The sequence below is a fragment of the Poromitra crassiceps genome, assembly GCF_964638095.1.
Source record: "Poromitra crassiceps genome assembly, chromosome: 2".
In the NCBI taxonomy this organism is placed as follows: domain Eukaryota; kingdom Metazoa; phylum Chordata; class Actinopteri; order Beryciformes; family Melamphaidae; genus Poromitra; species Poromitra crassiceps.
In genome coordinates this window covers 17,377,697-17,449,785 of record NC_139624.1, presented here as the reverse complement: position 1 = coordinate 17,449,785, position 72,089 = coordinate 17,377,697, and the positions used below count along the sequence as shown (strand labels likewise).

At 46.3% G+C, this 72,089-nt stretch overlaps 1 protein-coding gene across 1 annotated transcript; it reads left to right on the top strand.

The window, feature by feature from the left end:
• Positions 1–12,503: 12,503 nt before the first annotated feature.
• Positions 12,504–39,925, top strand: dera (deoxyribose-phosphate aldolase (putative)). Its single transcript, XM_083652554.1, has 9 exons — positions 12,504–12,641; positions 17,071–17,168; positions 19,330–19,477; positions 20,058–20,153; positions 28,076–28,210; positions 30,888–31,016; positions 33,833–33,945; positions 35,469–35,618; positions 39,430–39,925. Exons 1-9 carry the CDS (start codon positions 12,611–12,613, stop codon positions 39,484–39,486), a joined length of 957 nt encoding a protein of 318 aa, XP_083508680.1. The 5' UTR covers positions 12,504–12,610; the 3' UTR covers positions 39,487–39,925.
• Positions 39,926–72,089: the final 32,164 nt, after the last annotated feature.

Here is a 72,089-nt window from a genome sequence, read left to right as displayed (position 1 = left end):
TGTTGCACAGCATTAGGGAGGGAGGAGCGGAGAGGATTCTGAGCAGCAGAAGATGGCGAGTTCTGCCTCCGGCTGAAGAGTTATTTTATAGGCCTTACAGTACCAATCAAATATTTTGGCCCAGAATCCAGATAGCGAAGGGCAAAACCAAAAAGCATGGGATAGTGTACCTTCCAACACCTAACACCTATCACATAGACCCCTTATACAGCTGTCAACATTGGAGCTGCGCGCGCATCATGTAGGCAAAAAGCCCTGAGCCCAGCACTGACAGACACAGAGAACTGTGTAAAAGCCCCGCTGTCAGGACTGCTCTGTGCCCATCCGCGACACACAGTTAGATTTTAGTTTTAAAATGCAGTTCTCGGCTTACTACCACAGCTTATCGCCTAGTGATAAGCAATGTTATGAACAGACAAAACCTTCAAAACAAATCAAGCTCTGGAAATGATCGTGGACTTAATGTTAATCAAAAACGGCCACACTCAGAACGGTAAGGTGTGTTTGACCTAGCTAGAAATAACGTTAATGCACTCGCATTTCAGCGTGGTTACAGATGTAGCTGACGCTAGCTAGCTACAGTAGATTTTTGGAGGCTATAGCGTTAACGTGAATGTCATGACATAGTGAGCGTAGTGTTATACTGTATATTATACATAATCCAGATCATATTCCAGATGCAACCTAGCTAGATGTTAAGCTCCACACTGCTGTATGAGTACAATCAAATCTATCAAGCCTTGATATCATATTCCAACGTGAATTCAGCTGAGGGGTTCGCTCCAGAACGAGACTGTTGCATTCAATATTTGTACACGTTACTGTGCAGTAGCTAGTGCAGGCTAGTTAATTGTTGGAAGTAAGGTTTTTGAATTCTAAAAGGCTCACAGCACATGTTGTTTCTGACTTGGATTGATTAATCAAAATTTTCAAAATCTTTACTACTGTACTGTCCATTAATAATGACATCAGGTGACAAGCTGAAATGTCAATTCTTATAGCAAATCTAGGTAAATTTCAGACTTTAACGTAGTGTCTTGTCTGAAGTGAATACAAGTGACCTATATTTTTCAATCCTGTCTTTGAATAAAAGTTGTACATTGTGTTATACTTGAAAACCATGTCTTTGCTCCCTTATTTGTGTTCACAATTACAACAAATCTGTATGGTTTATCTGTTGGCATTAAACCGTGGTATTTCCTTGGGTGATATTCCATATTTGTCATTAAACCTAGCTGTTCACATCTGCATTTTCTACAAATTGGGCTAAATTTGCAATGATGAATCAAAGCCACGTGAGATATCACAAGTAGCCTACTTTTATTAAAAAACAAAATAAAATGCAAAGAGAGGTTTCCTTCTCTAACTATTGGTGCGTTCACAAAATATTTACACAATGAGATTTTTTTATAAATAATCATCAATAACGTGGATAATGATGACATCTGCAGCTGCTGGACGAGAGACAGAAGAAACTGAACTGAAGATTGGAGCAGAGGACATGACTACAGAGAAACTTAACCGACCAGCACTCTGCTTCAATCAATGAATGCTTATAAATAAACCATACACATGAGAATTACCGTTAACGTTACAGCATTTAATAACATAAATATGGTGATATCTGGTGGTCTGAAATTACTCTCTCTAGCTACAGTAGGGTAACTGGCTCCTATTGTGTCTTATTATTGTAACGTTTGAATCAGCGTTTCATAACTATAGCCTAATGTTACTGTAGCCTGGATGACGTTAGCTAATGCTACCCAGCCTTCCATTGGCATATGCTGCCTCACAAATCAATCATTGCAGCCGGACTGGTCATTTGGTTCAGCATCAAAATGGGCTGAGAGATTGAGTAGGCTAAATAAACAATACACATGAGAATTACAGTTAACGTTACAGCATTTAATAACGTTAATTTTCGTGTACCCGATGCCAGGATATTTTGTCACTTTGTTTTCATCAAGTTCTCTGGACTTATATACACAAGCTCACAGCGTCCTAAAAGGTTAACGTTATAATCTCAGGAGAGATTGAGTAGGCTAAATAAACCATACACATGAGACCATGCCCAAATGGTCTACTGCCCAAAGCGTCAATTATTTTAATTATGTTAAACCAGCGTTTATCTTCCATAATGCATTAAATCATATTCACAATGCTATGAAGACATTAGCTGATCACCACAGAGCTGCACAGACAAGTTTATCAGATAATTTCGCCGTAAAATGTGTCCAGGTGATCAGCTCTGAAGCCCCGGCTTGTTGTATGGTCCGCTAAAATCCGATTTCGATATAGGTATTATTTTGATCAACAGACCTAGCATCACATTATTCAGTTTAAGGATCCTTATGTGGAAACATTTTGAGAACCACTGTTTTGAAGTACTATTACTATAGCTGTTTTCATTATCACATGACAATACAACAGAATAGAGTATCAAACAAAAACATTTTTATTCGGTTCCACCATGATTCCCACATTAACATTAACTGTTTTCACTTGAATTTCCTCAATGTAGTTGCATAGCCATATAGCTAGCCATATAGCTAGTAGCTAGCTCGGGAGCTATGCCAGAGAGGCCAAATGCTAACGGCTAGGTAGTGCTAAGCCGCTGAAGCTGTTACACGTCATTGATAAAGACGCACTCTCTGATTGGCCGATCACGGCAGGACTGATGATGTTGGCAGTCACGCCATCACTCATTGGCTGCGGGTCTGCGTGGGTCTTTCAATCGCCCCAGCAATCGATTTGAATGGCCCGTTCGCTAGACCCTAGTGACTGGGAACTGAGAGAGCAGGTCACGTGGGGGCTGGGTTTACCTAGGCTACTGGAAAACTACTTGCGAGGGCTGCGCGGAGTCTGTCTTTCTGCATCCGTCATGCGCATCGACGCTGCGTGATGTCAGTGTGACGTAGTCGTATAAGGGGTCTATAGTGATGAGACAGGGGGGTAAATCTTGTGCAACCTAGACTTGGAGTAATGAAGACGGTGAGTGACTTTAAATTGGATCAGCTGGTGTCTGCTGTTAATTGAGCAGAGTTGGACCACAGACAGACTCCTGTCCCATATAATTTCAGACAGGACAACACCAAGTTCCTCCTGCCATGCCTCCCTCATCCTCTCAGTGGGGGCCCTGATGCAATAATCAGACACACAAATCTAGAAATAAGATGCCTGGAATGAGGGGGGACTAAGAAAACATAAAAAAAGCATGTTCATTTGGGAGAACTTCAAAGTCACGAATCTTGGATTGAACATAGTCTCTGACTTGTAAGTATCTAAGCCAGTGCGTGTTGGGCAATTCAAATTTCCTCCTCAGAAGATCAAAGGATGCGAAATGACCATCTATGTATAGGTCTCTGATGGAAACCAGCCCCCTCTCACTCCAGACGTGATAATTCCTGTCTGACCATGGAGATAAAAAAAGAATGATTAAAACAAACTGGTGTGAGGACAGAAACATCTGGTAGACTCAAAGCCCTCCTAACTTGGTTTAGAATTCTGACAGAATTTTTCACAACAAAACTTACATTTTGTAAAGTCCCAGGCTGCTCCAGCTTAGCAAATAGCATAGCTGGCAGAGAGGAGCCGGCGACTTCCTCCTACACACCCTCAAACTGCCTGGTATGAGTCAGGTGACATAAAGACTTCCTCCTACACACCCTCAAACTGCCTGGGTGATGTTACCCACCTGGGTCTGACACCGTGGTCGGCTGCTAGTTGTGTGTGCATTTGTGTGCGCGTGTGTGTGCGTGCGTTTATGTGTGTGTGTGTGTGTGTGCGTGCGTGCGTGCGTTTGTGTGTGTGTGTGTGGGAGGATTTGTGGTCTATAAAGTATGTGTTGGTTAGGTTTGCGTACACAAGTGAGTGTTTCCAGTAGTGGGGGTCTTTGTGTGAGAGTGAGTGAGAGAGGGGGAGACAAAGACACAGGTGAAACACTGTGTGTGTGTGTGTGTGTGTGTGTGTGTGTGTGTGTGTGTGTGTGTGTGTGTGTGTGTGTGTGTGTGTGTGTGTGTGTGTGTGTGTGTGTGTGGGTGGGTGGGTGTGTGTGTGTGGGTGTGTGTGTGTGTGTGTGCCAGTGTGTGCTAGTGTGTGCCACACTGCTTTGCCCTGAACAATTCAAGATTGGGGCACAAGTGAGAGAGGGGCAGAGAAAGACAGAGGTGAAATGTCTGTGTGTGTGTGTGTGTGTGTGTGTGTGTGTGTGTGTGTGTGTGTGTGTGTGTGTGTGTGTGTGTGTGTGTGTGTGTGTGTGTGTGTGTGTGTGTGTGTGTGTGTGTGTGTGTGTGTGAGCGGGGGAGAGAAAGACAGAGGTGAAACACTGAAGACAGGAGAATGACGTTTGCCTCTTTCCCCCAAAATGTCAAGTTGTCAGGAGAGCAGCGTTGTGTTTATCTTGGTGTCGTGCGTCTTTGAGGTTATATAATGGCTTTAAGTCCTGTGTCTGTCCTTGCCTTTGTAGGCATGGAGGTCTTTGTAGGCATGGAGGTCTTTGTAGGCATGGAGGTCTTTGTAGGCATGGAGGTCTTTGTAGGCATGGAGGTCTTTGTTGACCCAAGATTTAAATTCCTTAGAAAACAGAGACAGGCATTTTGCATCTTTAAAAATGCTCAGAACAAGCAATTGAATTTGAAAGATTTCCATCAGATGTTTTAATATGAGATGATATGCTTCTCTAACGAGACAATACGCAATATTTGATAGGACCGTGATATGATGTAATAAATAAAAGATCAATAACAACAAAGTCTGACTGCAGACTTAATAACACCAACTTAATAAACAGATCACATTTTGAATGTCTGAACAGGGTTGCTATACCTAGAGGCTAGCTGACTGTGGGAGGAAAGCCAGGGGACCCCAGGGTGAACGTGCACACCCCACATAGGCAGGACCCCCAACACACTGATGCCATGTGGCTCGGTGACACACTGACGCCATGTTGCTCGGGACGGTGACACACTGATGCCATGCGGCTCGGGCCACTGAGTCACTGAAGGTGTGGTGACTCTGTGCCTCGTCACTCACACCGGGACCCATTCATTGAGGAACCATTTCTCTCTCCTCTCCTCTGTCCTCCCCAGCTCTCCTCTCCTCTTGTCTCTCCTCTCCCATCTCCTCTCCTCCTCTCGTCTCTCCTCTCCTCTGCTCTCCACTCCTCTCCTCCTCTCTGCTCTCCTCTCCTCTCATTTCCTCTCCTATCCTCTGTCTGTGACTCATGCTGCCTTAGGTTTGCCCTGTTCCTCTCCTCCTCCTTGATGACCTCAGTTTAATGAAGCACAGACTTGGGAGAGGGCCGACCGCGAGGAACCTCCCTGCCTTTTTCCACTTGGCGCTTCAAACCGCCGCCGAAGTGGAGTAACTGTGCACCATTCACATTTCTGCCAGAATCAAAGACATGCGTTGCTATTCAGAGATGCATCTGCAAATTCTTTGGCAGCCGAACAGTAAGATGAGTCAACAGACTGAAGAGAAGGCGGGGGAAGGGACATCCTCTGTGGATTTGGTGAAAAATGAGATTGCAATGCTCTTATGAGTCCTAGATGTTTCAACTTGGCAGAGACAGCTTTTCCTTTTTGGACAGCTGTAATCTGAATCTGTTTCAATTTGGAGGAGACAGCTTTTCCTTTTTGGACAGCTGTAATCTGAATCTGTTTCAATTTGGCAGACAGCTTTTCCTTTTTGGACAGCTGTAATCTGAATCTGTTTCAATTTGGCAGAGACAACTTTTCCTTTTTGGACAGCTGTAATCTGAATCTGTTTCAATTTGGAGGAGACAGCTTTTCCTTTTTGGACAGCTGTAATCTGAATCTGTTTTAATTTGGAGGAGACAGCTTTTCCTTTTTGGACAGCTGTAATCTGAATCTGTTTCAATTTGGAAGAGACAGCCTTTCCTTTTTGGACAGCTGTAATCTGAATCTGTTTAAACTTGGAAGATACAGCTTTTCCTTATTGGACAGCTGTAATCTGAATCTGTTTCAATTTGGCAGAGACAGCCTTTCCTTTTTGGACAGCTGTAATCTGAATCTGTTTCAACTTGGAAGAGACAGCCTTTCCTTTTTGGACAGCTGTAATCTGAATCTGGTTTTGGGGGAATTCCGTCCCATGTGTCCCATGACAAAACCCATAGGACAGCAAAGATTGGCAGGCTGAGTGTGATTCTTTGCAGCTTTGCACAGGGTGATCATCACTATCTGCTTATATGACTTACCCAATCATTTTAATGCTATTCATCCATGTGGAGTTTCTTTATTAGATATGTGTCCCTCATCTGTTTTCTTGAGGAAAGGCAGTAGCAGTGCAAGGTGCACCGTTTATTCTAATGCTATACTGCCATCTAGTGTCGGATCTGGAACACCGGATTTAATATAGGTAATACAGTAGATAGATTTTTTTTTAATGGAAAACGCTTCACACCCCTTCAGAAAAAGTTGGACAACTATGAATAAATCAACCTTGCTTTGTCTTATGAACAAAACGACGCAACTCCTGTAATAATAATAATTCATTTATTTTATATAGCGCTTTTCAGAACCCAACCCAAAGACGCTTAACAGTAAAACAAAAGACAAGCAACAGATCTATCACTGTCTTTGTCACAATTAAGGCTAACAGATGTGCCATTCTGGAAATGGCTCACATGTGAGACAATACAATTACAATACAATGCAATGCAATGCAATGCAATACAATTGTACAGACAAACCCCATCTTTATTGGTCACAGACACACATCAATGAAGAGGCGTGGTGAAATGTGTCCTCTGCGTTATCCTGGCTCGTCCTCCTCCATGGTCAGGCCAGGAGCTCGTCCTCCTGCATGGTCAGGCCAGGAGCTCGTCCTCCTGCATGGTCAGGCCAGGAGCTCGTCCTCCTGCATGGTCAGGCCAGGAGCTCGTCCTCCTCCATGGTCAGGCCAGGAGCTCGTCCTCCTCCATGGTCAGGCCAGGAGCTCGTCCTCCTGCATGGTCAGGCCAGGAGCTCGTCCTCCTCCATGGTCAGACCAGGAGCTCGTTCTCCTCCATGGTCAGGCCAGGAGCGCGTCCTCCTGCATGGTCAGGCCAGGAGCTCGTCCTCCTCCATGGTCAGGCCAGGAGCTCGTCCTCCTCCATGGTCAGGCCAGGAGCTCGTCCTCCTGCATAGTCAGGCCAGGAGCTCGTCCTCCTCCATGGTCAGGCCAGGAGCTCGTCCTCCTGCATGGTCAGGCCAGGAGCTCGTCCTCCTCCATGGTCAGACCAGGAGCTCGTTCTCCTCCATGGTCAGGCCAGGAGCGCGTCCTCCTGCATGGTCAGGCCAGGAGCTCGTCCTCCTCCATGGTCAGGCCAGGAGCTCGTCCTCCTCCATGGTCAGGCCAGGAGCTCGTCCTCCTGCATAGTCAGGCCAGGAGCTCGTCCTCCTCCATGGTCAGACCAGGAGCTCATCCTCCTCCATGGTCAGGCCAGGAGCGCGTCCTCCTGCATGGTCAGGCCAGGAGCTCGTCCTCCTCCATGGTCAGGCCAGGAGCTCGTCCTCCTCCATGGTCAGGCCAGGAGCTCGTCCTCCTGCATGGTCAGGCCAGGAGCTCGTCCTCCTCCATGGTCAGGCCAGGAGCTCGTCCTCCTCCATGGTCAGGCCAGGAGCTCGTCCTCCTGCATGGTCAGGCCAGGAGCTCATCCTCCTGCATGGTCAGGCCAGGAGCTCGTCCTCCTGCATGGTCAGGCCAGGAGCATGTCCTCCTCCATGGTCAGGCCAGGAGCTCGTCCTCCTACATGGTCAGGCCAGGAGCGCTGGGCAGCTGCAGTGGAGCGACCAGGGACCAACTTCTTCCGCAACAAACAAACCGGCCTGTATTTCAATTAGGTGAGTCTTATGTGTGTGGAAGAAAAACACACACACACACACACACACACACACACACACACACACACACACACACACACACACACTGGACCCGCAAACACACCTGCTGGACCTCCTCCACGCCACAAGATCAGAAGCAGACAAACAGGGAAACCAATATATTGTGGGCGCGTCAGACCTTCACAAAGACTATATAACATTACAAGGTCTCCCGAACATATGGGAGCATAATATTGTGGAGAGGCTCCATGGTAACGAGGCAGGGTTTGGCTGGGGCCGGCCACAGCTCCTATGTGCCTCTGCATAACTCTGCTATGCAACAATTACTCAAGCATGTAAAAGCTGGCGGGCCGGCCGGGGGTCAGGTCTCACTAGCTTGATAACTACTTGCAGGGAGACGGTCTATCTGTGAACACATGGGCCTTCTTATGAGTTACCAGCCTTTCCCCATTGGAATGAAGCTGTAATGGTAGAACAAAGGCGGTGGGTAGTGCTGGAGTCTCCTAATCTCCATTCATACGAGTATGGGATTATTATTCATTTCACATTGGCTTCCCATTCATCACAAAGGCAACCGCTTCCAAGAATGGGAACAAAGTGTATTAAGACACACTTTTTTTGTTTTGACAATAAGACTACTCACCCTCTGATCTGATTTTATTTGCATCTTCTACATACAGTATAATAGGCCTACAGTTGGTGTCACGCCCCCCCCCCCCCCCCCCCCCGAGGGATATACGAGGGATCAGCCGAGCAGCATTTTGGTAAACAAACAGCGTCACTGGGTGGCAACGGCAATGGAACCCTATGGAGCCTGAGTTTGAGCGTCTGACTCTAGCCGGCTGATCGTGTTTACAATTTAAAAACTGCAACAGTTCACACAACTTTAACACAACATGCTATTATACATCAAACTCTTGAGCTAATTCTGCTCTCACTCAGAATGTCAAAATATAAGCGATGTGATGTATAGTTTTTGAGATATTAATGTTTGTTTGGCACAACTCATACTAGTTAACTGCCGCGTGGTTACGCATTTTTGGGTGGTAGTGATGTCACGCTGATTTGTCCTATATATGTATATTTATAAAACGGCTCTCTCAAATCAAGCAATCTGATTGGTTCACAGCCATTGTATAAATCCAGTAACCCACTCCAATAACCCATGGCCATGGGTTATTGAGTTGCCATGGCAACTCTCTTACTAAAAGGCTTTGGTTACCTCAAATGACAATGTAGAAAAAACAAATGGCGGAGACAGCTGTCAGATCCTTGTGAATCGATCTTCGCTTATAACTTTACTAATACTTAGCAGAAAATTATGTTTTGTACAAGAATAGGCGCGGGCTAATGTCTTCTTTGCAAAAAAAAAGGCTGTTAACCCCGCATTTAACCCCGTAACGTTAGTTGGTGTCGGGCTTTGCAGAAAGCTCTCAGCTTCTCAGCAAGCGCTGAGAATGCAGCGCTGCGCTCGAGCTGCGTGTCAGGCTTTCCAGAAAGCTCTCAGCTTCTCAGCAAGCGCCAGGATTGGCCAATGTCAACTTCAGTCTCCAGAACGATCCAATCAAATCACCCGCACGTTCTCGCGGTCCCGCCTTACAGTAGTGTTTCAACTGACTATCAGAATACCATGCCAGTCGGACTTATAGTATTGTAACAAAGTGGGTATTCGTCCAAGGAACTGGAGACTTGAAGTTGGTACAGGCTTTTTATTCTTGTCTTCACAATATAGCTCCTAGCAACTAGCTTCGCTGCTAGCTCTGCAACCACCCGGTCAGCTCCCTCACATAGCCTGACTGGCCTCCGCCCCGGCCGCTGGTCACATATATCCCCTTCCCCCTAGGAACACACCCACACATATCAGTTCCTAGCCAAGCACGGAAACACCCCAATACACGTAATTACCCGATACGCTACATTTCCCCCACACAAATTTAATGTCGCTTCCACGCGACATGCACAACCCACACACATCCCCCTGTACCAAAACACACCCAACACAACATTTTTTCCATCACCACATCAAAATCTAATTCCCACAAACCCCACAATTAGTCCCTTCTTTTTTTCCAACACCCCCGTCATAATGTCCAGTTTGCATCAGGTACTCCGTAATGTCTAGTTTTCCATTAGGTACCCCCATAATGTCTAGTTTCCCATTAGGCACTCCATAATGTCTAGTTTTCATTATTTCCTTTCTTTTTCACACATTTAAATTCAACCCACATTTCCCATTCAACAATAACCCCCACAACATTTCAATTCCCCCCTTTTTGTTTGTTCCAGTAGCCAAATGCACAAACGAGCACCGGATCGACATCCTCGTCCTCCGGTCTCCACTCGCGCCCGTCGACTCTCCAGGTGACCCTGGCGTCGTCCTCCCGGCCTCGCACTCGCTCGTTTTTCCGTCCCCCTCCTCCAGGGTTGAGGACAGCAGAGCAAACACCACCGGCGTCAATCTTCCCCTCGGCTCTCCGCACGTTTTTCCGTCCCCCTCCTCCAGGGTTGAGGACAGCAGAGCGAACACCACCGGCGTCGATCTTCCCCTCGGCTCTCCGCAGTGCAACGTTAGGGGGTGTATAGCGGTTAGGCTGGGCCGGTTCCCCCAGCGGTAACCCCTCTCGCTCACTCGGAGACACGAGCGTCGCTCTCCCGACTGTAACAACGCTGCAGACGATGTCCCTCTCTTCCCTCTGGCTGTTCCCCTGCAGCACCGTTCTCCTATCCGTCACCACGTTCTCTTCTCCCCGGCTGCTCACGCTCTTCCCAGCCTGCGTCTCACCTCCGGCCTCCACACTCTCAGTGCAGTCCCTGGCCAAGTGCTCCGGTGACTGGCAAGTCCAGCAGAGTCTCACCTGTCCGCCGCCTGCACGTCTCTCTTCTCCCGCTGCCCCCCGATCTCCGACAGCCTCTGGACACTCTCTGGCTAGATGTCCGATCGCGCTACATGCCCAGCAGGCTCCCTGCTGTCCATGTCGTTGTCCCGCATACCCGGTCCGTCTCCCGGAACCGCCTCGGCACCACCTCGCCACGTGGCCCGGCTCTCTGCAGGTCCAACACAGTCTCTTCCGTGGCTCCTCCGGCCGCTCTTCCCGCTGCATTACCTCCGCGCTCATCAAGTCCACCCGCTGCATGACTTCTCGCAGCGCCCGCATCACCTCTACTGCCCAGGCAGGAGTCTCTTCCACCAGCCGTCCGACCTCTCTCAACACACGGGCCTCCATGCCCGCCAGCATCGAGCTGATCCCCGCCGTCAGCTCTCCTTTCATCCCGTTCACCGATGGCCATTCTCCGCGCACCATCGCACGTGGTTTTAGCAGCTAGCAGTTAGCAGTTAGCACCCCTGGTAGCTAACTTACTAGCGCTAGATCTAGAGCCAAAAAGCCGCACCACCCGTCTCTTTTGCCGTTCCTTCTCACCCTCTCCCCTCTCGGCCGAATCAGAGGCGTTACCGCTTTACTGTCTGACACCAATGTAACAAAGTGGGTATTCGTCCAAGGAACTGGAGACTTGAAGTTGGTACAGGCTTTTTATTCTTGTCTTCACAATATAGCTCCTAGCAACTAGCTTCGCTGCTAGCTCTGCAACCACCCGGTCAGCTCCCTCACATAGCCTGACTGGCCTCCGCCCCGGCCGCTGGTCACATATATCCCCTTCCCCCTAGGAACACACCCACACATATCAGTTCCTAGCCAAGCACGGAAACACCCCAATACACGTAATTACCCGATACGCTACAGTATTATTATTATATTTATATTATCATACTTGGAAACCGTTTTATAAAAGCAATATAGCACTCGAGCAGCATGTGTTGTGGCATATATCCCGCTGATCAGTTGTTATCCCACTCGGCCTACAATTGTAGAGACAAACCCCATCTTTATTGGTCACAGCCACACATCAATGAAGAGGCGTGGTGAAATGTGTCCTCTGCGTTATCCTGGCTCGTCCTCCTCCATGGTCAGGCCAGGAGCTCGTCCTCCTGCATGGTCAGGCCAGGAGCTCGTCCTCCTCCATGGTCAGGCCTAATTTATTTTGAGATAGGTGGGGGAGGGCATATTGTAGCATTGTCAGGAAGCAGGCGAGAGTCAGGATCTAGTTACCGCACTTTATTCTTTGAACACAGGTCCGGGGCTACTGTCAGCCGTAGCCCACGCCAACACAAACCCCACAACACACACCGAAACCCCGCTATCTCTCCTAGCTTCTCCGCTCTCCCCAAACACAGCCGTCTCCCTCAGGCTCCACACACCAACTCCCCGAGCTGTCCCCCGCTCTCACAGCTCCCCTCCCCCCAGCCAATCACAGGTGAACCCCTCTCTCACCCCCCCCACTGGCTAAATGTCGCCTTCACAGACCCCCGTAACTCCCCATGCACAGAACAGTACAACACAACAGCAGCACACAAACCCAACCCGTTACAATATCAAGTTTTTTCTTTTCTGTTTTGCAGTAGTTTGCTCTGACTGTAGCCTATGTTTAAGGATCCCCCCCCACCGAAATGTCTATGGAGAATATGAATGGCAAACTCACTTCCGGGGCAAGAGATGTCACGTGACTGTTCAGCTCTGACGCCCACTTTTGAAGACCGGAACTCGGCCTTTTTTCTTTCTTTCTGCGGAGTGATTCCTCTGCCTAACACAAACGATCTTTGTTGCAGTCAGGAAGAGGTGTGTGAAACGTCAGGTCCGGTCAGGTCAGCTAGCTGCGGTGGAGCTGAGCTTAGTTGAGTTGATGTGACAAATTAGTCTAGTCTGTGCTTCAACATGTCTGCCAGGAACCCGGGAACCAGTCTCGGTAAGATCAATCGCACATCACATCGCATCATGGAGCTCTTCCTCCAGTTCTACAACAAACACGTGTGGCGCTCTTACATGCACACTTTTTCCTCATCAGATCAAGTTCAAAGTTCAAGTTCAAGTTTGATCAGTTCAAAGTTGTATACATGGGGTGTGATTTCATACGATCTGGTGTGTACATGCGCCGACGCATATAATTGAACAGCTGTGTGTCATGCGCAAATGTACTGTACTGACAGGTCTGCCGACCCACTCTCGCATTGAGACTCAAACAATTAGGCCATTACATTAGGCTCGTTTGAGTTGACTGCTGCCTCGCAATGGAAATGCATTGCATAAAAATGTCCCCATTCTTTAGGATCGAGTTGTACAATCCCTACAGCCCAGCTTGCACAGGCTACCTGAAAAAGCCCATTTAATGGACCTGGACAGGCATTTGGGTGGGTGGTCTGGTTACGTTTAGGCGTGAGGAGAAGGGTCTGGTTAGGTTTGAGGCGTTTATCACCCGTTCCTTTAAAACTGGGAAATGGGAATGTAACGGTTCAAAGGTCATGAGTTCCGACGGTGACGTCACTAGGGTCTAGTAATAGGGTTAAGCAATGCAGCCAGAGAGTCATCATTTTCATCGTTTACATGATAACATTTCTCTCTTGATCGGTTTATGAAAAGGTTTAAACTGCCCCTCTGCGACTGATTGAAATTGCAATCGGTTTGGGCCTGTTTCATCTGATTGATTGAGAGCATTTTTAATCGGGCTTTGAAACCTATTTCGATCTGATAGGCTCCATGATGTAAATGTGTCACACTGTTGCCTGACTAAGAAGATGACATCAATATCGTCACGTTATGTGGGGTTGCACTTATCTTCGCGCTCCAGTTTGATGTCAAATAACGTTACTGAAGGCAGAACAGTCCAGTGGAAGAGCAATTTACTCTGCAATGTAACGCTAGCTTCTTCCTGTCAGTTTAACAACATCTTTCTATCTATTTGTTTATAAGGTCAGTTACCTCTGATGTTACTTATTAACAGAGCATCTTTGTTAATCAGTAGCATTAACGTAAACGTTAGGTAACTGACCAGCTGTTGGATATTAATGTGAACACACAACACACTGTAGTAGCCTACCATGCTGACACTGTAGGTTGAGTAGCTACAGTAGTGCCAAAGTCACGCCCTCTTCCAGGTTAGGCATACGAACCAATAGCTCTTTGACACAAGACTCGGTCTGTTCCTCATTCAGAGTCTCGGCGTAGCACCCCAATATGGCGTTGCAGGCTCCATTCACTTGCCTCATACCGGCACCCGCCACAGAACACCAGAACTGGCAGGTCTGCCACCACCGGGCAGCGCGGCATTCGCTGCTGTGTCTCTGGACTCTTTCCTGTCTGTCGCATGTGCTCGGTGTGGGCCTGCTCTCGTCTGTGGGGAGAGCGGGGTGCCGGTGGCGGACCTACCGGTTCTGGTGTTCTCTGGCGGGTGCTGGGCTGGGCTGCGCAGTGCTGGTTGGGCTGTGGGCGCGGGTCCCGGGGGGGGGGGATGAGTGCCGGTCCTTGGGACTGTGCTGGTGGGCACAGCGGGCCTTCTTGCGGCGGCGCGTGCGGATGTGCTGTCCTGGAGGCGCTGGACTGCCTGTGTGGCCTGGTTGGGCTGTGGGTGTGGCCTCATGCTGCCGCTGGTGGTGCTGGTGGTGGTGGGGGACACTGGCAGAGCATAAAACTAGAGAAGAATCAGTCAGGAAGGATAAGGAGAGAGCAATTGTCTGTGGCCACCACATGCAAAACCACTCCCTTTTTGGGGGTTGTCTTGCTTTTGACTTCTCCATTGCACCTGTTGCTGAGTCTGTCTTGGCTTCCTGGCGAGCACACCAGTCTCATGGAATAACGGATTCGGGACCACAATAAAAGATGAGACGACTTGGAAGTGAGCGAGGATGTAGGACTGAAGTGGTACGTTATGAAAATATATCTCATTGCAGCATCGGTTGTACTGCGGTTGTAAAGCGCTAATGTTAGCGCTTGCTAATGCTAATGTTAGCCTTGCACAGCTGCCTTTCATAGAGAATATGAACAACCGATAACATTTAGCTGGAATAAGTCACGAAGGCACACATTTTCAGAACTTGTAATGTTAGTCCAACTTGCTGACTGACTTCTCCAAGTCCTCATTTTTGTTTGGTCTGTGTAGCCTTTGCTAGAAGACGTATTTCATACAACTCCTCTGGCCCAGAGCCATATAATAGAAGAGTTCCGACATCTCCATTCACTCCAATGGACCAGTTTTTTTCCAGGAAGTACTAGAAAGTGGAACTCTTGAGTAAAAAAAGCAGCACTGTCGAGTTGCAACAAAATAGACAGTGTTGTACTTTGAAAGGGTTTTTCATCCCTTGAAATGAATCAAATTGTACATTATCGGCTTTATTTTAGCATGCAAAAGTAGCGCGAGACCCATTCCTGGCTGTTCATTGGCTAATGAGTCTCACATTTTGGTCCTCCGCTGACGCCACTCTCTTACTAGAGGACACTACTCTGGCCCACCTAGTCACAAGCATTAGCTAGCTATGTTAGCCGTTAGCGGTTTGTCACCAACACTTCTGGTGGTTTTTGTTGGGTTGGTTATGTCCAAGTCACGTATTTTATCATGGGTAAAATTCGTGTTGACAATCTGTTGCTCGTTGATATAATTGTTTTACAACTACCACATTTAGTAGCCAAAGCAGAGACAGCCATTAGCCAGGCTATCTCTGCTTTGGCCACAGCTGTGTCTGTTTCTGTTGTGCATGACTGACAACAGCGTTAGCCAATCAGCGCCCGTGATTGGATTTTCAACCGGAGAAAAAGCTTTTGCACATGACGATGCCAGACCAAGAACAGCCAAATCCACTCCCTGTGGAGTGAGCGTGGCTTCGGAGGTCTGGAGCCCAGGCAGGCTAGTAACTTGTAGTGTATCAATATAGCACCTATAGCTTACTGTAGCAGCATATTGTAGGCTAACATACTGTAACTTAGCATACTGTTGTAATGTAGTGTATCAATATAGCACATATAGCTTACTGTAGCAGCATATTGTAGGCTAACATACTGTAACTTAGCATACTGTTGTAATGTAGTGTATCTATATAGCACCTATAGCATAGCACCATAGTTTAGGCTAACATACTGTAACTTAGCATACTGTTGTAATGAAGTGTAGCATGCTGTCATGCTGTGACTGCCCTCATGACTCTTTTAATCCAGTTCTCATGACAGCCATCCTTCCTAACTCATTCCCTCAGGACCCCACAACTCAATCAGCTCTGCTGGAATACTCCCTCCCCTTATTTCTGCATTCGGAAGGTTTGGGCAGGATCAGATAAGGCTGGGCGATATGGACAACCCTAACCCTAACCCAAATATCACAATATTTCTTTGACCAAATATCTCAATATCGATATTTATAATATAGTAGATTGATTGATTGATTGAATTTATTCAACAAATTAAAAAAATACAATACATTAACAACAAGTATACAGTATAAAATAATTCATTGGGATGTCACAATAAAGTCGTTAAACTTATTTCCATTGTGGTCCTGAAACAACAAACATCAATATAGAACAATCAAGAATAAAAATAAAAAGAGATACAAACCAACACAATTTCAAAAACCATTCAAAGAAAAGTTTTGCACTATATTAGTACTATTATTATATTACTATACTTACTCAGCATAAATATTTTTTAGAAGGTTTTTAAAACTATTCAGAGAATTAGTGTACTAGTAGGGGTGATGATTGCTGCTTTCACAAAATATTTACACAGTGACATGTTTGATAAATGATCAATTATCGATTTTCGATAACTGATGAACATCCCTAATCTGTACCTTAGTATTTATTTTACTGACAACTTTTTACTTTTGCTCCTTACATTTTTAACACAAAAATCTGTACTTTCTACTCCTTCCATTTTCAAAACATGCTGGTTAATTTAGATTTACAGTAATGCACAACAGACAGAAACGATGTCATGTTTGTCTGTCTCTCTCATCTCTTTTGCTCTCTCAGCTTTCACGCATTATCTGCACCTTTTTTGTGGAAAAACCATATCACGCACAAATTAATAATCAATTATACATCATAAAACATGTTTGGAGGGCATATTTTAAGTTTAACAGTCTTTGAATTATATTAATAAGTTATGATGTGAAGTTCAGTTAGCTTTGCACAGAAACAGCCGGTAGAAATACGTTATACTTTTATACTTTATATATTATTATACTTTTTACCTTTTTACCTTTTACTTGGGGAAACAAGTTGAATCAGTACTTCTACTTTTACTAGAGTATTTTACACAAGTGACTGTACTTCTGCTTAAGTAAAGAATGTGTGTACTTTTGCCATTTGTGCTGTCCTCCCTCTAACCTGTATGCTGTCTCTGTCTCTCAGACCTGGGGAGGATCTCCAAGGTGAGAGTCAACAGCCAGGCCGTGCTGAAGAGAGCCCAGCGAATCCAAGCAGGCAAGCTGCCCAAGAAACAGTGGCAGGTGCGACTAACCATGACTTGCATGATGCATTCATCTGTCTGTTATTTTCTCCACTAATCGATTAGTCTGGTCTAGAACATGTCACACTAATCGATTAGTCTGGTCTAGAACATGTCACACTAATCGATTAGTCTGGTCTAGAACATGCACTAATCGATTAGTCTGGTCTAGAACATGCACTAATCGATTAGTCTGGTCTAGAACATGCACTAATCGATTAGTCTGGTCTAGAACATGCACTAATCGATTAGTCTGGTCTAGAACATGTCACACTAATCGATTAGTCTGGTCTAGAACATGTCACACTAATCGATTAGTCTGGTCTAGAACACGTCACACTAATCGATTAGTCTGGTCTAGAACATGCACTAATCGATTAGTCTGGTCTAGAACATGCACTAATCGATTAGTCTGGTCTAGAACATGCACTAATCGATTAGTCTGGTCTAGAACATGTCACACTAATCGATTAGTCTGGTCTAGAACATGTCACACTAATCGATTAGTCTGGTCTAGAACACGTCACACTAATCGATTAGTCTGGTCTAGAGCATGCACTAATCGATTAGTCTGGTCTAGAACACGTCACACTAATCGATTAGTCTGGTCTAGAACATGTCACACTAATCGATTAGTCTGGTCTAGAACACGTCACACTAATCGATTAGTCTGGTCTAGAGCATGCACTAATCGATTAGTCTGGTCTAGAACATGTCACACTAATCGATTAGTCTGGTCTAGAACACGTCACACTAATCGATTAGTCTGGTCTAGAGCATGCACTAATCGATTAGTCTGGTCTAGAACACGTCACACTAATCGATTAGTCTGGTCTAGAGCATGCACTAATCGATTAGTCTGGTCTAGAACAGTGTTTCTCAACCACTGGGCCGTGGCCCACTGGCGGGCCTCAGAGCCCCATCTAGTGGGCCGCAGAGGACCTCTCACCTCAATATATCACAATGACAGCCTATCATTGATTTGGGAAGGTGGTCCTCAGACATCTTTTAACAATCAGAAGTGGGCCTTGAATGACAAAAGGTTGAGCTCCCCTGGTCTCGAACATGTCACAAAAGGGTGAAACATGTTGATCACTTTCCCCCCACAGCTCTTCTTTTGTCCTGAAGATAATCAGTTTACTGTCATCGAAGAAAACACCAGAAAATATTCCCATTTAAGAGCCTGTTACCTGTAACGAGGGGAGTTTAGTTTCCCCCCCTTAAAAATGTGTCTAATTGATTATGTTTCTGTTGATCAACTCGAGTAATCGACTATTAATCGCTGCGGCTCTATGCCTCTATGTCAATTCCTATTATTGTAGGCTATAACCTAAGGTGTAAATATTTGACAGTTGAATACTGTGTTTGTACAGTATTGTATCTATGATAATAATGGATATTGCCAAGATGTAATATGACACAAACAACCCAATATTGATTCTGACTATTGCCGCTTCATGAAGGCTTTTACATTTAAGCAGTAAACCCAGAGAGTTCGTGCTTTACACTGATCTTACAACAGCTAATGGCTGCTCTAAGGCACGCCGCTCCTACATCACCTCACTTTAGCCTACAAGTCACTACGGAGGCTCCGCCCCCTCCAGCCAGAACATCGCAGGCCCCATGAAACCTGCTGGAGGGGCCGTATCTCTGACCTGGTCTAAGTGTCCAAGTCCACTTTGGCTAGTTAGGGAACGGACAATCTGAGCGCAAAAGAGGGCGCACTGCAGAAGATGGTTGTACTAAGTCCCTTAATTCTTCATAGGTGTGTTTTGGGTGTAACATGAACTCAACCAATCAGAGACCAGAAGGTTCCGTTCAAGGTGCTCAGATGGGATGAGGGCACAAACTGGTCTGGTTTGCTCTCAAAAATATAACTATTCAGTGATCCTAAAACGGTCTGTTGTTATATCGAGGGGGCAGAAAATTAACTAATTAATTAATTAACTTATTTATTTATTTATTGTGATTATCGATTCGGGGATCAAATATAAAGTCTGCGAATAAAAAATCGCGATACTTAAGTGAATCGATTTGTTGCCCCCACCCCTAGTTTGCAGTCACATCACCTTATGTCATCTCTTTCTCTCTCTCTCTCCTCCCCCCCCTCTCTCTCTCTCCTTCCCCCCCCCCCCCCCCCCCCCCCCCCCGTCCCCCCACAGGCTGCGTGGCTACTAAAGGCAGTCACATGCATCGACCTGACCACTCTGGCCGGAGACGATACAGCGTCTAATGTCCACCGGCTGTGTCTCAAAGCCATCCAGCCCATCCGCTGTGACCTGCTGAAGAGCATGGACATGCACAACAAAGGTACACAAACCACACAAATATATATAAATTATATATATATATATATATATATATTTGCCAATATCACAAAGTCTGCCACGATACGATTCGAGTCAATTCGATTCAGGGGGCTGCGATCGATATGCCCACAATCAGTTAAACAATCAGTAACAAAAAAAAGCAACTAAAATATCATTTGACAATTTTATTGTTGAGCTCTTAGACATTTAAATGAAAAATAATCTATTCTTTTTAATAAGATTCCAAAATAAAACCATAATGTTTATTCCTTTGATAGCGGGTCATTGCGATTAATATCGATGTTTACACTATGGATCGATGCAGTTGGATCGTTGATCATTGAATCGATGCAGATCGATGCATCTTGCCATCGATTATATCTATATCTATATCTATATCTATATCTATATCTATATCTATATATATATATATATATATATATCTATATATATATAGACTGAGTCATAGCAGGGTGTCAGGCTTTCTATTCTGTGCTGAATTGAACCAGAAGAGGGCGCCACACACCGCTTTTTCCCATGGTCTGTTTGTCATTCTCTGCTGTGTCTGTCCTGTCTGCCAGGAGTGACCACCGCTGCAGTCTGTGTGTACCCCGCCCGCGTGGCAGACGCCGTCAGATCACTGAGAGCAGCCAACTCCAGTCTGCCTGTTGCCTCGGGTAAAGTCACCTTTCCCCACATCAAACCTACACTGCTCCACTACTCCTACAAGTCACAAGTAAAAATAAAATAAAGCTTTCTTTGGCATTTTCACTGTTGCTGACAGTAGGGCTGGACAATATGTAAATATTATATCGATATTGTGATAGGAGACTATCATCTTAGATTTTGGATGTACCGTAGTAATATGCTGATATGACATAAGTGTTGCCTTTTCCTGGTTTTAAAGGCTGTATTACAGGAACGTGATGTCATTTTCTGAACTTACCAAACTGTTCAAGCTGTTCTATTATTTACCTTTACCCACTTAGTCATTATATCCACATTACTGATGATTATTTATAAAATCTCACTGTGTCAATATTTTGTGAAGGCACCAATAGTCAGGGAAGTAAACCCTGTCTTTGTATTTTAAATGGTAAATGGACTGTATTTATAGAGCACATTTTATATAGTCTATCGACTACCCAAAGCACTTTTACATGAATACCTCACATTCACACACCGACGGCGTCTGCAGCCATGCAAGGCGCTAGCTGCTCGTCGGGAGCAGTTAGGGGTTCAGTGTCTTGCTCAAGGACCGGGAACCGCGAACCGGGAACCTTCCGATTCCCAGTAAATTAAAACAAGACTGAGGCTACATCAGACTACAAGCAATTTAATTGCTTGTGACATCTCACCTCTGGCTTTGACTTACAACTGAACTTTTAGCCTAACATAGAACATACAGAGATTTATATGCAGCCTAAAAATGCTGATATGATTTTTGGTCCATATCGCCCAGCCCTAGTTGACAGCATGTTGTTTCCTGGCGGTAACGCTGGTCCCTTGTCCCCTCCTCTCCTGGTGGTAATGCTGGTCCCTTGTCCCCTCCTCTCCTGGTGCTGGTCCCTTGTCCCCTCCTCTCATGGTGGTAATGCTGGTCCCTTGTCCCCTCCCTCCTCTCATCGTGGTAATGCTGGTCCCTTGTCCCCTCCTCTCCTGGCGGTAACGCTGGTCCCTGGTCCCCTCCTCTCATGGTGGTAACGCTGGGCCCTTGTCCCCTCCTCTCATGGTGGTAACGCTGGTCCCTTGTCCCCTCCTCTCCTGGTGCTGGTCCCTTGTCCCCTCCTCTCATGGTGGTAATGCTGGTCCCTTGTCCCCTCCCTCCTCTCATGGTGGTAATGCTGGTCCCTTGTCCCCTCCTCTCCTGGCGGTAACGCTGGTCCCTTGTCCCCTCCTCTCATGGTGGTAACGCTGGGCCCTTGTCCCCTCCTCTCATGGTGGTAACGCTGGTCCCTTGTCTCCTCCTCTCCTGGTGGTAATGCTGGTCCCTTGTCCCCTCCTCTCATGGTGGTAATGCTGGTCCCTTGTCCCCTCCTCTCATGGTGGTAACGCTGGTCCCTTGTCCCCTCCTCTCATGGTGGTAATGCTGGTCCCTTGTCCCCTCCTCTCATGGTGGTAATGCTGGTCCCTTGTCCCCTCCTCTCATGGTGGTAACGCTGGTCCCTTGTCCCCTCCTCTCCTGGTGGTAATGCTGGTCCCTTGTCCCCTCCTCTCTAGGTGGTAATGCTGGTCCCTTGTCCCCTCCTCTCATGGTGGCAATGCTGGTCCCTTGTCCCCTCCCTCCTCTCATGGTGGTAATCCTGGTCCCTTGTCCCCTCCTCTCATGGTGGTAATGCTGGTCCCTTGTCCCCTCCCTCCTCTCATGTTGGTAATGCTGGTCTCTTGTCCCCTCCTCTCATGGCGGTAACGCTGGTCCCTTGTCCCCTCCTCTCATGGTGGTAATGCTGGTCCCTTGTCCCCTCCCTCCTCTCCTGGCAGTAATGCTGGTTCCTTGTCCCCTCCTCTCCTGGCGGTAATGCTGGTCCCTTGTCCCCTCCTCTCCTGGTGGTAATGCTGGTGACGGGATGGGCATTTCTACCAAAAACACTATTCGAAATTCGCTGGCCAAAGTCGACTTTTAATCGAAATTCGAAGATTTTTTTTTTTTTTTTTTTTTTTGTGAAATGTTGCATTGTCTCCCCTGATTCTAAGTCTAAGGCTGGCTTTACACGGTGAAACTTTCACGCAACTAGTTGCAGGTTGCAAGTTGCATGCAACCCAATTTCCATGCAACTTCACAGTTACACAAAGCAATTCAAAAATAATCAAGTCTTGTGCAACTTGGCAGTTTCTTCCAGCAAAACTAGCTAGCTAGATTGGTCATTTTTCATCTATTGTATCGTTTTCTTCTTTTTTCAAGTGAGAATTGTCATTCTGCATTTTTGTATCGTATTTCATATCGTTTTCTCGCTGGAAAATATCAATTCGGACTCGGAGGTGTTGTATCGGTTTTTCAAGAGACCGTCTTCGGTTTTATTTGGTGCATTTTCGCTGCCTGTCCCGTCCTGCCGTGGCATGTATGTTTGTTGAGACTGCGAACAGCCAGAGCCTACGTGATCAGCTGACTGGTTCTCATCATTTTGATTGGCTGTTGCATGAAACTAGTTCCACAAAGTTGAGAGCTTTGCAACTGTTGCGGCTGAGTTTCACAGAAGTTTCAAGTGAGTTGCAGAAGGATTTATACCATGCAATTCATTTGCAACTTGGTTTCACCTAAGTTTCATGCAACTAAAGTTGCGTGCAAGTTTCACCGTGTAAAGCCAGCCTAAGGCTTTATTAATTAATAGAAAAAGCTTCTGCTGTGGATTTTTAGCTCAAACAAGCATTGCACCACTGAAGTAAAGAACATGTTACATGACATTGACATTTTCGAAAATAAAAAACAGTTTTTTGACAATCATGAGTGGTTCATTAAATATTTAGTAGGCTCAGGTCTGAGTGCCAAAGGGGTGCCAAAGTCACCCCCTCTCCCTCTTCATGGGATTTCATCCGCCATTCATTTTTCCATAAACCTTGCTTAAAATGCTTATAAAAATTGTTTTACTTGCTCAAACCAAGCGATTCGACTATACTTAGAATCAGGGGAGACAATGCAACATTAAAAAAAAAAATCCCCCGAATTTCGACTTTCAATAATAAAAGTCGACCTTGATAATAACAACGATTATTCGAAAATTCGAAATTCGATGCCCATCCCTATGCTGGTCCCTTGTCCCCTCCTCTCCTGGCGGTAATGCTGGTCCCTTGTCCCCTCCTCTCCTGGTGGTAACGCTGGTCCCTTGTGCCCTCCTCTCCTGGTGGTAATGCTGGTCCCTTGTCCCCTCCTCTCCTGGTGGTAATGCTGGTCCCTTGTCCCCTCCTCTCCTGGTGGTAATGCTGGTCCCTTGTCCCCTCCTCTCCTGGTGTAGTGGGGCTCAAAAAATGCACTTTCAATGTAAAATAGGTCGCTTCCGGAAAGAAGCGCCAAAATTTGCACAAATACTCCTTGTGGATTGTTATTTTGATAAAAGTAACTGGCCATGCAGAAATCTCGATCTTTCCAAGATGGCCGCCATTTCCCGCCCCAAAAACACTATTTTGGGGGCAACTTTGGGTAGAATTGTCCAATACGAATGATCTTGTTATCAAACCATACATTTATGACCACAGAGAAGCAAGATTTGTTCCATGTAAATTTCTAAATGGCTGCCATTTCAAAGATGGCTGCCATTTCAGCTATTTTTACCATTAGTGGGGCTCAAAACAGCACCTTTAGGTCGCTTCCGGAAAGAAGCGCCAAAATTGGCACAAATACTCCTTGTGGACTGTTATTTTGATAAAAGTAATTGGCCACGCAGAAATTTTATTTTTTTCCAAGATGGCCACCATTTCCAGCCTGAAAACACTATTTTGGGGGCAACTTTGGGTAGAATTGTCCAATATGAATGATCTTGTTATCAAACCATACATTTATGACCACAGAGAAGCCAGATTTATTCCATGAAAATTTCAAAATGGCTGCCATTTTAAAGATGGCTGCCATTTCTGCTATTTTTACCATAGGATTTCACTGTCCAGGGCGATTTTGATGATTCTGGTGTCAAATGACAGGTTTTTAACTATGGAAATTTCAAAATTATACATCAGAAATCATTTGTATATCTCCTTTTACCATTTACTCTAAAATACTAAATCTCTAAAATACTGTTGTTTATGCATATTTTCACATTACTTTGAAAATATATGCAGAGGGGCAAATATAAGTTGCCCCCAAAATAGTGTTTTCAGGCTGGAAATGGTGGCCATCTTGGAAAAAAATAAAATTTCTGCGTGGCCAGTTACTTTTATCAAAATAACAGTCCACAAGGAGTATTTGTGCCAATTTTGGCGCTTCTTTCCGGAAGCGACCTATAGGTGCTGTTTTGAGCCCCACTAGTGGTAATGCTGGTCCCTTGTCCCCTCCTCTCCTGGTGGTAATGCTGGTCCCTTGTCCCCTCCTCTTCTGGTGGTAACACTGGTCCCTTGTCCCCTCCTCTCCTGGTGGTAATGCTGGTCCCTTGTCCCCTCCTCTCCTGGTGGTAATGCTAGTCCCTTGTCCCCTCCTCTCCTGGTGGTAATGCTGGTCCCTTGTCCCCTCCTCTCCCGGTGGTAATGCTGGTCCCTTGTCCCCTCCTCTCCTGGTGGTAATGCTGGTCCCTTGTCCCCTCCTCTTCTGGTGGTAACACTGGTCCCTTGTCCCCTCCTCTCCTGGTGGTAATGCTGGTCCCTTGTCCCCTCCTCTCCTGGTGGTAACGCTGGTCCCTTGTCCCCTCCTCTCCTGGTGGTAATGCTGGTCCCTTGTCCCCTCCTCTCCTGGTGGTAATGCTGGTCCCTTGTCCCCTCCTCTTCTGGTGGTAACACTGGTCCCTTGTCACCTCCTCTCCTGGTGGTAATGCTGGTCCCTTGTCCCCTCCTCTCCTGGTGGTAACGCTAGTCCCTTGTCCCCTCCTCTCCTGGTGGTAACACTGGTCCCTTGTCCCCTCCTCTCCTGGTGGTAATGCTGGTCCCTTGTCCCCTCCTCTTCTGGCAGTAACACTGGTCCCTTGTCCCCTCCTCTCCTGGTGGTAATGCTGGTCCCTTGTCCCCTCCTCTTCTGGTGGTAATGCTGGTGGTCCTTGGCGGTAATGCTGGTCCCTTGTCCCCTCCTCTTCTGGTGGTAATGCTGGTCCCTTGTCCCCTCCTCTCATGGCTCCTCTCATGGTGGTAACGCTGGTCCCTTGTCCCCTCCTCTTCTGGTGGTAATGCTGGTCCCTTGTCCCCTCCTCTCATGGCTCCTCTCCTGGCAGTAACGCTGGTCCCTTGTCCCCTCCTCTTCTGGCAGTAAAACTGGTCCCTTGTCCCCTCCTCTACTGGTGGTAATGCTGGTCCCTTGTCCCCTCCTCTCCTGGTGATAATGCTGGTCCCTTGTCCCCTCCTCTCCTGGCAGTAACACTGGTGCCTTGTCCCCTCCTCTCCTGATGGTAATGCTGGTCCCTTGTCCCCTCCTCTTCTGGTGGTAATGCTGGTGGTCCTTGGCGGTAATGCTGGTCCCTTGTCCCCTCCTCTCCTGGTGGTAATGCTGGTCCCTTGTCCCCTCCTCTTCTGGCAGTAACACTGGTCCCTTGTCCCCTCCTTTCCTGGTGGTAATGCTGGTCCCTTGTCCCCTCCTCTCCTGGTGGTAATGCTGGTCCCTTGTCCCCTTCTCTTCTGGCAGTAACACTGGTCCCTTGTCCCCCCCTCTCCTGGTGGTAATGCTGGTCCCTTGTCCCCTCCTCTTCTGGTGGTAATGCTGGTGGTCCTTGGCGGTAAAGCTGGTCCCTTGTCCCCTCCTCTTCTGGTGGTAATGCTGGTCCCTTGTCCCCTCCTCTCCTGGCAGTAACGCTGGTCCCTTGTCCCCTCCTCTCCTGGTGGTAATGCTGGTCCCTTGTCCCCTCCTCTTCTGGCAGTAACACTGGTCCCTTGTCCCCTCCTCTCCTGGTGGTAATGCTGGTCCCTTGTCCCCTCCTCTTCTGGTGGTAATGCTGGTGGTCCTTGGCGGTAATGCTGGTCCCTTGTCCCCTCCTCTTCTGGTGGTAATGCTGGTCCCTTGTCCCCTCCTTTCATGGCTCCTCTCATGGTGGTAATGCTGGTCCCTTGTCCCCTCCTCTTCTGGTGGTAATGCTGGTCCCTTGTCCCCTCCTCTTCTGGTGGTAATGCTGGTGGTCCTTGGTGGTAATGCTGGTCCCTTGTCCCCTCCTCTCCTGGTGGTAATGCTGGTCCCTTGTCCCCTCCTCTTCTGGTGGTAATGCTGGTCCCTTGTCCCCTCCTCTTCTGGTGGTAATGCTGGTGGTCCTTGGTGGTAATGCTGGTCCCTTGTCCCCTCCTCTCATGGTGGTAACGCTGGTCCCTTGTCCCCTCCTCTCATGGTGGTAATGCTGGTCCCTTGTCCCCTCCTCTCCTGGTGGTAATGCTGGTCCCTTGTCCCCTCCTCTCCTGGCGGTAATGCTGGTCCCTTGTCCCCTCCTCTTCTGGTGGTAATGCTGGTCCCTTGTCCCCTCCTCTTCTGGTGGTAATGCTGGTGGTCCTTGGCGGTAATGCTGGTCCCTTGTCCCCTCCTCTCATGGCTCCTCTCATGGTGGTAATGCTGGTCCCTTGTCCCCTCCTCTCATGGCTCCTCTCATGGTGGTAACGGTGGTCCCTTGTCCCCTCCTCTCATGGCGGTAACGCTGGTCCCTTGTCCCCTCCTCTCCTGGTGGTAAGGTTGGTCCCTTGTCCCCTCCTCTCATGGTGGTAACGCTGGTCCCTTGTCCCCTCCTCTCATGGTGGTAATGCTGGTCCCTTGTCCCCTCTTCTCCTGGTGGTAATGCTGGTCCCTTGTCCCCTCCTCTCATGGCGGTAACGCTGGTCCCTTGTCCCCTCCTCTCCTGGTGGTAATGCTGGTCCCTTGTCCCCTCCTCTTCTGGTGGTAATGCTGGTCCCTTGTCCCCTCCTCTTCTGGTGGTAATGCTGGTCCCTTGTCCCCTCCTCTTCTGGTGGTAATGCTGGTCCCTTGTCCCCTCCTCTTCTGGTGGTAATGCTGGTGGTCCTTGGCGGTAATGCTGGTCCCTTGTCCCCTCCTCTCCTGGTGGTAATGCTGGTCCCTTGTCCCCTCCTCTCATGGCTCCTCTCATGGTGGTAACGCTGGTCCCTTGTCCCCTCCTCTCATGGCGGTAACGCTGGTCCCTTGTCCCCTCCTCTCATGGTGGTAACGCTGGTCCCTTGTCCCCTCCTCTCATGGTGGTAATGCTGGTCCCTTGTCCCCTCCTCTCCTGGTGGTAATGCTGGTCCCTTGTCCCCTCCTCTCCTGGTGGTAACGCTGGTCCCTTGTCCCCTCCTCCCCTGGTGGTAACGCTGGTCCCTTGTCCCCTCCTCTCATGGTGGTAACGCTGGTCCCTTGTCCCCTCCTCTCCTGGTGGTAACGCTGGTCCCTTGTCCCCTCCGCTCATGGTGGTAACGCTGGTCCCTTGTCCCCTCCTCTCCTGGTGGTAATGCTGGTCCCTTGTCCCCTCCGCTCCTGGTGGTAATGCTGGTCCCTTGTCCCCTCCTCTCCTGGTGGTAATGCTGGTCCCTTGTCCCCTCCTCTCCTGGTGGTAACGCTGGTCCCTTGTCCCCTCCTCTCATGGTGGTAAGGTTGGTCCCTTGTCCCCTCCTCTCCTGGTGGTAATGCTGGTCCCTTGTCCCCTCCTCTCCTGGTGGTAAGGTTGGTCCCTTGTCCCCTCCTCTCCTGGTGGTAATGCTGGTCCCTTGTCCCCTCCTCTCATGGCGGTAATGCTGGTCCCTTGTCCCCATCTCTCCTGGTGGTAATGCTGGTCCCTTGTCCCCTCCTCTCATGGCGGTAACGCTGGTCCCTTGTCCCCATCTCTCCTGGTGGTAATGCTGGTCCCTTGTCCCCTCCTCTCCTGGCGGTAACGCTGGTCCCTTGTCCCCTCCTCTCCTGGTGGTAACGCTGGTCCCTTGTCCCCTCCTCTCCTGGCGTTAATGCTGGTCCCTTGTCCCCTCCTCTCCTGGCGTTAATGCTGGTCCCTTGTCCCCTCCTCTCCAGTGGCCACGGGCTTCCCGGCAGGCCAGACGCCGCTGAAGACGCGTCTGGAGGAAGTGCGCATGGCGGTGGCCGACGGTGCCACTGAAATCGACATCGTCATCAACAGGACGCTCGCCCTCACAGGGCAGTGGGAAGGTAGGCTGGGTCTAACAGACCTTCACAGCGCAGTGGGAAGGTAGGCTGGCTGTAACTGACCCTCACAGGGCAGTGGGAAGGTAGGCTGGGTCTAACTGACCTTCACAGGGCAGTGGGAAGGTATGCTGGGTGTAACTGACCCTCACAGGGCAGTGGGAAGGTAGGCTGGGTGTAACTGACCTACACAGGGCAGTGGGAAGGTAGGCTGGGTGTAACTGACCAACACAGGGCAGAGGGAAGGTAGGCTGGGTGTAACTGACCCTCACAGGGCAGAGGGAAGGTAGGCTGGGTGTAACTGACCTACACAGGGCAGAGGGAAGGTAGGCTGGGTGTAACTGACCCTCACAGGGCAGTGGGAAGGTAGGCTGGGTGTAACTGACCTTCACAGGGCAGAGGGAAGGTAGGCTGGGTGTAACTGACCTGCAGAGGGAAGGTAGGCTGGGTGTAACTGACCTACACAGGGCAGAGGGAAGGTAGGCTGGGTGTAACTGACCTGCAGAGGGAAGGTAGGCTGGGTGTAACTGACCTTCACAGGGCAGAGGGAAGGTAGGCTGGGTGTAACTGACCCTCACAGGGCAGAGGGAAGGTAGGCTGGGTGTAACTGACCTTCACAGGGCAGAGGGAAGGTAGGCTGGGTGTAACTGACCTTCACAGGGCACTGGGAAGGTAGGCTGGGTGTAACTGACCTTCACAGGCCAGAGGGAAGGTAGGCTGGGTGTAACTGACCCTCACAGGGCAGTGGGAAGGTAGGCTGGGTGTAACTGACCTTCACAGGGCAGAGGGAAGGTAGGCTGGGTGTAACTGACCTACACAGGGCAGAGGGAAGGTAGGCTGGGTGTAACTGACCTTCACAGGGCAGAGGGAAGGTAGGCTGGGTGTAACTGACCTACACAGGGCAGAGGGAAGGTAGGCTGGGTGTAACTGACCTGCAGAGGGAAGGTAGGCTGGGTGTAACTGACATTCACAGGGCAGAGGGAAGGTAGGCTGGGTGTAACTGACCTACACAGGGCAGAGGGAAGGTAGGCTGGGTGTAACTGACCCTCACAGGGCAGAGGGAAGGTAGGCTGGGTGTAACTGATCTACACAGGACAGTGGGAAGGTAGGCTGGGTGTAACTGACCTTCACAGGGCAGTTGGAAGGTAGACTGGGTGTAACTGACCCTCACAGGACAGAGGGAAGGTAGGCTGGGTGTAACTGACCCTCACAGGGCAGTGGGAAGGTGGGCTGGGTGTAACTGACCCTCACAAGGGAGTGGGAAGGTAGGCTGGGTGTAACTGACCTACACAGGGCAGTGGGAAGGTAGGCTGGGTGTAACTGACCTTCACAGGGCAGTGGGAAGGTAGGCTGGGTGTAACTGACCCTCACAGGGCAGAGGGAAGGTAGGCTGGGTGTAACTGACCCTCACAGGGCAGAGGGAAGGTAGGCTGGGTGTAACTGACCTACACAGGGCAGAGCGAAGGTAGACTGGGTGTAACTGACCTTCACAGGGCAGAGGGAAGGTAGGCTGGGTGTAACTGACCTACACAGGGCAGAGGGAAGGTAGGCTGGGTGTAACTGACCTTCACAGGGCAGAGGGAAGGTAGGCTGGGTGTAACTGACCTGCAGAGGGAAGGTAGGCTGGGTGTAACTGACCTACACAGGGCAGAGCGAAGGTAGGCTGGGTGTAACTGACCTTCACAGGGCAGAGGGAAGGTAGGCTGGGTGTAACTGACCTACACAGGGCAGAGGGAAGGTAGGCTGGGTGTAACTGACCTGCAGAGGGCAGAGGGAAGGTAGGCTGGGTGTAACTGACCTACACAGGGCAGAGGGAAGGTAGGCTGGGTGTAACTGACCCTCACAGGGCAGTGGGAAGGTAGGCTGGGTGTAACTGACCCTCACAGGGCAGTGGGAAGGTAGGCTGGGTGTAACTGACCTTCACAGGGCAGTGGGAAGGTAGGCTGGGTGTAACTGACCTTCACAGGGCAGTGAGAATTCTTCAGGGCAAGAGGACAATTCAAATGTTAATATAACTTTGCAAATAAGCATGCAAAAAAGAAGACGAATATCTTAGTTCAGGAGTTCTTAAATGACTATGTACCAAACCAAATTTCCCAGGGACCACTTCCACTACGTATACTAAAATCCCCCCCCCCCCAAAAAAAAACAAATAAATACATAAATAAAATAAATAAATAAGCGCATGCAATAGCATCAGAAAGGCTAAATAACAACATAAGACTACTGGTTCAAAATGGACACGCTCACACCTGCCAACCTGCCTGCTGTGAAAAAGACGACTTCTTTGAAAATGTTTTTCCCCTCGCCAGACTTTAGCCTAACTTTGGAGTGTTATTTAGCCACCTTGCTGACAAGCTACCATGACATGGTAGGTAGAGATCGATTCCTTAGGTCTTCTAGTTTCATATGATACCAGAACCTTCACTCTTGCTTTAAAACTGAGCCTGCTACAGCCTCTGAAAGTACATTTTCAAAATTGTGATATTGGACTGTCTGTTCGAATTTTGCATTGGGGCCACTTCTATTGATGTTAATGGGGCAGCCATGGAAAGTCCCACAATAAACCATCATATCTGTCGTTTACATTTGTATTGAAAAATGCTTCCACCAGATTAAAGAAACGACACTATGTGATGTTGACTTGACTATGTAAATGTGTGTTTTCTGCCTCCCTCTGCAGCCATGTACGATGAGATTTGTCAGTTCCGAGAGGCCTGTGGTGACGCCCACATGAAGACCATCCTGGCCATCGGAGAGCTGGGGACCTTCACCAACGTCTACAAAGCCAGCCTGGTGTCCATGATGGCCGGTCAGTCTCCCAAGTAGTTACTGATCAGTATTACTAGTTACTGATCAAATTGTCATCTTTAAATCCAACATGCAGGGAGGGGGACTTGGACTTGTGACTTGGATTTGAGTCACACTTAAGTCACACACAGTGACTTGAGACTCACCCTCAAAAGACTTGAGACTCGACTTGGACAAACATTTTTTTGCCTGTGCATTAAATGTCTACTAATAATAATGTAAACTAATCAAGCTGATATAGTACTGTTGTTAGATGATGTCATAACTACAATTACGATGATGTCGACAGTGATGATGTCATATTTCGCATGATGCCTCAGCGATGATGCCAAGAGTGATGATGTCATATTTTCGATGATGTCATTGGTAGAGAGATGTCATGCTCTTGTCGAACTATAAATGCGAGTTTTCCCACAGTCGTTCATAGATTCATATTACGGCAGGGGTGGCCAAACTATGGCCCGCTGCCCGTTTTTAAGTGGCCCGCCATGAATTTAGAAAAAATATTTTTTATTTATTTATTTTTTTTGCTAAAAACTTTTTTCGTTTTTCCGTTTTTAAAGTTTAAAACGGAAAACGAAAACGAAAAAACGAATTCGCCCATTTCGTTTTTTCAATTTAAAACCATTGAAATGGGTTATACTTGAGTACCCTGACCTGGTCTATTCATTTTTAAACATTTTTCATACTGAATGAATGTTTAATACTGTTATGTTAAATTATCTCTGTCTTAACCTGTTGGCACAGGAAAAGAAAATTTGAAAACATACAGAAATACCCATTGTAATAGGTGAGCGCATCAATAAACTATATGTCATATTTATATAGGTAGAAATTAAATTTTTGATGGCACAAGGGTTTTCTGGTCAAATCTTTTTGCCGCGAAAACTGCCGCGCTTAATATTGTTTGGCCCGCGACTCCTTATATTTTTCTGTATGCGGCCCACAACCAAAAAAGTTTGGCCACCCCTGTGACTTACGGCAAACCTTCTGCGACAGTTCTCAATTTCGAACCTTGCAGATTCAGCTTACCAAGTGCCCAGCGTTCCCAGTTTACCAAGTGTTTCAAGACCTTCAAGTGTCTGCACGTAAACTCTCCTGCCTCACAGCCTAACAACTGTATTTCAAAAGATCAAGAAGTGAGGTTAATACATTACATGCTTTGAATCCCTTCGTTTGAGCTCTGCAGTGTTCTAAGCAGACTCGATGGCATCCAGCAGCAGATAATAGAACGCTCATCCATAAGAGACTTGAGACTTGCAATACATGACTTGTGAGCCTCTCTGCCAACATGTTGGATAAAAAGCATTTATATTTGGGACACAGGACAGGATTCAGGTTGAAATCCACTTTCTTAGTCTAGTAGTGTTTCCTTACCACACTGAACAGTGTGTAGTCGCCAGTGTTCTCCAGCTCGTGGCGCTGTTGCTCAGTTTTTCGAGGCGAGCCTGATGAGGAGGATACACTGTACGCTTAACTAGCCCTCACGTAATAAGCCGATTACAGAACCAAATTGTCAGGGGCTCTGATAGAGATCATTATTAAAATGCATTGCTTTTGTCGCCACACTCGCTCCTTAATCTCCCCTTGTTCCTATGAATTGCGTATTAGATTCCTGAAATTGAATGATAATTTCACCTATTAATCTCCGATGCAGGCTATTTTACTCCGCTGTTCCCCGGCACTATCCCCCCTGCCCGTGCAAATGAATAGAGCTTCATTACCGACACCCGCGTTTAATAACCGTTATCCATTATCTGGTAATTAAGACTCCCCCCATAAGGAATGGTAAGGATTATGCCAGTTTGAGGGAGAGGGGGAGCGGGAGTGCAAAAAAGACCTGACTGGAAAAATACATAGAACACGTCTTTAATGAAGTGTAAAATGTTCATCTTGTTCTGGTCGGTAATGAACAGTCATTATGCAGCAGGAGGCAGAGGGGGCCAGGCCACAGTTTGTGCTCCAGCTATTAAAAGCACCTCGTTTCATCTTCTATTTTTATCAGGAAAGCTGATCAAACATAATGGCCTCTGAAGGAGAAATGGTGTTTTTTTTTATTGATGAGCAGACAGCCGCCCTCTGTTAGCCGTCAGCAGCAGCATCAGCATCAGCAGCAGCAGCAGCACATGTTCTTGTCAGGCCCGGCCCGACTGGCACAGAGAGTCATGCTTTGCCTGGACTCACACTCACATTCTCAGTTGTCGGTGTCTTTTGAAAGATAGAAGGAGAACTGGACCTTATGACACTGGGCTGGGCTCTGTGTGACTGGACCTTATGACACTGGACTGGGCTCTGTGTGACTGGACCTTATGACACTGTGCTGGGCTCTGTGTGACTGGACCTTATGACACTGGGCTGGGCTCTGTGTGACTGGACCTTATGACACTGGGCTGGGCTCTGTGTGACTGGACCTTATGACACTGGGCTGGGCTCTGTGTGACTGGACCTTATGACACTGGGCTGGCTCTGCAACTGGACCTTATGACACTGGGCTGGGCTCTGTGTGACTGGACCTTATGACACTGGGCTGGCTCTGCAACTGGACCTTATGACACTGGACTGGGCTCTGTAACTGGACCTTATGACACTGGACTGGGCTCTGTGTGACTAGACCTTATGACACTGGACTGGGCTCTGTGTGACTAGACCTTATGACACTGGACTGGGCTCTGTGTGACTGGACCTTATGACACTGGACTGGGCTCTGTGTGACTGGACCTTATGACACTGGACTGGGCTCTGTGTGACTGGACCTTATGACACTGGACTGGGCTCTGTGTGAGATGTGAACTGATGTCACCTTTTGAAACCTGACAGGCTCGGACTTCATCAAGACGTCCACAGGGAAGGAGGCTGTCAACGCTACTTACCCCGTTGCCATAGTGATGGTGAGGGCCATCCGTGACTACTTCCTGTCTACAGGCCACAAGGTATGGTCCTGACTCCTGTTTTTACACGGGAAATAAACTGTATGGAACCATTCTGTTTGTATGGATTCGGATTGTCCGTCCGTACGTCCGTCCAATGTTCATTAACGTGATATCTGAGGAACGCCTTGATGGAATTTTATCAAATTTGCCTCAAACGTCGACTTGGACTCAAGGATCAACTGATTACATTTTAGTGGTCAACGGTCAAAGTTCAAGGTCACTGTGACCTCACGAACGCCATTCCCAAGTTTGTTAACGCGATATCTCAGGAATGCCTCGACGGAATTTCTTCCAATTTGGCTCAAACATTGAATTGGACGCAGGGATGAACTGATTAGATGGTAAATGGTAAATGGCCTGCATTTATATAGCGCTTTTATCCAAAGCGCTTTACAATCAGTAGGTAGTCTACATTCACCCATTCATACACCGATGGCGGCAGGCTGCCACGCAGGGTGCCTACACACCATCGGGAGCAAGGAGGGTTAAGTGTCTTGCCCAAGGACACAACGACAGCAGCTGGGAGGGAGCGGGGATCAAACCGCCAACCCTTGCGTCATTGGCCAACCTGCTCTACCTCCTGAGCTAAAGCCGCCCCAATAGATTTTGGTGGTCAAAGTTTAAGGTCACTGTGACCTCACGAACGCCATTCCCAAGTTCGTTAACGCGATATCTCAGGAACGCCTTGATGGAATTTCTTCAGATTTGCCTCAAACGTCCACTTGGACTCAAGGATGAACTGATTAGATTTTGGTGGTCAAAGGTTAAAGTTCAAGGTCACCGTGACCTCACGAACCCCATTTACAAACTCTTTAACGTGATATCTCAGGAACGCCTTGACGGAATTTCATCAAATTTCCCTCAAACGTCCACTTGGACTCAAGGATGAACAGATTACATTTTGGTGGTCAAAGGTCAACGTCACTGTGACCCCACGAATGCCATTTTCAAGCTCAGTAAAGCCATATCTCAGTAACACCCTGACAAAACTTCTTCACATTTGGCTCAAACGTCAAAGTCTCGACAGACATGGTTGTCAACTGCTCACTTGTTGGCGGAGGCAAATATCCGCGGTGCGGTCGTTCTAGTTTATCAGCTTGATTTTTCGGATTTAATTATTCAGCCATAGGATTTGAAAGGCCACCAATTTTGAATCCCACTCACAAGAGGACTATCGCTGTTTTTCTCCCAATACACCCGCAGTGGCTTGCCCAAGTTTGTTTTTTCTTTCTTCTTCTTTGTGTGTGTGTCTGATAAATCCCTCTGCAAGTCTCAATATTTGTATTTCTCTCGGCAGCAGGTAGGCTAGTTCACATCTCCATGGCAACGATAGAACGTCATGCCGGTATGCCTCCTCGCGCTGTGTAAAAAGGGCAACACTGACTCATTTGCGGGCCTTCGTAACGAACGACAATATTGCGGGATCTCTGTGTAAAAGTGGCTACAGATAAGAGGTATGAGCCCCCCCCCCCCCACTCAGTGAGGTGACCATGACACTGACAGAGGTATGTGCCCCCCCTCAGGTGGGCTTTAAGCCGGCGGGAGGGATCCGCACGGCCCAGGAGGCTCTGGTGTGGCTCAGCCTGATGAAGGAGGAGCTGGGCCACGACTGGCTCACACCAAGCCTGTTCCGCCTGGGAGCTAGCAGCCTGCTGAGCGACATCGAGAGACAGGTGCGTACGTAGACACACACACACACACACACACACACACACACACACACATGCAGTAGTATTAGTAGTAGGGTTGTCACAGTGTGGACATTTTCCCACAGGTTAATAAACATGTGACAACACCGGGTTACCTGCGACACCGTATAAATAAAGGTTAATAAAAGAGTTCCTCAGCAGTCCTCACGGTAGGGATGTCGGGTTAACCACGAGATTAATTTGAGCGGTTATGCGTCAGACTATAGGTTAATTTGCATACAGTGCTTCAGCAAAGCGTCTGGTCTCACTCGTCAGCCGCTCCCCGCCGCTGTGTAGCTTCAGCCTCACAACACATCACATTCAAGACACCTCATCAGACCCTCCTGGAGACGTTCCTTCTCAAAAGAGACTAGTGACAAATCTGGAGACCTGGCCAAGGGATTAACATTAGCAGCAAGCAGCAGTAAGCCAGGCCATGACCATAGCTAGTTAGCATTGATGCTCGCGGACCTTTAGCGGCGGTAAAAGCACATTTTCAGAGATGGCAGTGACAACAGAAGACAGCCAGGCTTAGCTAAGGGTCTTAACTACATGTGTATCAGTGGGCATTGTGTTCACAACATGTATAACTAACGTTACTTGCTTGTCTAACCAGAGAGATGTGATGAACAGCGCAGCCACCTGACTGTCAGGCAGCCCCAGATAGGGAGCGCTTCTTTTTTCTTCCTCCGTAAATATTAACGGTGTTGCCGGTGGGCAAGTGATGTAATCGGTGTATGCCCCACCACCACCACCATGTAACACCACTAACACCGACTACAGGGGCAAGCCTAAGTAGTAGTAGCCGAAAGGTTCGGCTTGCACAAAATTATTATTATTTAATTATGTATTATTTAAATTATTAACGATTGTTCCAGGGCATACGCACAGGCATGAATGTTGTTCATATAAGGTGCGCTGTCACCAATCATGTTTTCATATTCATATCATGTTGAGACTCTCGATAGCATCACATTTGATCTTGTGGTCAATTATAGTTGAATAATGACGTATGTAAACTTACCGCCATCGTTACATAACCTTTGAAATGAGCCACAACTTAGCCGTGCGCGTGCACGCTTGCTCACCAATAGCACTACACCCTGGTTATTACACAGAGGATGTCAGTTGTAGGGCTGCCACAAACGATTATTTTGATAGTCGACTAGTCACAGATTATTTTAACGATTAGTCGACTAATTGGATCATATCGCACAATTACTCAATCGCTCTGATTTAGCTATCATCAGCATCTAAATTTAGCTTCAAGTTGTTTTAAGCATGTGCCAAATAAAAATAAAGACAATGATAATTCACTCAAAAATAATATTTTCATGAACTTTAAAGTTTAGAGCATGTAGCAGCATATTTATTTCTGGCATCAATGTCGTCGCGACTAGTCAACTAATCGTGGCAGCCCTAGTCAGTTGGGTAGGTGGTCCTTCAATGTGTCAGTAATGTTGTTTTAAACCTCATATCGCAGACGACGTCTCTGCTGTTATACTCAAATACAACCAGTTTCCCCTTCTACTGTGGCAAGTCACCACCGTAAAGTCGCACCTCGCCATGCAAAAAATACGTTCTATCATGTTTTATATAGTATTTTTTTTATAATACTCTGTAGCGAAACCACTAAATGCCCAATTTTTAATTAATTGTAGGCTATTTCTGCCAAGACAAATGATGGAAGAAACACAAACGCAGAGGACGTCAGTTGAGTTGCTGGTCCTTCAATGCGTCTTGGGGACACATTGCGTACAGGCACACACAAGAATGTGGCCACATGCGGTCCAGACCACCTCTGAATGTGGTCTGAATGATGGGATCTCAATGTGTCATCAAGGCGTACTTTACTGAGATCGGATCACTAGACGGATGTTAACAGCAGGGCCACTGCAGAGGACAGCATGGAGCACTGTTCACTTTTCCTAATGGTTGAAAACACACACATACACGCGCACACACGCACGCACGCACACACACACACACACACATACACACACACACACACTTGCAGTCTAAAGTGCAAAGAAGCCCTTTTAGCACAGCTCTCATCATTGAGGCAGGTCTGACTAAAAGCAGCACTTTTGACATTGACAATGTTTAAATGTGAGACCTCACTAAACACACAACCTTGTTTCGCAGTCTTGTTTCGCAGTCTTGTTTCTTTTTTTACTCTGGTCTACGTTGCTCTTAGTTTGAATCCAACTATTTTTTAGCACTTTCTTTCTAACCAATACATTGTGCATACAAAGATAAAGGTGTTACATTTATCATTTCACCATCAATAAATCATCAATAAGTCATCGTTTTTAACTTTGTTCGAGTGACATCGCTCGGGCGGCGTGTGTGTCTGTGGGTGTGTCATCGGGCCGAGCATGATAATGTCAGCAAAGGCAGCAACTTGAGCAATTGTGTTACTCACTGATGACATCACTCGGGCTGAGCATGCTCAGTTGTGCAATTGTGCGCCGACGATGTCAAGAGTGACATGTCACGGTGTGTGTGTGTGACATCATCAGTGATGACATCATCACTGATAACATCACTCACTGATGATGATATCACTGATGATGTCACAATGTCTGACATCATCAGTGTCTGTCATAAATCACTGATGATATCACATAGAGAACGAGCGGAAGAGGTCGGGGCGAGAGAGGAACAACGATGAGGAACCGATCGGGTTTTATAGAATGTAGGGAAACAGTGGATGGATAAATCCAGGAGGCACTAATGCAACATAAAGGATGCCAACTGCCATAAAACACCACAGAAGAAGAACTTATGTATAGAATTTGCGATGTCACTCGAGCACTGATGATTATGTCATTAGTGATGTCACTTGAGCAATTGTGATGTCATCAGTGATGATGTCACCACTACTACCATCACTTACTACTAACTACTATCGTATGTCTGGTTAGGAAATCCTAAATACTCAATCCATCTTCTTCATCTTCTTCTAATGGCTTTCCGGCAGACTGGATCCTCTCACAGTTGGATGGTCTCACTCTAGACCTGGTTCTTCTTCTTTCAAGTTTCTGGTGTGTCTCACACCTCAATCTTGGCTGTTGCGCTTCGTCTCATGTTCCTCCGCTCCTCATCCCTCCTGAGCAATGCACCTTCACCTTCGTGAAGGGCTCCTCCGTTAATAGAGATGTCAGCCCAGGGGCGGTAGCCATTGTCTGGTTCCGTGTCTACTCAATCCAACATCAGTTATCAACTTTTATGTCTGTTACCTAGCAACTGACACTACTTTTCTCAACTGGCCTAATTGTTAAATGTTACTGTGAGTAATAACTTACATTAGAGCCATCTCATACACATAACAGGTCAAAATCCATGTTTTGCATTATAGCTTCAAGGAGAGACAGTTAAACTAGCTGGAATAAATTCGACATTTTAAGTTAAAGTATCTAGTATAGCCTATAACTGAGTGAATAAAGATGAAGGGTACATCATTGTCCACACACAAAATAAATAAATAAATAAAAACATTGTCTGCACTGCTAACTTTTTGCTGCTGTAGCTACGTGATGTTGTTACCCTGTGCTACCTAGCTTACCTGTTGTTAGCTTGAAGTTTGTCCAAAATATTTTTTAGTGGCAAGAAACTCAGAATCAAAGTATTATTAAGTAGTATATGATATAGGTTAGCTAAACTAAATAAACAGTTGGTGTTTAGAATAGAGTTAGGACGGCCTAACTGTTAATTATAGCAAAATAAATTTTAATTGGTAAATAGTTACAAAAGAATAAGACAAACATAACTCCCCCCCCCCTTGTTCCAACAGATTTACCATTATGTGACTGGACACTATGCAGCCTATCATGAGCTCCCTATGGCCTGAAGTGGCAGCAATCCTGTTTCCCAACCAACCAATCAGAACCTCAAGCCTCCCAAACAAGCCTATCGCTGCTCACCATGCCTTAAGAAAGCAGTGCACGCATCCAGTGGTTTTGATTGAAGAGGACTGGGGCCCAATTTATGTGCTCACATACGAAGACTTTGTGTATTAAGAACTGTGCAGACAGCTGTTGCATATTCGTTAGTGTTTTGCACGTTGATAAAATAAGCCAACATATCTCTTCTGTCATTCAATATGAAAGATACACTTTGCTTTAAGTGAAGCGGCAACAACTGTTATGACTGAGAGATTAGAGCGAATGAGGAGTTGTTAAGAAAATAATATATAAATTTTGCCAGCTGTGTTTTCTCATTTAGACACTGGAAAATGTTCTAATTCAAATGTACTACTTCTGGATCTCTCATCAAAAAAGATGCTATACAGAAATTAATAAATTTTTGAATACAATGCAACATCTGTGCTGATCTGTCTTCAATGAGTTGTGATGAAGTGAATGCACGCGTGGAGGTGGTGGAAGTGGAGCAGGTGGAGCACGCGGAGGAGGCCTCCAGAGAGACGCCATGTGATCCCTTTCAAGTCTTCCTCCTGTCTCAGTGATGCGTGGCCAATCTGTTCTGGAGCCTTCTTTTACTCTTACTAATTTCATTAGCGGGAAGCGCCGCCGACTCAGTGTTGAGGATTAATCAGAGGTTAAGTGAGTTTAAATGATCTGATTGAACAGCTCACAAATTTGAGGCTTTATTTGAAGAGGGAAAACTTTCTTCTTCCTTTTCTTCTTTAATTAAGATATCACAGGCCTGACCTTGACTGGAGCAAAGGAGACATGAGCGAATGAATGAAGGCAGGGGGAGAGAGAGTGGAGGAAGGAGCTGGAGAGGAGAGGGGTTGACTTCAGGACATCATGATGAAGGCGGGGGAGAGAGTGGAGGAAGGAGCTGGAGAGGAGAGGGGTTGACTTCAGGACATCATGATGAAGGCAGGGGGAGAGAGTGGAGGAAGGAGCTGGAGAGGAGAGGGGTTGACTTCAGGACATCATGATGAAGGCAGGGGGAGAGAGTGGAGGAAGGAGCTGGAGAGGAGAGGGGTTGACTTCAGGACATCATGATGAAGGCAGGGGGAGAGAGTGGAGGAAGGAGCTGGAGAGGAGAGGGGTTGACTTCAGGACATCATGATGAAGGCAGGGGGAGAGAGTGGAGGAAGGAGCTGGAGAGGAGAGGGGTTGACTTCAGGACATCATGATGAAGGCAGGGGGAGAGAGTGGAGGAAGGAGCTGGAGAGGAGAGGGGTTGACTTCAGGACATCATGATGAAGGCAGGGTGGGAGAGTGGAGGAAGGAGCTGGAGAGGAGAGGGGTTGACTTCAGGACATCATGATGAAGGCAGGGGGAGAGAGAGTGGAGGAAGGAGCTGGGAGAGGAGAGGGGTTGACTTCAGGACATCATGATGAAGGCAGGGGGAGAGAGTGGAGGAAGGAGCTGGAGAGGAGAGGGGTTGACTTCAGGACATCATGATGAAGGCAGGGGGAGAGAGTGGAGGAAGGAGCTGGAGAGGAGAGGGGTTGACTTCAGGACATCATGATGAAGGCAGGGGGAGAGAGTGGAGGAAGGAGCTGGAGAGGAGAGGGGTTGACTTCAGGACATCATGATGAAGGCAGGGGGAGAGAGAGTGGAGGAAGGAGCTGGAGAGGAGAGGGGTTGACTTCAGGACATCATGATGAAGGCAGGGGGAGAGAGTGGAGGAAGGAGCTGGGAGAGGAGAGGGGTTGACTTCAGGACATCATGATGAAGGCAGGGGGAGAGAGAGTGGAGGAAGGAGCTGGGAGAGGAGAGGGGTTGACTTCAGGACATCATGATGAAGGCAGGGGGAGAGAGTGGAGGAAGGAGCTGGGAGAGGAGAGGGGTTGACTTCAGGACATCATGATGAAGGCAGGGGGAGAGAGTGGAGGAAGGAGCTGGAGAGGAGAGGGGTTGACTTCAGGACATCATGATGAAGGCAGGGTGGGAGAGAGTGGAGGAAGCAGCTGGGAGAGGAGAGGGGTTGACTTCAGGACATCATGATGAAGGCAGGAGGAGAGAGTGGAGGAAGGAGCTGGAGAGGAGAGGGGTTGACTTCAGGACATCATGATGAAGGCAGGGGGAGAGAGTGGAGGAAGGAGCTGGAGAGGAGAGGGGTTGACTTCAGGACATCATGATGAAGGCAGGGGGAGAGAGTGGAGGAAGGAGCTGGAGAGGAGAGGGGTTGACTTCAGGACATCATGATGAAGGCAGGGGGAGAGAGTGGAGGAAGGAGCTGGAGAGGAGAGGGGTTGACTTCAGGACATCATGATGAAGGCAGGGGGAGAGAGAGTGGAGGAAGGAGCTGGGAGAGGAGAGGGGTTGACTTCAGGACATCATGATGAAGGCAGGGGGAGAGAGTGGAGGAAGGAGCTGGAGAGGAGAGGGGTTGACTTCAGGACATCATGATGAAGGCAGGGTGGGAGAGTGGAGGAAGGAGCTGGAGAGGAGAGGGGTTGACTTCAGGACATCATGATGAAGGCAGGGGGAGAGAGTGGAGGAAGGAGCTGGAGAGGAGAGGGGTTGACTTCAGGACATCATGATGAAGGCAGGGTGGGAGAGAGTGGAGGAAGCAGCTGGAGAGGAGAGGGGTTAACTTCAGGACATCATGATGGAGGCAGGGGGAGAGAGTGGAGGAAGGAGCTGGGAGAGGAGAGGGGTTGACTTCAGGACATCATGATGAAGGCAGGGGGAGAGAGTGGAGGAAGGAGCTGGAGAGGAGAGGGGTTGACTTCAGGACATCATGATGAAGGCAGGGTGGGAGAGAGTGGAGGAAGCAGCTGGAGAGGAGAGGGGTTAACTTCAGGACATCATGATGGAGGCAGGGGGAGAGAGTGGAGGAAGGAGCTGGAGAGGAGAGGGGTTGACTTCAGGACATCATGATGAAGGCAGGGGGAGAGAGTGGAGGAAGGAGCTGAGAGGAGAGGGGTTGACTTCAGGACATCATGATGAAGGCAGGGGGAGAGAGAGTGGAGGAAGGAGCTGGAGAGGAGAGGGGTTGACTTCAGGACATCATGATGAAGGCAGGGGGAGAGAGTGGAGGAAGGAGCTGAGAGGAGAGGGGTTGACTTCAGGACATCATGATGAAGGCAGGGGGAGAGAGTGGAGGAAGGAGCTGAGAGGAGAGGGGTTGACTTCAGGACATCATGATGAAGGCAGGGGGAGAGAGTGGAGGAAGGAGCTGAGAGGAGAGGGGTTGACTTCAGGACATCATGATGAAGGCAGGGGGAGAGAGTGGAGGAAGGAGCTGGGAGAGGAGAGGGGTTGACTTCAGGACATCATGATGAAGGCAGGGGGAGAGAGTGGAGGAAGGAGCTGGAGAGGAGAGGGGTTGACTTCAGGACATCATGATGAAGGCAGGGTGGGAGAGAGTGGAGGAAGGAGCTGAGAGGAGAGGGGTTGACTTCAGGACATCATGATGAAGGCAGGGGGAGAGAGAGTGGAGGAAGGAGCTGGGAGAGGAGAGGGGTTGACTTCAGGACATCATGATGAAGGCAGGGGGAGAGAGTGGAGGAAGGAGCTGGAGAGGAGAGGGGTTGACCTCAGGACATCATGATGAAGGCAGGGTGGGAGAGAGTGGAGGCAGGAGCTGGGAGAGGAGAGGGGTTGACTCCAGGACATCATGATGAAGGCAGGGTGGGAGAGAGTGGAGGCAGGAGCTGGGAGAGGAGGGGGGTTGACTCCAGGACATCATGATGAAGGCAGGGGGAGAGAGTGGAGGAAGGAGCTGGAGAGGAGAGGGGTTGACTTCAGGACATCATGATGAAGGCAGGGTGGGAGAGAGTGGAGGCAGGAGCTGGGAGAGGAGGGGGGTTGACTCCAGGACAGCCGTGGATGGGAATGGAATGAGGCCATGCTCATTTCCTAATGTCTAGCTGGTGCTTTGACAAGGTCAGAAGCACCAGAATAATTTTAAAGACAAGGACTTTGAACAACATAGTTTGAATCTGTGTCAGTTATGCATACTGATCAGATAAGAGGACAAATGATCTCTTAACGATTTCAAGTGAATGCTTTTGAAAAGAACATAATAGCAACGAAAGAGGATTAGGGCCAGGAGAGACTAGTATAAAGGTTCAAAATAACATTTATTTATACAAGGAAAGATTAAGGTTTGGCGTATGGCTCCATCCCCCCCCCCCATGGTTTGCTATGTGTTGTCAGGGCTAAACTCAGCCCAGTAAAACTGATTATGCGATTATGGACTTCTGGTTATGAAGTCCATGATGATGATATGATTATGGTGGCTCAGTGGTTAGTACTGTTGCCTCACAGCAAGAAGGTCCCGGGTTTGAACCCCGGTCTGTCCCAGGTCCTTGCCAAATTCAGGTCCTTGTGTGGAGTTTGCATGTTCTCCGGTTTCCTCCCACCATCAAAGACATGTATGTTAGGGTTAATACTCCTGTCAGTGCACCTGACCAAGGCACTGGCAAAAGAACTGGAGTTGGTCCCCGGGCGCTGCACTGCGGCTCCCCACTGCTCCTAGTTCTAGGAAGGTTCCTAGTAGAGGATGGGTCAAATGCAGAGGATGAATTTCCCCATGGGGATAAATAAAGGATAACTTTATCAACGAATTCAACCTTTAAAATTAAAAATTTGAAAGTTAGAACTACAAATGCAGTCTGGAAATACATGCATAACATAACAAGTATAGCTTCTTTTCTGTCTCACAGTGGAATAATAATAATTGTACAGTAGATTCTGTCACATGGTACATTTATGGGAACATTCACAGTTTTATTTAAAAAAAAAATACCAAGCAGGACTTTTCTAACCTTACTGTGGATTTCAATGGCAAAAAAACAACTGTAGGAGCTACTGTGTAGCTGCAGAACATGAGGCGAGCAGTTTGAAGTGAATTGGATAGTGTATTATTTGACAGTGTGCGGGTTAGGTTGGATAGTGTGTTATTTGACACAGTGTGCGGGTTAGGTTGGATAGTGTGTTATTTGACAGTGTGCGGGTTAGGTTGGATAGTGTGTTATTTGACACAGTGTGCGGGTTAGGTTGGATAGTGTGTTATTTGACACAGTGTGCGGGTTAGGTTGGATAGTGTGTTATTTGACACAGTGTGCGGGTTAGGTTGGATAGTGTGTTATTTGACACAGTGTGCGGGTTAGGTTGGATAGTGTGTTATTTGACACAGTGTGCGGGTTAGGTTGGATAGTGTGTTATTTGACACAGTGTGCGGGTTAGGTTGGATAGTGTGTTATTTGACACAGTGTGCGGGTTAGGTTGGATAGTGTGTTATTTGACAGTGTGCGGGTTAGGTTGGATAGTGTGTTATTTGACAGTGTGCGGGTTAGGTTGGATAGTGTGTTATTTGACAGTGTGCGGGTTAGGTTGCAGCTCCAGAGGTTCACATTAGCCGGTCGCTCACACCTGACAAATCGGCTGACTCAGATGGATTGCTTTTTCTGTTGTTTAATTCATCAGTGTTTCTTTAACTCCAAGCAGGTGTGAAAAACGACACTTTGTGAACTGCAAACACATAGTTTATGATGAGGAAGGAATGGCCAGGCGTGGGACAGTGTCAGTAATGGTCAGGTGTGGGACAGTGTCAGTAATGGTCAGGTATGGGACAGTGTCAGTAATGGCCAGGTGTGGGACAGTGTCAGTAATGGCCAGGTGTAGGACAGTGTCAGTAATGGCCAGATGTGGGACAGTGTCAGTAATGGCCAGGTGTAGGACAGTGTCAGTAATGGCCAGGTGTGGGACAGTGTCAGTAATGGCCAGATGTAGGACAGTGTCAGTAATGACCAGGTGTAGGACAGTGTCAGTAATGACCAGATGTAGGACAGTGTCAGTAATGACCAGGTGTAGGACAGTGTCAGTAATGACCAGATGTAGGACAGTGACAGTAATGGTCAGATGTAGGACAGTGTCAGTAATGACCAGATGTAGGACAGTGTCAGTAATGGCCAGATGTAGGACAGTGTCAGTAATGACCAGGTGTGAGACAGTGTCAGTAATGACCAGATGTAGGACAGTGTCAGTAATGACCAGGTGTAGGACAGTGTCAGTAATGACCAGATGTAGGACAGTGACAGTAATGGTCAGATGTAGGACAGTGTCAGTAATGACCAGATGTAGGACAGTGTCAGTAATGGCCAGATGTAGGACAGTGTCAGTAATGACCAGGTGTGAGACAGTGTCAGTAATGACCAGATGTAGGACAGTGACAGTAATGGTCAGGTGTGGGACAGTGTCAGTAATGGTCAGGTGTGGGACAGTGTCAGTAATGGTCAGATGTGGGACAGTGACAGTAATGGTCAGGTGTGGGACAGTGTCAGTAATGGTCAGGTGTGGGACAGTGTCAGTAATGGCCAGGTGTGGGACAGTGTCAGTAATGGTCAGGTGTGGGACAGTGTCAGTAATGGTCAGATGTGGGACAGTGACAGTAATGACCAGGTGTGGGACAGTGTCAGTAATGACCAGGTGTGGGACAGTGTCAGTAATGACCAGGTGTGGGACAGTGTCAGTAATGACCAGGTGTAGGACAGTGACAGTAATGGTCAGGTGTGGGACAGTGACAGTAATGGTCAGGTGTGGGACAGTGACAGTAATGACCAGGTGTAGGACAGTGTCAGTAATGACCAGGTGTGGGACAGTGTCAGTAATGACCAGGTGTGGGACAGTGTCAGTAATGACCAGGTGTGGGACAGTGTCAGTAATGACCAGGTGTAGGACAGTGACAGTAATGACCAGGTGTGGGACAGTGTCAGTAATGGCCAGGTGTAGGACAGTGTCAGTAATGACCAGGTGTGGGACAGTGACAGTAATGACCAGGTGTAGGACAGTGTCAGTAATGACCAGGTGTGGGACAGTGTCAGTAATGACCAGGTGTGGGACAGTGTCAGTAATGACCAGGTGTGGGACAGTGTCAGTAATGACCAGATGTAGGACAGTGACAGTAATGGTCAGGTGTGGGACAGTGTCAGTAATGGTCAGGTGTGGGACAGTGTCAGTAATGGCCAGGTGTGGGACAGTGTCAGTAATGGTCAGGTGTGGGACAGTGTCAGTAATGGTCAGATGTGGGACAGTGACAGTAATGACCAGGTGTGGGACAGTGTCAGTAATGACCAGGTGTGGGACAGTGTCAGTAATGACCAGGTGTAGGACAGTGACAGTAATGGTCAGGTGTGAGACAGTGTCAGTAATGACCAGATGTAGGACAGTGACAGTAATGGCCAGGTGTGGGACAGTGACAGTAATGGTCAGGTGTGGGACAGTGACAGTAATGACCAGGTGTAGGACAGTGTCAGTAATGACCAGGTGTGGGACAGTGTCAGTAATGACCAGGTGTGGGACAGTGTCAGTAATGACCAGGTGTGGGACAGTGACAGTAATGACCAGGTGTAGGACAGTGTCAGTAATGACCAGGTGTGGGACAGTGTCAGTAATGACCAGGTGTAGGACAGTGTCAGTAATGGTCAGGTGTGAGACAGTGTCAGTAATGACCAGGTGTGGGACAGTGTCAGTAATGACCAGGTGTAGGACAGTGTCAGTAATGGTCAGGTGTGAGACAGTGTCAGTAATGACCAGGTGTAGGACAGTGACAGTAATGGTCAGATGTGGGACAGTGACAGTAATGACCAGATGTAGGACAGTGTCAGTAATGACCAGATGTAGGACAGTGTCAGTAATGACCAGGTGTGGGACAGTGTCAGTAATGACCAGATGTAGGACAGTGACAGTAATGGTCAGGTGTGGGACAGTGTCAGTAATGGTCAGATGTGGGACAGTGTCAGTAATGACCAGGTGTAGGACAGTGACAGTAATGACCAGATGTAGGACAGTGTCAGTAATGACCAGGTGTAGGACAGTGACAGTAATGACCAGATGTAGGACAGTGTCAGTAATGACCAGGTGTGGGACAGTGTCAGTAATGGTCAGATGTGGGACAGTGTCAGTAATGACCAGGTGTAGGACAGTGACAGTAATGACCAGATGTAGGACAGTGTCAGTAATGACCAGGTGTGGGACAGTGTCAGTAATGGTCAGATGTAGGACAGTGACAGTAATGACCAGATGTAGGACAGTGACAGTAATGGCCAGGTGTGGGACAGTGTCAGTAATGACCAGGTATAGGACAGTGTCAGTAATGGCCAGGCGTGGGACAGTGTCAGTAATGGCCAGGTATAGGACAGTGTCAGTAATGGCCAGGCGTGGGACAGTGTCAGTAATGGCCAGGTATAGGACAGTGTCAGTAATGACCAGGTGTGGGACAGTGTCAGTAATGACCAGGTGTAGGACAGTGTCAGTAATGGCCAGGTATGGGACAGTGTCAGTAATGACCAGGTGTGGGACAGTGTCAGTAATGACCAGGTGTAGGACAGTGTCAGTAATGGCCAGGTGTGGGACAGTGTCAGTAATGGCCAGATGTGGGACAGTGTCAGTAATGGCCAGGTGTGGGACAGTGTCAGTAATGGCCAGGTGTGGGACAGTGTCAGTAATGGCCAGATGTGAGACAGTGTCAGTAATGGCCAGGTGTGGGACAGTGTCAGTAATGGTCAGGTGTGGGACAGTGTCAGTAATGACCAGGTATGGGACAGTGTCAGTAATGACCAGGTGTGGGACAGTGTCAGTAATGACCAGGTGTGGGACAGTGTCAGTAAAGGCTTGACTATCCATTATCAGGCAGAAGTGGGATTTGCCATCGTGCCGTTTGTTGCTTCAGAAGAAATATTGTAGCCTACATGCTTTTAGAAAGGATCCCCTTCACACAGCAAGGCTGAAGAATGATGTGTGTGATTGATATTTCACATGTCCAATGGGTGAGGCATAATTTTATACTTAAATTGAGCCTAATAATAATAATATAATAATAATAATAATAATCAATTAAAATTAAATACATGCAGCATGGTTTCCTTATTGGAAGACATTTATACCCAATAATCATACATCTTTGATCACAGGTGACTCAAATCCTCCAGTGTCATTTTCACAGCAGGTCTGTAGTTGGATACCCTCGCTGAGCCTAATTCCAGGTTGGGGCAGGAGAACCTCAGAGAGAGAGAGAGAGAGAGAGAGAGTAATTGGCCCTCAGACTGCAATGATATGAATGATACAATTAGAGCTGGCCTTTGGTTGGCTCTGTGGCAGAAACAGGTAGTGATAGGTGCTACCGGGGGACTTCACTAGTGTCAGTGTGATCCTTCTGATGCCTTTGCTGATCCCACAAAAGCGGGAGGCGAGCGCACACTCGCACAGGCTCATTTCCCAGGGTGCACCCTGCCTTTGAGCGCTGACCTTGGTTGGAGGCTCCCTTGTGGCGGAGAAGAGAGAATACATGTTTGAAAGATCAAAAACAGCCCGGGCTCACCTGTCTCCACAGACACACTTTCACTACTCGTATTCATTATACAACTTGATCACCATTGATTCAGCCCAGGGTCCAACCCAACAGAAGTGCAATGTGAAAGGCAGTGAAACGACAGAGTGTTTACTATCAACAAACACACCTCTAAGACTGCCAATGACTGAATTGATTACAATGATTTGAAATCGATTAGAAATTATTTAGGTTGTAGAAATAGGATGCTTGATACACAGTATGTGCTTTTTGATACAGTAAAACTCTCTCTCTCTCTCGCTCTCTCTCTCTCTCTCTCTCTCATAACAAACAGTGGTGAATCTGTTGGGTTTACAGCTCTGTTTGCTGCCTGACACAGTTGCCCGGATGGAGAAGCAGATTCGGCCTCTGATGCAACAGAGGCAGAGCCTATAGTTTTGCTTTGACACTTCACCTGTGAATCCTGCAGCCATCATCTCAAATTCAGAATAAGGAAAGTTGATGCATTGATTTATTCAGCCATGTTTTTACCCAGCCTCATCATTCCTTCAGGATACAGCATGGCTGAAGCGTGGGCGGTTAGTTACCTGAAGGAGGTGCGCTGTGGTTCCTTAAAGCAGCATCCCTTGTTCTCATTAGCAGCTTGTGGAGAGAAGCCTTCACAATGCTTCTCCATAGCCAGAGAGAGGCTTTCTGATCTATTTTGGATGATGCAGGCGCACACATGAAAGAGCCCCCGGCACAGGTGTGTGTCCCAGGTACAGAGGGCAGATAGTGCGCTGCATGTCCCAGGTACAGAGGGTAAAGTTGCATAGTAGTTGTCAACCCAAGGAGAGTCCACAAACTCCGAATATGAGGCAGCCGCAAAGAGACCCAAATGCAGAAATAAGGCACAATGAGAAATCTCTCATACAAGTAAACCTGGAAATCAGCTCCACAAATCTCAGTGCTGCGGCCGGCCTGTTTGGAGTTAAAACAGATCCTAGATCCTTCTACAGAGAACCATCTACATTCAGCCCAAGCGTTTGGGGCCGCAATAGCATAACCACTGTGAAGCACAAGGCACCGCTGGGACAGAGGGAAATTTGATGCACAGCCTAGTAATATAAATCTAGAGAAGTCTCTGTCAAAGAAGCATGGACGGAATAATTGTTTGCAATGGGAAATCTCAATGGAGTCGTCGGAGCTCATTCTGAGGCTTTTGAAGTGAGAGTTGACATGGGAGAAAGTGGCGGGCGGGGAGGGAGTGGCGGGCCTCGGGCGGGGAGGGAGTGGAGGGCCTCGGGCAGAGAGGGAGTGGAGGGCCTCTCAGATGAAGGAGAGATGGAGCTACGTTCTCCTCACAAATTATAAGCAGCGCTTTCAAGACGCTCAAGAGTTTGTGAGACTAAACGGACGTGCGAGAAGAGGGGGCGGGGCCTTAAGCGAGGGTAGATCTGCACTGCACTTGAGGAGGTCATTAAAAATGAAACTTCGGTTTGCAAACTGGGTGAGTGAGATGGTCTGAACTTTGAGGATTCAGCAGAAGGCCTCGTCAATCCCTGCAATACAACACAATTAGGGCTGGGTTCAAAAAAATCGATTCTCCGATTTTTAATCGATTTTTATTTTAATCCTCGATTATCGATTCATATGTCCAGAGATCGATTTTTTTTTAATAAAAAAAATATATATATATATATATATATATTTTTTATAAACAGGCTAAAATATTATGCTGTGTGTGGTAGTTGAAACATAGTTTCAAGTTGATGTTTATTTATGTTTGTAGTTGAAACAAAAACATAAATACTGTAGGCTACATGAATGGAAATGTAGCCTACTTTTAGAAATTATATAGGCTGAAATCAAATCACTGTGCATAATTGTGAAAGTGTCTTTATTGACAGATGAAAAGGCTGTTATTTACCCTTTGTCACCACCTGGTGAGTAAATATATGTGTAACTAAAACCATTAAAATTGACAACAGGTCTGCAACTTTTTTTCCCCATGTATCTACTTGGCTGGTTGGGAACCCCTGTGTTACATAACTGGACAGTCATGTAATTCAGGGTACAGCTCAAAAAACACGTTTTGGTATCACTAACCAAATCAATATTGAAATTGATCGAATCGGAATCGAATCGAATCGAAATTAATCGATTCGCAACCTTGTGAATCGGAATCGAATCGATTCTTGAAATTTGAAACAATACCCAGCTCTAAACACAATGGCAAAGCAAAACAGAGTTGGGGAGTGAAGAGAGACCCCCCCCCCACCACCAATTACAAACATTAAAAAAAAAAAAAACTTTATTCACTCTGGAGCACAATAATAACAACCTTGAATTTATTATCAAGTGCTTTGATGCAGGCAGACCCCACCACCCACATGCACCACATAATAGCCGCGTTCGGAATCGTTCACTCATTCATTCACTCACTCACTATTCCCCAGATAGTGTTTATCATATAGTGAACTATAGGGGGGCATGGTGGCTCAGTGGTAGAGCTGTCGCCTCACAGCTAGAAGGTCCTGGGTTCGATTCTCACCTGGGACGCTGTGAGCGCTGAAGGAATGCGTGCCTGTCCGCATGTCCTCGAGTGCCCCCCGCCCGGGTGGGGTCGTCAAAAGGGCCTTTCTGTGTGGAGTTTGCATGTTCTCCCCATGCCCCCTGGGGGTTTCCTTCATAATAGGAACCCCTCACCAAAACATGCAATATCCTGGTTACTAATGTGGTGCCTCCTCTGGTCGATAGGGGCGCCTGTTTGGAGGGAGGGGAACTGGTTGGAATAGCGTGAACCTCCCACGTGCTATGTCCTACCGGTGAAGCTTCCCCTGTCAGGTGAAAAGAAGCGGCTGGCTAACTGCCCATGTCTCGGAGGAAGCATGGAGCCAGTTTTGGCTCTCCCCAGATCGGCAGAGGGTGGAGCAGCAACCAGGATAAATAAATTACATTAGCACTAATGGGGGATAAAAATGGGATAAAAAAATCGGGAAAAAAATATTTAAAATATAGATATATATATATAGTGAACTATATGTAGTGTTTATCATATAGTGAACTATATGTAGTGTTTATCATATAGTGAACTATATGGGGAACGATCAAATAAACTATCACATAAACAACTGAGCTCACGAGCAGATTGAGATGTCCTCAGGTAGTATTGATGTTGCATGTTTTGACTGCTAAATCCTAAATAAATTGTTGAAATTCTAATTACGTGCATGTGTGGTTTTGTCAACTATGGTGCTGTCTCCTAATAGCAAACTTTGCTGGTTAAGTAGCTCACAAGCTCGTTAGCTCGCGAGCTAACGACTTTCTTCTTCTCCTTCGGTAAAGACAACCGCATTGAATTGTGGTATACCGGCGAAAATGTAGGGTACATTTGCCGTTCACTAGAAATCACTGTGCATTGTGGGTATTTTATAGTGGACTATTCACCTTATGTTCAGACGCGGGGGTGGGCCAAATTCTTCCGGGTCGTGTTAACACTTCCGGCAGTCACGGCGCCAAATATGAAAGAACGTCATGAAGAAGAGAGTTGTTTTTGTAGCGGACAGTGCAGGGGGTAAAATAAAGAACGTAGCCTAGTACTTTGAGCTCGGTACACAGCAAGCAAGCGAGTATCCACTGTTAGCCAGGTCAGATAACGTTATCGTCGACAATGACGAACACTTTCTTGTAAAACATACCTGGACTCCAACAAAGAAAGCTTCAGATAGTTTTCTCTCCTCCGAGCGCTCGAACCATTTATGTCTATAAGACCCGCAGAAGTTAACGTAATTCCCAGCCAGTTACATGGTGTTGCATTCTTAGACATTGCCGTTTGCTTTTATTTGGTATGTTACATACAATTGGCTAAATTATTAGTTAATTCAGAGTTAGATGATATTGGAGCAGCCAGCTATTTTCTTTTTCTTTCTTTTTTTAGCCGGAAGTCGTCACACGACCACACAACCGGGTCAAATGGGCGTGGCTACATAAGGTGAATATAGTGAATCAAATGAACAGGCGAGAATTAGGACACTATAAAAAAAAATGGCGACACACTAAATAGTCCGCTATTTCTGTCATAGGGACTCCCCCTGTGCATGCTGGGAAAGCGGTAGGTAGGGGGGGGGGGGGGCTGATGATGCTATGTAAAGACCTTTGAGACATGCTTGTGTGATAAGGGGCTTCAAACATAAATGAAGTGAACTGATTAGGACTGGACGGCCCTGAAGGTGCCCCGACTGAGCAGAGGAGATGAGTGCAGCCAGTGACCACGACTCGTACCCCACCGGCTTCCCACCCGCACCTGTAAGCGACAGGTAACACGACGGGGGCTCGAACCTGCCACCCTCGTGTTGGTAGGCAGGGAATCTACTGCTGAACTACCCGGACGCCCTAAATACCATGCTCTTACAAAGTGGTACAAATTCCTTCGAAAAGCAACACTCAAATCACCAACTAATACTAGCGGAAACAAAGATTGTGTGCAAATGTGATGCTTCTGTAGCTGCGCAGAGAGCATCACACAGCTCACAGTAAGAAGAGGACAACACACAAGACGACACTGAAAACAATCTGTCACCAAGAAAACACAAATCTTGAGATATTATTAGGAAAGAGCAAACCGCTAACCATTAAACAAATCCATCCTGGTGAATCGCATCTGCTGGGGATTTAATTAAAGAACACTTTTTTTTTCTATCAATCAAGGCGACGACAGAATTGTCACAGGCTCTTTGAAGTGTGCAGGCAGCGGGAGTCAACCCGGGAGCGCCAACGACTAAATAAAACATGCTTCTTTACTTTGCCTGAGCCGGTTAACAGGGCGGCCCGCTGATCAAAAGAACATTAGCTTTGATTCAGCAATCAGGTGGCCTGCCTCCGCGTGCTGTCAATGAACAGGAGCCTGCTGAGATGATCTGTCTGCGGAGATGATCTGTCTGCTGAGATGACAACTGGGAAGTGGGTCGCAGATCCGTAGCCTGGTATCCAGCCCCTATGAATCCCTCTTATACCAGCGCTAGAGTAACCCATGGTCGCACCCCAATCCTGAAGCAGGAAGATGAAGGTAGGATCTATGGGAGGACATCTGGAGACGTCTCTCCATGCGTCTCCTGCATTAGCCATTCTTTACTACCCTGCAGGGGCGATCGGCAGACGACTGCACGACTCATTGAAGCGCTCCGTGCTTCCATTTCAAAAGACGTCTCTTCTCGCCCCTCTCGGTGGCGTCTTGGTTGTTTTTCACGTGGCCTCGTTCTCCCGGCAAATGCAAATGAGTGTAATTTCAAATGACAAGGAAAGTAAACTTTCTTTTCGGAGTTGTGTGTGCCAGCCTCCCTGTGGAGGGACAGGCAGCTGAGAGAAGGCTGCTCTAATTCTGTCATTGTCAAAGTTTGACATAAGCGATTGTTCAGTTGCCTTTGTTGAGCGATACAACCGGTAGCAGGGTCCCAACTCCTCCACGTTAATGTCTTAAAGAAAGCACCAGACTTATTCCTTAAAGGAATGATTGGCGCTGCTTATGGTAAATATTAGAACGTTCAGGCAGTCATGTCTTTGTTTGTTTTTTCGCTTTTATCTCCTCTTATCCACAGGAGGCCTTTGCCTCATAACAGTATCTCAGAAATAATATAAGTTGCCCTTTTTTTTTTTAAACTAAGACAAGTCAGGAGAATTAGGATTCAAGATTGTGTGCTGTTTCACTGCTGCTAGGATGAGGGGATGACCACCTCCTCTACAGCAGAGCCATGTAGATAGAAGAGTCCCGACATCTCCATTCACTCCAATGGACCAGTTTTTTACTCTCAGGAGTTCCAGGAAGTAAGGTCCTGGATTAAGCAGCACTGTCGAGTTGCAGCAAAATGGACAGTTTGTGTTGTACTCTGAAAGGTTTTTTTCCCCCTTGAATCAAATTGTACATTATCAGCTTTATTTTAGCATGCAAAAGTAGCGCGAGACCCATTCCTGGCTGTTCATTGGCTAATGAGTCTCGCATTTTGGTCCTCTGCTGACGCCACTCTCTCTCTACACTAGAGGACACTACTCTACAGGGTACGGTGGCGCAGTCGGTAGCGCTGTCACCTCACAGCTAGAAGGTCCTGAGTTCGATTCTCGCCTGGGACGCTGTGGGCGCTGGAGTTGTGACCCCCCCATATCTTCAGTGCCTACTGCCCAGGTGGGTTATCTCGTCGAAAGGGCCTTTCTGTGTGGAGTTTGCATGTTCTCCCCGTACCCCCCAGGGGGTTCCTCCGTACATAACCCCCCACTAAAAACATGCAGAAGATCGTCATCCGACCAGTGACGACAACATCTGAAGTTGGTCCCCGGGCGCTGGAAAGAAAAAGCGACCACTGCTCCTGGCCTGCCCCCTGGAGGAAACGACAAGCCTGGATGGGTCAAATGCAGAGGACATATTTCACCGGCCACCGTCAGCCTGAGTGTGTGTTGTGGCCGCATGCATGTGTTGTAGTGTTCGTGTGACAATAAAGACGGGCTTCCGTCTGAAATCGTACAGTAGCTACATGATCACATGACCTCCTCTCTTACAGTACATGATCACATGACCTACAGTATGATCACATGCACCATTTTCTGTTAAAAGGCCTGTCCTGGATTCATGACCACCTCCTACAGTACATGATCACGTGACCTCCTCTCCTACAGTACATGATCACGTGACCTCCTCTCCTACAGTACATGATCACGTGACCACCTCTCCTACAGGACATGATCAACTACACTCTTTTGTTAAAAGGCCTGTCCTGGATTCCCAAGATTTGCCCACAACAAAAATGTCTGCATATTTCCTGCCATGTGTCTACTGTATGTGTGAACATCAATAAGTGTCAAATTGAATGATGTACTGTGATGACAGAGGCACGCAATGAGCACGTTATATTATGCCAGAGCACTGGAGCACTTTGGTCACGGTGAATCATGTGAATATGATGTTAACAGTGACCATGTGACCATGTGACCATGTGTCCGCCTGTAACATCTCCTGACACCGAGGAGCTTGCTTTGGGGCTTGAGGCCAGGTGAGGGATGTGGGAATGTCACGGCGCTGTCGAAGGGAAAAGTTTCACAGTCTTAGTTTCTTTGGTCCCTTTCTTTTTCCCTGACACATTAATCTGCGGAGAGATTTCACAGAGAACAAGTTCTTTAATTTCATCAGCACTCCTGACTGACAAGCATCATTATGGATAAAATTATCTCTGTAATTATCCTGTCCAGAGGAGATTGATATCCCTTTGTGATGGGAGAGAGAGAGAGAGAGAGAGAGAGCAGGAGGATGTGAGCGGTGGTTACATGGCGCTCTGCAGCGCGGGCGGAAAGCGCTTTGTTAAAATAGCGCCCTAATGAGACGCGGCCCCCCTGCCTGCCTGGCCCCATCACCCAGAGTGCATTGCTTTTGTTCTGCCGAGCGCTGGCGAGGAAAGGAGACGAAAACACCCTGACCACTCAGAGGCCCGCCGCCCGCAATTATCTCCATTTGTGCAGGAGACTTGGTTGCATCAACGTCAGCCCCTCCAGATGACCCCATGCTGCTCGCTCGCTCACAGGGAACAAGTTAGAAAAGCACTTTGATATCCTGAGCTTTCATATAGGAGGATACTTTGATATGTTGAGCTTTCACATAGGAGGATTCTTTGATATGCTGAGCTTTCATATGTGAGGATTCTTTCAGGCCGTTGACAACGTTCAACTGGAGCTAATGTCTCTTTGACCACAATGTTAGCTATTAGTCTAAGGGTGCAGTCACATCGGCTTTATCTGGTCCGAAACAGTGGTGTAATGTAACGAAGTAACAATACTTTACAGTCAGTACTTATATGTTTTGGCAGTATCTGTACTTTACTTTAGTAATAGTATTTATATTTCTGTCAAGTTTCACTTTTACTCCACTACATTTCCTAAATAAAATGTGTCCACCTTATTTTCTGAATGCCCCGCTGTAAAAAGATTATAGGTGCAAGGTAGAACGTGACTGACCTTCCACAATATAGCAGCTCCGTTTGACGAGGTGAAAACATTTGCTTGTCACAAAGAAATAACACTCGTTTGACGACTTATTTGAGGGAATGTACTGTAATTATGTGTTATCTATCACATCCGCGGCTAACCTATTGCTCTTTGAAACATCGTTTACAGACGCAGATGGGCTATATTGTGTCCGTGTCAGCAATGTAACGGAGGGAGGGGGTTGGGAGGATTACATCAGAACAAGCACCCATATAGAGTACCGCAGGGATGACGTATTTTTGTAGTCGGAACGCGGAATTCCCGGACTTCCGGGTTCTTCGCTGTTTCTGCCTATGGGATTTTTGAATGTGTTTTTGGGGCGATGCTTCAAATAAGGTCTGTGGGCAACGCAAGCTTAATCAAACGTGAACCAGTGTTCAGCAGGATAATCTTCACACATGAGGACCACTTTTATGAGTTTTGAAGCGTAATTGCGAGCCCTAGAAGTAAAAAGCTCATGCTAAGCTATTCAAGAACTATACACGCAGTGTCGCATAGGCTTCCACGTCATGTCATCACAGCCAAATTCAACCTGTAGTGTTGTAGAAGGAATCTCCTGCGCTTCAACCCCTCCACAGAGGGAGGTCGGTGCTCTCAGAACAGGACAAAACAATGTAAACAGGTCAATGGGCCACTTCCAAAAGGACTAACCCAATGAGTGAGCTGGAGCACACGAAGTCACTTAAATAAATTTAATAAAGGTACAAAACTGACGTTTCGACGCGCACTGCGTCTTCTTCAGAGTCAAAAAAGCTGTCAACCTGTAGTGTTGTTGATGTGTGCGCTGCTGTGCACTGATGACCCCGGGCTGAACCAGGTGAGGGAAAGATCATTTCCGTGTCCGTCCTTTGAAGTGATGACGTTATTGATGTATAATATCCCCGTCGACTCAACAGTGTACTCTCATTTAGCCGTTTGCTAGCTAGCCACCCTTTTAAGCTTCAAAACTCATAAAAGTGGTCCTCATGTGTGAAGATTATCCAGCTGAACACTGGTTCGCGTTTGAATAAGCTTGCATTAACCACAGACCTCATTTGAAGCATCGCGCCAAAAACCCATTCAAAAATCCCATAGGCAGAAACAGTGAAGAACCCGGAAGTGTTAGCATCGATGTTTTCCAGACTCATTCCTGTGGCTCTCTATTTCACCCAAGGCATCATGGCAGCTAGAAATAAGGTGCATTTATTCCATTACATTTCCCCTAAGCATCTTAGTTACAAAAGGCATTTGGTAGCATGCAAGCAGGTTTGGTGAATCACCTGCCTCTGGTTTCTGGCTCAGTTTTAAAGCCACCATGAAGTTTCTTGTATCATATGAAACTAGAAGACCTAAGGCATCGATTGGTACCAACCCTGTCATGCTAGCTTGTAAGGAAGGTGGCTAAATAATGCTCCAAAGTTAGTTATTTTTAACGTTTCGGTCAACAAGGACCTTCTTCAGAAATGAAGAAGGTCCTTGTTGACCGAAACGTTAAAAATAAATCAACTGGGAGCAAGTCGAGCAGTGTGCGGACTCTATTTCTTTTTATGTTTCATTGCTTTTGTCCTGCACCTGCATTTTGAGTGGATGTGCGCGCTCTACTTTTTATATAAAAATAATTGTTGGTGCCTCAAGAATTTGGTTCGGTACATAGTGCTACTTGGTCTGAAAAGTTTGGGAACCCCTGGATACAGTATCCAACTTCTGTAGATACTGGTCAGGTGCATTCATAAATAAGCAGATCGCCATAGTCCAAAATGGGTATTAAAAAAAAAAAAAAGAGGAAAAAGTTGCCGAAATCAATGTTGTATCTCAGTCTGTAATGTTTGGAGGTGTTGATGTATCTCAGTCTGTAATGTTTGGAGGTGTTGATGTATCTCAGTCTGTAATGTTTGGAGGTGTTGATGTATCTCAGTCTGTAATGTTTGGTGGTGCTGATGTATCTCAGTCTGTAATGTTTGGAGGTGTTGATGCATCTCAGTCTGTAATGTTTGGAGGTGTTGATGTATCTCAGTCTGTAATGTTTGGAGGTGTTGATGTATCTCAGTCTGTAATGTTTGGAGGTGTTGATGTATCTCAGTCTGTAATGTTTGGAGGTGTTGATGTATCTCAGTCTGTAATGTTTGGAGGTGTTGATGTATCTCAGTCTGTAATGTTTGGAGGTGTTGATGTATCTCAGTCTGTAATGTTTGGAGGTGTTGATGTATCTCAGTCTGCAATGTTTGGAGGTGTTGATGTATCTCAGTCTGTAATGTTTGGTGGTGTTGATGTATCTCAGTCTGTAATGTTTGGTGGTGTTGATGTATATCAGTCTGTAATGTGATGTATCTCAGTCTGTAATGTTTGGAGGTGTTGATGTATCTCAGTCTGCAATGTAATGTATCTCAGTCTGTAATGTTTGGTGGTGTTGATGTATCTCAGTCTGTAATGTGATGTATCTCAGTCTGTAATGTTTGGTGGTGTTGATGTATCTCAGTCTGTAATGTTTGGTGGTGTTGATGTATCTCAGTCTGTAATGTGATGTATCTCAGTCTGTAATGTTTGGTGGTGCTGATGTATCTCAGTCTGTAATGTTTGGTGGTGTTGATGTATCTCATTCTGTAATGTTTGGAGGTGTTGATGTATCTCAGTCTGTAATGTTTGGAGGTGTTGATGTATCTCAGTCTGTAATGTTTGGAGGTGTTGATGTATCTCAGTCTGTAATGTTTGGTGGTGCTGATGTATCTCAGTGGTTGGTGGAAAGACAAAGCCTAACGAGCAGCTGTGAGGGCCTCATTAAAGCCACCGCTGATCCTTAATGAGCTCCTTCATTAAGAGCCATTTGGAAGGGAAAGGTCCGCAGGCAGCCCATCACCCCAAGCCAGGCCACTACAGACCATTACAAACTCACTAGTGTGTGTGTGTGTGTGTGTGTGTGTGTGTGTGTGTGTGTGTGTGTGTGTGTGTGTGTGTGTGTGTGTGTGTGTGTGTGTGTGTGTGTGTGTGTGTGTGTGTGTGCGCGCGCGTGTTAGATAGATAGATGTGTTTCTTTGTTACTACATAAAAGCATCACATACATCTAAGATGGTTACACTGATATGAGGGTTGAGCCGAGTATTCAGATGAAAGGAGTCCGGTACAGATAATGTAATTTTTACGAGTATCATCAGAGTACAATATCTAAAAATGCTGTTTCAGATGCTTTTACTCTAATGAAGAATTTAACAGGAGGCCATATGGAATACTTATAATATATAATTTTAGGCATGAAAATGAAAAAAACAAACATAAATATTAAATATCTGCACAGACTATCAGCGATCAATAGCCAAAATATAGGTATCGGGTATCAGCGTTCAAAAGCCCTACAGTGCACAGCTCATACTGTACAGGCATGTGGAGACACAGTCAGCAGAAGAGGCATTACTCCTGACGTATAAGTCAATAATAAACAAACATCCAATGACATCAAATATTAAAATGCTGAACAAGTCAGAGAAGGAATCTGTGCTGGTGGACGCAGGAGCAGGCATTTCAGACAGATTTCATTTGTATTTTTACCTGACCAAATAGCTCATTCTCAAACTCATGTGAAAGTTATATCAGAAACAAACATATTTGCAGAGACATATAGCGCATGTTCTCATTCAGCAAAATAAAACCATTATTAACATTGCGGATTTAACTGTTATTTTGGTGTCATTTGGCCCTATCTTACATCTGGCACATGGCGCAGTGCACGCAGGTGTCATTGGTAGTTTCCAACTGACGCTTGTCATTTTTGCACCCAGCGCTCTGGTTGCAAATGTTGTTGTGCTCAGCTGTGCACCCATGGTCTTCAAATGAGGTTGCCCAAGAAGAAATGGAACACAAAATATATATATATTTTTAAATAGCCTATTCTAGACTAAAAGTCATGACAATTGTGAATCAATGTGAGAAATGTATATTGTGTTTTCTAGAAGAGAAAAAAAACATTTGTCATGATTTGATGTTTTAACACACACACACACACCATACCTGCCAAGTTCTGCCAACCTTAGGCTGTGAAAAAGAGGACAACTTTGAAAGTGTTTTTTCCCGCTGGATGACATGGTTGGTGTGGCTTTAAAAATGAGCCATGCATCTGAAAGACAGTCAACCAAAAAATCTGACCAAATACCATCATGTTACCTACAGTAACTCATCATGTTACCTACAGTAACTACAGTCACTCATCATGTTACCTACAGTAACTCATCATGTTACCTACAGTCACTCATCATGTTACCTACAGTAACTCTAACTCATCATGTTACCTACAGTAACTCTAACTCATCATGTTACCTACAGTAACTCATGTTACCTACAGTCACTCATCATGTTACCTACAGTCACTCATCATGTTACCTACAGTCACCCATCATGTTACCTACAGTAACTCTAACTCATCATGTTACCTACAGTAACTCTAACTCATCATGTTACCTACAGTAACTCTAACTCATCATGTTACCTACAGTAACTCTAACTCATCATGTTACCTACAGTAACTCATGTTACCTACAGTCACTCATCATGTTACCTACAGTCACTCATCATGTTACCTACAGTAACTCTAACTCATCATGTTACCTACAGTAACTCATGTTACCTACAGTCACTCATCATGTTACCTACAGTCACTCAGCATGTTACCTACAGTAACTCTAACTCATCATGTTACCTACAGTAACTCATGTTATCTACAGTCACCCATCATGTTACCTACAGTCACTCATGTTACCTACAGTCACTCATCATGTTACCTACAGTAACTCTAACTCATCATGTTACCTACAGTAACTCTAACTCATCATGTTACCTACAGTAACTCTAACTCATCATGTTACCTACAGTAACTCATGTTACCTACAGTCACTCATCATGTTACCTACAGTCACTCATCATGTTACCTACAGTAACTCTAACTCATGTTACCTACAGTAACTCATGTTATCTACAGTCACCCATCATGTTACCTACAGTCACTCATCATGTTACCTACAGTCACTCATCATGTTACCTACAGTAACTAACTCATCATGTTACCTACAGTAACTCTAACTCATCATGTTACCTACAGTAACTCATGTTACCTACAGTCACTCATCATGTTACCTACAGTAACTCTAACTCATCATGTTAACTACAGTCACTCATCATGTTACCTACAGTAACTCTAACTCATCATGTTACCTACAGTAACTCATCATGTTACCTACAGTAACTCTACAGTAACTCATGTTATCTACAGTCACTCATCATGTTACCTACAGTCACTCATCATGTTACCTACAGTAACTCTACAGTAACTCATGTTATCTACAGTCACTCATCATGTTACCTACAGTCACTCATCATGTTATCTACAGTCACTCATCATGTTACCTACAGTAACTAACTCATCATGTTACCTACAGTAACTCATGTTATCTACAGTCACCCATCATGTTACCTACAGTCACTCATCATGTTAGCTACAGTCACTCATGTTACCTACAGTAACTCTAACTCATCATGTTACCTACAGTAACTCATGTTATCTACAGTCACCCATCATGTTACCTACAGTCACTCATCATGTTACCTACAGTAACTCATCATTTTACCTACAGTAACTATTATAAAGTGTGAAGTTTTAGTGGTGGTGGCAGACTGTCGTCATGGGTACATCTGTTAGAATGCAGGTTTTGAAATGATTGTCCAGGAAACTTCTTTGTGAACAAGTTGACAGTATTTATTTTTGCTGATGGATTGACAGGGGGGAAACACATGGGGGGGAAACACACATGGGCTGCCTTGTCTGTAACACAAATAAACAAACATGATTAGAAAAACATAACTAACCCACATGAATTAGAAGAGAATAAGTTAACAGAGTAAACAATTAAGGATAACTAAAGAGAGAATAAGACTAACAGAATAAAACATAAGGCTTACCCGTGTTGCTTGTGCTCTGGCCGCCCCATGCAAGGAAGTGATTGAGGGGAGTGCAGACTCTAAATAATGAGTGAGGGAACCCAGGTGGGGCAATCAGGGAAGGGACCAACAGGTGAACATCATAAGTAATCAGTGAGGTGTAAAGCTAAAGAAATAAGTGAGAGAAAGGAAGTGAACCAAGTGAGGAGGGGAAGTGGAAAAGTAAAATATGTAAAGTAAAAGCTGATAATTCATAACAGCCGCCCCTGTATTTCTAATGAGAAATACAAAAAATAAAGAATAAACCATAATTAAATGGAGTCATCCGGAAGAGCCAGGGGAATCAGCTGTGCTACAGGCCTGACATAGGACTTGTCCTGGACTGAGACTTCAGCGGTCCTGATGTGGCCATCTTACTTAATCGGCAGGTCTGTCCTTTGCCATGTGTGCATTGCTTGAGGAAATGGCAAGTATCATTTGGTGGAGTGTTCCCAATGGTTTAGCAGATCAGAGTCTGGGCAGGACACCAGAGGGAGCGAAGCACCATGTCGTCCCATGATGAAAAGGTTTGAGGTGACTGGATCAAGAAGACATTTGAAGATCTGGAAACTGTTTGTATTTAGAACATCGGGATTCACAGGTGAAGTGGGACTGTCCATAGAGGCTGGGAAGGGGGAGATGACTGGGGAAGGAGCAGCTGGAACAAGCGCTGGAGCTGGACCTGACACAGTTGACAGTGAGGCTAGGTTAGGATCAGAGACTGAGGTGGAACTTTTAGCTGGGACAAGGAATGGAGAGGGCACTTGGATTGGCCTTGTAGGCGGTACTGGAGCTGGAGCTAGCAATGGAGGAGATATTACAGCTGGAGTAGAAAGAGGAGTGGAAACAATGTCATGCAGCTGTGACATCACTGCTGGCTGAGGAGTGTCCATGAGTGGGGAATCTGCTTGCCTCTGGAGGCGAGTGACATGGCAATTAACACCATTGAATTTAACCTTTTCTTCGGCTCGTTGAGGGTCATCCATGGCTCGTTGTTCTTTCCTGGATCTGATGGCCTTTTCACTCTGTACAGGTTGAGAGTCCCATTTCCAGAGTTTGCCAACACTGTAATGCAGTCCATCTGTAGGGGAACTGAAAGATCTAGACTGACACTGGACAGGGACTGTCGAGGTCTGAGTTTGGAAGTCTGTCATGGGGCCTTGGAGTGTCCATCCCAGACAGGTTTTGACGGCTGCAGGTGACCCAGAAGGACCCAGTCTGACTCGAGCAGTAGGAGTGATGAGGTGGATGTGATCAGAGCCAATGAGCAGCAACGGTGATGCTGTGTTGATAGATGGTAGTGGAATGCCTTGTAGATGCCTGTACTTTCTTTGAAGGGAAAACACTGGGTAGGTATGGTCTGCAAGTGCCAATTCGTTTGCAGTGAACGCATCATTGATGGTAAAGGTTTTCTCAGGATATGCAACAGGGGAAATCTGGAAACTGACACATGAGCCATCAAGGGTCTCAACATCCTGGCGAACAGTTCTAAGTGATAATTTCTCAGCTTTACCATCCAGGCGGAGATGTTGAGCAGCTGACTGCAGAAGAATGGTGCGTTGAGAACCGTCGTCAAGGATGGCATGCGTTTCCAGTGTTCGCTTTCCATTGTGGAGAAGCACTTTCACAATTTTCAGAAGTGCACCATTACTGTCACGATCAAGGTACAGTGTCCTCACAGGACTGGTGGTGGATCTTGGACTAGTGTGAGTGGTGGACCTTTGATTGATGTTGCACAGTTTTTGTAGATGCCTTCCTTTGCAGGTGCAGACTTTCTTCAGGTCACACCTAGCCGCTTGATGAGCCCGTGCACAGCGCCAACAACGTTTGTTCTCCTTTATCCAATTGACCTTTTGATCCTTGGTCATGTCAATGAACTCAGAGCATCTGTTGATATGATGTTCATCTGAGCTGCAATATGCACAGGTTGTTCTGGACCTTGAAAAGTGTTCTGGAGATGACATTGAGTCATGTTTATCTGTGCCGTGTAGAATTGTTGTCATGGCAGGTGCAGACTTATGTGGATATCGTGGCTGATTGGAAAATGGGATGGTAACCGTTTTTCTGGGTTGACATCGGGATTCGGTTCGCAGCCAACATGAAAGCATTGGCAAGTCATAATCCATGACTCCTTGGTTCCGGTAGGCATACCGTTTAAAGCGACTGGAATGTTCGGCTGGTAGCTTTTCAAGGAGGCGATCCACATGAGAACCACAGAAAAGCTCTGCTTGTCCTTGGTCGTTCATGGAGCTAAGCAGACCAACAAGTGCTTGTACACGAAGAGCAAAGTCATCTAGTGCTTGCCCATCTCCTACTCGGATAGGAGGAAGGTCCATAATGTTCCTGAGCTCCTTCAAAGCTAGTTGTCTTGGTTGCCCATATCGTTCGTCAAGAGCATTAATGGCTTGGGTGTAAGGGTCTGAAGCATAGGAGAAAGCAAGAGCTAGTCGCTTGGCTTGGTCCACTTTCAGATGATCAAGGAGTACATGATATTTAAAGTGTTCTGTCTCATTATGGTCAAGAAGATTATTAAGTGCCATCCGTAACATTCTGTACTGCATCTCGTCTTCTCTTGTTAAGTCTGGGAAAGAAGGGCCTTCCAGCTTGTAGACGTGTGTTCGGCCAGTAGGGGGTGCCACATGTCTCTGTTGGTGGCCATGAGATCGAGTGGGTGAAGATGGAGGCACTAAAGGGGAACACTGCCCCTGCTGGGAAGAAAGAACCACTAGAGGCTGGGCAGTGTTTACAACTGGAGCATTCAAGGGCTGAATATGTTGACTCTGTACATTGCCATCTGGTGGTGCGGCAGGCAAACTGCCAAGTGGCAGGTTTGGGAGGCAAAGGATTGGCCTATGTAGACCAGCTGAAGGCACTGCAGCATCAAGAATGGACAGGTTGGATAGAGGTAAGCAGGGTAGGGAAGACGAAAGTATGGCAGAAGAGGACACTGCCACTGGATGACGGCTGACATCTGGTGGTGGACAAGAAGCAAGCTGTTGTAATGGTAGAACATTTGGGATACTAACAGCAGGTTGTGCTTGATGAATCACCGGCTGGGCATTAGGGGGTGCGACTTGGTTGGATGGATATATGGAGGCGGAGCGAGGAGTGCTTCTGACTGACCGTCTGGACGATGACGTACTGCCAGATGATGTTGATGCTGACACCATGCGCTGTATGCTCCTCATGGTGTGTAAAACTTCTCTCCACATCTCCATCTGGTTGGTCGGCTCAGGCCCAGCAGCCTCATTCATGTCCTCTGGTCTCCATTGCTCGTCTTCATTTGGCAACCCATGTGTGCGTGTTTGATTGGAGTGCTGCGTACATTCTGTTTGGCTGGCAGCACCCCTTCCCCTTGGAAGCTCTACTTCGTAGTCTCCAAGATGGACTGGGGGTCGAGTCTCACGACTAGAGCGTCGAACAATCCCATCTAGTGAGGTCATGGCAATAGTCTTATCCGGCTCCGAAGGACCATATTATAAAGTGTGAAGTTTTAGTGGTGGTGGCAGACTGTCGTCATGGGTACATCTGTTAGAATGCAGGTTTTGAAATGATTGTCCAGGAAACTTCTTTGTGAACAAGTTGACAGTATTTATTTTTGCTGATGGATTGACAGGGGGGAAACACATGGGGGGGAAACACACATGGGCTGCCTTGTCTGTAACACAAATAAACAAACATGATTAGAAAAACATAACTAACCCACATGAATTAGAAGAGAATAAGTTAACAGAGTAAACAATTAAGGATAACTAAAGAGAGAATAAGACTAACAGAATAAAACATAAGGCTTACCCGTGTTGCTTGTGCTCTGGCCGCCCCATGCAAGGAAGTGATTGAGGGGAGTGCAGACTCTAAATAATGAGTGAGGGAACCCAGGTGGGGCAATCAGGGAAGGGACCAACAGGTGAACATCATAAGTAATCAGTGAGGTGTAAAGCTAAAGAAATAAGTGAGAGAAAGGAAGTGAACCAAGTGAGGAGGGGAAGTGGAAAAGTAAAATATGTAAAGTAAAAGCTGATAATTCATAACAGTAACTTTCTAACTCATCATGTTACCTACAGTCACTCATCATTTTACCTACAGTAACTCTAACTCATCATTTTACCTACAGTAACTCTAACTCATCATGTTACCTACAGTAACTCTACAGTCACTCATCATTTTACCTACAGTAACTCTAACTCATCATGTTACCTACAGTAACTCATCATTTTACCTACAGTAACTCTAACTCATCATGTTACCTACAGTCACTCATCATTTTACCTACAGTAACTCTAACTCATCATTTTACCTACAGTAACTCTAACTCATCATGTTACCTACAGTAACTCTAACTCATCATGTTACCTACAGTCACTCATCATTTTACCTACAGTAACTCTAACTCATCATTTTACCTACAGTAACTCTAACTCATCATGTTACCTACAGTAACTCTAACTCATCATGTTACCTACAGTCACTCATCATTTTACCTACAGTAACTCTAACTCATCATTTTACCTACAGTAACTCTAACTCATCATGTTACCTACAGTAACTCTAACTCATCATGTTACCTACAGTAACTCATGTTACCTACAGTCACTCATCATGTTACCTACAGTCACTCATCATGTTACCTACAGTAACTCTAACTCATCATGTTACCTACAGTAACTCTAACTCATCATGTTACCTACAGTAACTCATGTTACCTACAGTCACTCATCATGTTACCTACAGTCACTCATCATGTTACCTACAGTAACTCTAACTCATCATGTTACCTACAGTAACTCTAACTCATCATGTTACCTACAGTAACTCTAACTCATCATGTTACCTACAGTAACTCTAACTCATCATGTTACCTACAGTAACTCTAACTCATCATGTTACCATGTTACCTACAGTAACTCATCATGTTACCTACAGTAACTCATCATGTTACCTACAGTAACTCTACAGTAACTCATCATGTTACCTACAGTAACTCTACAGTAACTCATCATGTTACCTACAGTAACTCATCATGTTACCTACAGTAACTCTACAGTAACTCATCATGTTACCTACAGTAACTCATCATGTTACCTACAGTAACTCATCATGTTACCTACAGTAACTCTACAGTAACTCATCATGTTACCTACAGTAACTCTACAGTAACTCATCATGTTACCTACAGTAACTCATCATGTTACCTACAGTAACTCTACAGTAACTCATCATGTTACCTACAGTAACTCTACAGTAACTCATCATGTTACCTACAGTCACTCATCATGTTACCTACAGTAACTCATCATGTTACCTACAGTAACTCATCATGTTACCTACAGTAACTCTAACTCATCATGTTACCTACAGTAACTCTAACTCATCATGTTAACTACAGTCACTCATCATGTTACCTACAGTAACTCTAACTCATCATGTTACCTACAGTAACTCTAACTCATCATGTTACCTACAGTAACTCATCATGTTACCTACAGTCACTCATCATGTTACCTACAGTAACTCTAACTCATCATGTTAACTACAGTAACTCATCATGTTACCTACAGTAACTCTAACTCATCATGTTAACTACAGTCACTCATCATGTTACCTACAGTAACTCATCATGTTACCTACAGTAACTCTAACTCATCATGTTACATACAGTAACTCTAACTCATCATGTTACCTACAGTAACTCTAACTCATCATGTTAACTACAGTAACTCATCATGTTACCTACAGTAACTCTAACTCATCATGTTAACTACAGTAACTCATCATGTTACCTACAGTAACTCTAACTCATCATGTTAACTACAGTCACTCATCATGTTACCTACAGTAACTCATCATGTTACCTACAGTAACTCTAACTCATCATGTTAACTACAGTCACTCATCATGTTACCTACAGTAACTCATCATGTTACCTACAGTCACTCATCATGTTACCTACAGTAACTCATCATGTTACCTACAGTAACTCTAACTCATCATGTTACCTACAGTAACTCATCATGTTACCTACAGTAACTTTACAGTAACTCATCATGTTACCTACAGTAACTCATCATGTTACCTACAGTAACTCTACAGTAACTCATCATGTTACCTACAGTAACTCATCATGTTACCTACAGTAACTCATCATGTTACCTACAGTAACTCATCATGTTACCTACAGTAACTCATCATGTTACCTACAGTAACTCTACAGTAACTCATCATGTTACCTACAGTAACTCTACAGTCACTCATCATGTTACCTACAGTAACTCTACAGTAACTCATCATGTTACCTACAGTCACTCATCATGTTACCTACAGTAACTCATCATGTTACCTACAGTACCTCATCATGTTACCTACAGTAACTCATCATGTTACCTACAGTAACTCTAACTCATCATGTTACCTACAGTAACTCTAACTCATCATGTTAACTACAGTCACTCATCATGTTACCTACAGTAACTCTAACTCATCATGTTACCTACAGTAACTCTAACTCATCATGTTACCTACAGTAAATCTAACTCATCATGTTACCTACAGTCACTCATCATGTTAACTACAGTAACTCATCATGTTACCTACAGTAACTCTAACTCATCATGTTAACTACAGTCACTCATCATGTTACCTACAGTAACTCATCATGTTACCTACAGTAACTCTAACTCATCATGTTAACTACAGTCACTCATCATGTTACCTACAGTAACTCATCATGTTACCTACAGTAACTCTAACTCATCATGTTACCTACAGTAACTCATCATGTTACCTACAGTAACTCTACAGTAACTCATCATGTTACCTACAGTAACTCATCATGTTACCTACAGTAACTCTACAGTAACTCATCATGTTACCTACAGTAACTCATCATGTTACCTACAGTCACTCATCATGTTACCTACAGTAACTCTACAGTAACTCATCATGTTACCTACAGTAACTCATCATGTTACCTACAGTAACTCATCATGTTACCTACAGTCACTCATCATGTTACCTACAGTAACTCTACAGTAACTCATCATGTTACCTACAGTAACTCTACAGTCACTCATCATGTTACCTACAGTAACTCTACAGTCACTCATCATGTTACCTACAGTAACTCTACAGTAACTCATCATGTTACCTACAGTAACTCATCATGTTACCTACAGTAACTCATCACCGGCCACCAGAAACGTCCCCGCGGGCCACAATTGCGGCCTGACTTTGAGAACCCCTGGCATTGACCATACGCTAGTCTGCCCAGATGGTCTAAATAAGGCCCATTATGTGACCACACTGGGAATCCAACCAGGTTTAGGCCGCTGAACAAATGAAGCTATCATCAATATATCTTTTTCTATTGCCTGGGTGCTGCTCTGCTTCCTGATGTGCTGGCTGCCCTCAGGCCACATAGATGTGAACAGGGTCAAATGAAACTCAATGGGACAAGTTAATCACTCAATATCTCTGCTTTATCCCACAGGTTGCAGTAAAAACACTCACACTTATCAATTCTGTCAATCGGGGGTCACCTTCCAAACCCTGATTACACGCCGATAAATGTATTGCACCCCACTGTACCTATGCAATCCCATGCACTCAGCATTCTGCTGCCATTGATTGGCCGCATGTGACAGTGCTGAAAGTAATGTGGACACCGCGGCGGGTCAATAAAAAAATGTATGTGCCTAGAAGCTAGGAGGCATTCCGTAATGAAATCGATAGCTCTGCTTGGCTTGTGGCATTAAGATCATTGGCCGGGCTGTTATTTAGTCATTGTTGTCCTACACCACCAGCATAACCTGGCTACCATAAGAAATCAATTGCAGCATATCACAGCCAGCATCCCAATTACTGGCCTGGCTGGTGAGGAATCGATGCAGCTGTTTGCCATTACTGCTGCTTGTGGGAAATCACAGCACATCTGGAGAATCTGCCACACAAAGGATGATGACTAAGATGCGGATTATTTAGGATCCATCTGTGACATTTTGGATTATATCTCATTCGACCGCCGCCAAAAGGGTTAGTGATCGGTATGATCGCTGTGCATTTACCTTTGATAGCTCCCAGTAACACAAATAAACACAAATAGTCAACTGGGAGATGTACTTGAAAATAAAATCTTACTGCCCGAAAAAAACAACCTTGCAGATCCTTATTTCTATTCAAATCCTATGTTTTTTCTTTTCCATTTTGATCTCCTATATTTATGCCCTCCTGAACTTTGTAAACTCTGCTCTGTCTGCGTCACATTTATCTCCCCAGCGAGTTGTTGATGTTATAGTTTATTTTATTTGCACATTTTTAACACATTGACTGCCAGCCTTTTTTCAATGCTGTCGGTAGGTTCTGCCAGGGGGGTTTTTGAGGATTCTAGGCTCATTTTACAAGAGCCGAGGATTCTTTTCTGTTAATACTTCGTGAACACCAATCATCTAAAAATAACTAATAGAATGTGTGCTTTCTCTGTCTAAAAGAGTTAGTTTGTAGAGTTAGTAGTTATGTAAGCATTAGCAGTTGAATACAGCATGGTTTCAGCGTGAGAAAAATTATTCAGAGATAAACGGCTTTTTGTGAAATTCGATAGAACAGTCACTTTAACCATTCATTTTTGGCATCAGTAAGACCTAAACAATAGTTTTGAACAGTAATTTCCTCCATAACAGCAGGAAACTCCCCTCTGCTCAACTCCTCCCTCCGTGGGCGTTCTTCTTGGCTGCAGCGCCATGTCACAAGCACTTTCCTACCTGTGCAAATGCACTTTCTCATACTCTCGACCTCTCAAATAAATTTCTGAATAGAAATTAAATTACTCTAAATTAGAGCGAAAAAGAAACAAAAAAGAATGGGTTGAAAATCCCATTCTAAAAGCCTTTTATGGCTGTTTCCAATTTGGTGCTATTTTGCAAGGCAAAATGGCCTGCTGCACCACAAGCTTGTCACAGTCTCACTGCCCCGCTGCCGCTGTGCGGCTGTGCCTGGCCGCTCCCCGAGGAAGCCCGGCTGGACTCGCCCGCCTCCCGGAGCCCTGGCCGAGAGCTCCGATGAAGCCCCTGCGACTCTGGTCATATTTACGCTGCGTGCCTCAAAGTGTGCATCCGCAATCCACCATGCAAGTTTGCAATCCCCCACAGCCAGGACCCAGGCGAAAGCGAAAGCGTTTTCGCCCCATCCATTTTCATGATAATGGCTTCCATGCTGCTGTCTTGGCTTGCTTGGCTCTCAATAGTCTGAGCACCGTCTCCACTCAGTGGGTCGGCGGAATGGATTGCACACGCCCGGCGGCTC

Excerpts from the sequence above, each read along its gene's own strand:
- dera (XM_083652554.1), top strand. The coding sequence starts at position 12,611 with ATGTCTGCCAGGAACCCGGGAACCAGTCTCG. Across the intron at positions 28,211-30,887 it reads CCTCACAGGGCAGTGGGAAG|CCATGTACGATGAGATTTGT; the intron begins GTAGGCTGGGTC and ends CTCCCTCTGCAG. Across the intron at positions 35,619-39,429 it reads TGAGCGACATCGAGAGACAG|ATTTACCATTATGTGACTGG; the intron begins GTGCGTACGTAG and ends TTGTTCCAACAG.